Below are 58,269 nucleotides of genomic sequence, written 5' to 3'. Positions count from 1 at the left end.
GGGATCTGGGAAAGAGGGAAGTGGACTGGAGGGTGCCATGCCTCAGACTCCCTTGCTGACACTCCTTTGGCTCAGAGGGAGATCATGAGGATCTGAGTGTTCTCAGTGGCCATCATCTTCCCCTGCCTTTACATGATGGAAAATGACCACCTGACACTCTCTTCTTCAGGCCTGTGCTATGATCATCCTAAACTAGGAGGGATATTACACCATAGAAATCATGCTGTTTGACACCGCTTTAACTGCCATGGCTCCATCCTACAGAATCCTGGGACTTTTATTTTTGTGAGGCACCAGTACTCTTTGGCAGAGGAGGCTAAAGGTCTTGTAAAACTACAAGTCCTAAGATTCCATAGGATAGAGCTACAGCACTTAAAGCGGCGTACACTTGTCCCTCCACATTTGCTGCTTTGGATTTTGCAGATTTGATTATTCATGGATTTTATTAATATGTTATCTCTAGGAATATCTAGGTTTTCCAGCGCAACTCTAAGGTCAATGTTAACCTAAAGTCACACTGAAAGACCTAGAGATTCTTAGACAGAACACTCCACTAGGCCTTTGTAGCTCCTCCGGCACAATTCTATGGTCAATGTCTGGAGGACCTAGAGATTCCTAGAGAGGTGTCCTCTCAGGTAAAAACATAGTGTTTTTGTTATTTGTGGTTTTTCCCACATTCATCGGGGTCCTGTGCCCCTAAACCCAGCGAAAGTGGAGGGACGAGCGTATTATTTCTACAGTACAGATGCACCACTTGCCCACTGTCCTGGATGTGACTACCCAAACTGTCTTCTCAGTTGCATTTCAGTTTAAGTACAGCTGTCAGTCTACAAGAATTTTATACGCCCAAAATTAAACCCAGGTTCTCTTTGGTAACTGTGGGCCGGAACAGACAGGCCAAAATAAAGCTGCTTTGGGTCACTTTGGAGGTAAGCTGTTTAAATGAAACACGCATCTTAAGAGGCAGAAGCTGCACCAATGAGAGAGAGAGAGAGAGAGAGCACAGTCTAGTGGTTTGAATGCTGGACTACAACTCTGGAAACCAGGGTTTAATTCCCAGTTTGACCATGAAACCTACTGCGTGATCTTGGGCAAGAAGTCACACTCTCTCAGCCTCAGGGGAAGGCAATGACAAATCTCTTCTGAACATATCTTGCCAGGAAAACCCCATGGTAGGGTTGCTTTAGGGTTGTTTTAGGGTTGCCATAAGTTGGAAACAACTTGAACGCACACAACAACACGCATCAAGAACAAGCATGAAAAAAAGGTTTGTGTGCATTGAACCATCAGAAAGCAAAGGTGTAACTGTCAAACCCTGTATTGTATTTGAACCCTAGATTCGAACCTTGGTCTCCATGGTCAAACTGCTACACAACCAGGGTGACCAGACATCCTCCTTTTCCAGGACATGTCCTACATTTCAGCCTTCTGTCCAGGAGGAATTTCAAAACGTCCTCCATTTTGAGCATCACTAAGAAGCAGAAATTTATATTTGCATGTTTTTAGCTTTTACTTTGTTATGTCTTACATTTTTCTTGAGTGCCCTACACTTTGCAGTGCCTTGTTCGCCTTTGCATTTATGACACCTGTTCACCCTGAGCGGCCCAACAAACTACAAATCCCAGAATTCTACAGCATGGCGCCACCGCTGTCAAAGTGGTATCAAACCGGATTATTTTTGCAGGGCGGTTGCAGCCTCAATCTAGGATGACTAGAGATACTCCTAACCACGAAGGATAAGCAAAGCACCGCAAAACGGAGGACATTAAAGAAAAATGTAGGCAGCAGCAGAGTGGGAGATCTAGATTCCCCTCCTTCCCCAAGTACGCCTTAAGATGTATTTATTTAGAAGGTGAAGGGGTGGCGGTTTCTTTGTGGGAGCTCCTTCCTAGGCCAAAGGGGGAATCGAGACACCCGGGCTGCCTCTGCACTGCAGAAATAATCCAGTTTGACACCACTTTAACTACCATAGCTCCACGCGATGGAATTACAATTTTAAAGAACATCATTAAAGACCAGTCTCTTCCACTAGGCTTATCCAGACGATTTTTTGGATTGTGATTTAGCTTTAATATGTGTATACCTTCCCCTTTTAAAAAAACTGATGTGTGTCTGTTAATTGTGGTTTGTGGGAAGAAGTTATTGTTATGGTAACTGTGGTAAGAAACAATAACAACAGCAATTCCATAACAATTATTACTATTATTATATACCATAACAACTAATTATTATTATTATTATTATTATTATTATTATTATTACTATATAGTGCCATTGATGTACATGGTGCAGTGTTACATGGTAACTGTGGTAAGAAACAATAACAGCTACTATTATTATTTACAATAGCTATTATTATTATTATTTACAATTATTATTATTATTATTATTTAGTGCCATTGATGTACATGGTGCAATGTTGCATGGTGACTGTGGTAAGAAACACTAATAACTTATTATTATTATTATTATATACAATAACTTATTATTACTATTATTATTATTATTATTATTTAGTGCCATCAATGCCCATGGTGCTTTACGACAGAATAAAACACTTAGAACTTTACCAATAAATACAAAAATACAGTGCTAAAAATGCAACAGTAAAATATAATAGAAAATCTGGGAATTGTAGTTTCTTGTGGCCCCAGAGCTGTTTTTCTGACATAGAGGGCTCACAGAACTACAGTTCCCAGGATTCTCCTAGCACTGAGCCGGGGGGGGGGGCAGTTAAAGCGGTCTCAAACTGGGTTGTTTCTGCAGTGTGGATGCATTGTTTGCATTATGAAAAGGGAGGCGGGGAGGGAGGAGAAGGAGATACAAGGCAGCGCCCCTGTTGCAACTATTCCGTCTACAGGAGACATTTATCAGGGAATAATAATAATAATAATAATAATAATAATAATAATAATAATAAATGATTTATCACTAGGAATCCGGGTGGGTTACAACAGTAAAAATGCATTAAAAATATATTCCCCCAGCAATTGTTAACCCTGGCCTATGTTTGCTCCGAATTGGTGCTTCTGTTTGCCTTTCCACACAACAATCCGATTAATATATGTCTCTCTACACACACACACACACACACACACACACACACACACAGAGGGAGGTTAACAAAGAATGGTGCAAAGTCTAATAAGAACAGCTTTAATAATAATAATAATAATAATAATAATAATAGGATTTATTTATATGCTGCCCAGTCACTGGGAATCCGGGCGGCTTACAACAGAGAGGATAATATAATAGATAATAGTAAATAAAAAATACTTTTGCACCATTCTTTATTAATCAACCTACATGTGTGTGTCTATATATTTATGTATATGTATATATATATGTGTGTGTGTATATATATATAGGCTGTCTATATATTTTTGTGTATTTGTGTGTGTGTGTGTATATATATATATATATACACACGCACACAGCCTATACACACACATATATATATACACATACATATGTGTTTGGATATAGAGATTAGCATGTGTGTGTGTATATATGTGTATGTGTATATATAGCTGTGTATCTGTATATGTGTGCGTATATCTGTGTGTGTGTGTGTGTGTAAAATACTATCGTCATATCATCATCATCATCATCATCTCTTGCTCACTTCTCCCTATGGAAGGGAGACAAAACAAAATGGACGATTAGGCATTAATAGAGAGAAGAGTGACGATGATCACATAACGCGAACGGCGAATAACGACGACGCTGTTACTGCGGCGCGTGAGGGAGGGAGGGAAGGGGCGCATCACGTGACTTTCTTTTCCAACCAAATCATCATCATCATCATAACAATGTGCAATAAAATGGCGGCTCCCTCTCTTGTGTAACGCTCCCGTCTTTTGTGTGTGTGTGAAGTGTTTTATAATCCCCTTCCTTCTCTCTCCTGTGACACACAATGTGCTTATTATTATTATTATTATTAAGGAGGCCTGCTGGAGCTGCGTATGCCCGCTTCCTGCCTCCTTTCAGACGAAGCGCCCTTAAGGCGGGATGGCTCTGGATGGGGAGCGCTTCCAGGCCTGGAAGCAGCACTAGGGCCCCTGTCTCTCTTGGTCCTCCTCCTCCTCCTCCTCAGTCAGGGCTCCATTTGCCAGGCTGCCTTTGAGAGGGAAAGAGAGACAGAGACCTCTGAGGCTGAGGAGGAGCAGCAGGCTGGCCATCCCTACCCCTGGAAGTAGGGTTGCCATAATTCTGGACCTCCAAACTGGGACAAATGTAGGACAAAAGTAGGACAAAATTTTCAAATGGAGGACACATTTTTAAAAAAATGGAGGACACACAAAAAAAACTGATGCTTTTTTTAAAAATGTTAATATAAATGCATGTTTCTTAGGCATGATCAAAATGGAGGACATTTTGGCATTGTTCCTAGACAGATGGCAGAAATGTACTTCCCTTTCTGGCTAACCTCCCCCCCCCCCCCCATTCCAAACAGCATATTTGGGCATTGAAGAGGAGGAAGAGTGGAAAAGGCAGAGGAGGAGGAAGAGGAGAAGAAGAAGAGGAGGAGGAAGAAGGGGAGGAAGAGGAGGAGGAGAAGAAGAGATGGAGAAGAAGAGGAGGAGAAAGAAGATGAAGAGGAGGAAAGAAGGAAGAGGAAGAAGGGGAGGAAGAAGAGGAGGAGGAGGAGAGGAGGAAGACGAAGAGGAGTAAAAAGATGAAGAAGAAGGGGAGGAAGAAAAGGAGGCAGAAGAAGAGGAGGAGGAGAAAGAGGAAAGGCTCTTTCCTCTGCCTGACTGCCTCCGTCACCAACAGAGGAAGCCAGGCAAGGGAATGGGGCCTCGCTGAAGCCAAGCCCCAAACCCCTGCCTGGCTGCCTCCGTCACCGTTTTGCCCCCACCCCCGGGATTTCCCCCCCCCCCCCAGAGACGGAGGCAGCCAGGCAGAGGTTTGGGGCTTGGCTTCAGCCGTCCTCCAAGCCCCAGCCAAGCCTGGAGGACTCCGCGATCGCAGAGGAGCCCCCAGGGCATGGCTAGGGCTTGGCTTCAGCCGTCCTCCAATCCCCAGCCAAGCCTGGAGGACTCCGCGATCGCGGAGGACCCCCCTGGGCATGGCTGGGGCTTGGAAGACAGCTGTCCTCCAAGCCCCAGCCAAGCCTGCAGGACTCGCTGGGGGGGGGAGTCCCGGGGGCGGGGCCAAACCGGGGCGGGACCGTGCGGACCCGCCCCAAATCGGGAAAGTCCCGCCCCCAGGCGGGATATGGGAACCCTACGTGGCGGGACAAGCGTATACAATTTGGCTTCAAGACAGTTCCTTCCTGTCCAATCAGCAGTTGACAACACACTCCAGTCCACCTATCAGAGTCTGCCACCACTCTGTTGCTTTTTATGGTCAGTGCCCACAATGAGTGGTTCAACACTCTCCACACATAACTACTACCACTGTGGCTGCGGCCTAGTCCACTCACGGAAACGTAAATCTATGCTTCTTAGCCATGCTAAAAATGGACAGAAGACTGAAATGTAGAACGTGCCGTGGAGAAGGAAGGCCTCTCTGGTCACCCGGCACTAATAAAAGTACACTCATCCCTCCATATTTGCAGATTTGATTATTAACAGATTTGATTAATATATGTTCTCTCTGGGAATATCTAGGTCCTCCAGTTCAACTGTGGTCAATTTTAACCAACAGTCTCACTGAAGGACCTAGAGCTTCCTAGAGAGAACGCTCCACTAGGCCTTTATAGCTTCCCCAGTGCAGTTCTATGGTCAGTGTCTGTCAGACATTGAACACACAGTTACACCGGAGGACCTAGAGATTCCTAGAGAAGTGTCCTCAGAGAGCTTATGTTATAGACTTAAGAGTGTTAGACTATGACTCTGGAGACCAGGGTTCGAATCCCCACTCAGCCATAGAAACCCACTGGGTGTGTGTATAGTGTGTGTGTATATATATGACTTCTCTCTATATATGTGTGTGTGTGTGTATACACATACACACAGCACTATATATATATATATATATAGAGAGAGAGAGAGAGAGAGCGCTTATGTTATAGACTTAAGAGTGTTGGACTATGACTCAGGAGACCAGGGTTCAAATCCCCGCTCAGCCATAGAAACCCATTGGGTGACCATGGCTGTGGGCAAGAAGTCACACACTCTCAGCCTCAAGGGAAAGCTATGGCAAGCCTCCTCTGAACAAATCTTGCCAAGAAAACTCCATGATGGAATCGACCTTAGTGGGAAACGACTTGAAGGAACACAACAACAAACTAACCTGCCTTGATCCACAGGGAGAGGTGGGATATAAATAATAATAATAATAATAATAATAATAATAATAATAATAATGTGTGTGTGTACACACACACACATATATTGAGTAGTCATCTGTGAATACACACAATGGGTTAGATCTGTGCCTGCACAGTAAAGTTTGAAAACTTCTGGAATCACTAGGCAAAACTTTTTGGCGGTAGTTCCTCTCATTCTATATAAAGCCCCTAGTGTTCCCAATCCCTTCCCACTCTTTGCCCAGCTCCTTTTGTCCACTGCACTAACAGCTCGAAGGAACTTTACTAGTGAATTGCTTCTACTTTTGATTTTGAACTAAACGGCTTGTCTTTGACCATTCTCTTGGAAATTTGCTTGGACACTGTTGACTGATCGACCGATCACAGGACTGTTTCACCATTGTCTCTGTTTTCCAACTTGGATACCTCAACTCTGATTGAAATGGCCTCCTTCAAGAGATGTGGCAAGTGCGGTGGTAAAATCCCCACTACTTTGGACTGCCATGGCTTGTGTATCTTGTGTTTAGGAGAGCCCCATAATGCTAAGACCTGCCCTCTCTGCAAGTCCTTGGCCACCCAAACCCTGAAAAATAGGGATCTGAAGCATAAGATGCCAGCCACAGCTGCTGGCGAAAGTTCAGGAATAAACTCTGCTAGAATAGCCATATCACCCTCCAAATACACAAAATACTTTAAAAATTAAGTTTGCTCTTTGGAAGCAGGCCTTGAGACCAGCTTCTGTCCTTGCCCTTGAGGGCTCTTTGGTGGCTCATCCTTCTACCTCTAAATGGGGGGGGGGGGGGGGAATCTAAGGATAAATCCTTGAAGGATGCCAAGGCTCCCTGGTCTGAAAAGGAACAGAGTGACAACTCCAGAAATACTTCTAAATGGAAGCATTCAGAAGTTACTGGTAAGCAACCAACATATACATATACATATATACACTCATCCCTCCATATTTGCGGTTTTGATATTTGCGGATTTGATTATTCGCGGATTTGATTATTCACAGATTTGATTAATATGTTATATCTAGGAATATCTAGGTCCTCCAGTGCAACTCTGTGGTCAACTTTAACTAAAAGTTGCCCTGAAAGACCTAGAGAGAACACTCCACTAGACATTTGTAGCTCCTCCAGTGCAATTCTATATTCAGTGTCTGTCAGATGTTGACTATAGAGTTTCCCTGGAGGACCTAGACAGAAGTGTCCTCATGAGAGGAACAAACACCTAAAGTCTAAAAGACAGTTGGACAGTTTAATGATTATAGCACAACATGGCTAAAGCAAACTAGGGATAAAGAGGAACAATGGGATTGTGAAGGATTAACCAGAACTGTGGAAACTTGCCAGGAAGGCAGGAAGACAGGAATGAGTCAATAAACTGGTTTTGGGAGATGTTGAAAGTTAACCCAAAAGAAGATGCTGGTTAAGCTATGCTTGCATTTTAAAATGTATAAAAGGTTTGAAGAAAGACAATGGGGGTGACAGTCTTGGAATTGCCATTTAGGCAGCTGTCACCCCGTATGGAGAATAAAGGTGTGCTTATTTTGAGCTACAGTTGGACTCTGGACTTTCTTTGTTGCTGGGTGCTCCAAGGACCCTTCCGGCATAGGTTGGGAGGGCTTGCTACCCTCCCCCTTCACTCACAGGTAAAAACATGGTGTTTTTGTTATTTTCGGTTTTTCCATATTCACGGGGGTCTTGTGCCTCTAACCCCAGCAAATATGGAGGGGCAAGTGTGTGCATGTATATATGTGTGTGTGTGTGTGCGCACACACACACGCACACACAGAGAAAGAACTGAAGTTGGTGGGAGTGGAAGGAAAACTGTGGTTATTGTGTTTATTTTTGTAAACAAACCAGCACATTGTAAATGGCCAACACAGCTATCCCTGCATATTTTATGGTTATTGTAGTGGTTGTGTTTCTTCAAGTCATTTCCTACTTATGGCAACCCCAAGGTGAACTTATTGCAGGTATTTCTTGTCAAGCTTCTTCAGAGGGGGTTTGCCTTCGCCATCCACACAGGCTGAGAGAATGTGACTTGCCCATGTTTACCCAGTGGGTTCCCATGGCTGAGCCAGGATTCAAACCCTGGTCTCCAGAGTCATAGCCCAACACTCAGATCCATGCACTGGCTCTCTCTTTCTCTCTCTCTTTGTATAATACACCGATTTGGACAATATTTGTTGTTGTGGTTGTGTTTCTTCAAGTCATTTCCCACTTACGGCAGACCCAAGGTGAACTTATTACAGGTTTTCCTTGGCAAGATTTGATCAGAGGGAGTTTGCCCTTGCCATCCTGTGAGGCAGAGAGAGTGTGACTTGCCCAAGGTCACCCAGTGCGTTTCCATGGCTGAGCTGGGATTTGGTCCCTGGTCCCCATAGTCCTAGTCCAGCCCTCAACCTTTGTGACTTTCACTTTTGCAGATTTGATTATTCACTGATTTCATTAATATTTTCTCTGTAGGAATATCTAGCTCCTCCATCGCAACTCTATGGTCAACTTTAACGAAATATCACACTGAAGGACCTAGAGCTTCCTAGAGATAACATTCTGCTAGGCATTTGTAGCTCCTCCAGCGCTACTCTATGGTCATTGTCTGGCAGATGTTGACCACAGAGTTGCACTGGTGGACCTAGAGAGGCATTCCCTTGGGTAAAAACATAGTGCTTTTGTTATTTGCAGTTTTTCCACATTCACAGGAGTCCTTCACTCCTAACACCTGCAAATGTGGAGGGACAACTGTATATACTATACCTAATCTTACATAAAAGTCTTCCTTTTGCATAGTTTTTAGTAATAATTTTTTTTGGAGGGGTAAATGTGTGAGCACTTTGTGCTGTTTTTGACTGGCAGCTTCAGGTTTGGTGCATGTTGGCTAAAGCTACAGATACGAAGTCTGTGTGGATATGGTGGGTCCATTGTATTTGCTGTCTGGAGACTGTTTCATCCACTCATCCTGTTTCCCCACATGTTTTTTTTTTCCTTTTCCAGAAGGAACTGACCAGTCAATGGGGCCAAAAAGAGCAAAACTCTCTCTTCCTGGTGAGACAGATGGAGCTGCTGCTGGGATTCCCATCCAGGCTCTCTGCGAGGAAGCTCTTTGTCCCATTTGCCTGGGATATTTCAGGGATCCAGTGATGACAGAATGTGGGCACAATTTCTGTAAATCCTGCCTGGCCCCATGGTGGGAGAAGTCAGACCAAGACGCCTCTTGCCCTCAGTGCAGAGAAAAGATCCAGGAAACAAAAATGAGGCCAAATCGCAAGCTGGCTAGCTTTGTAGAAATAATCAAGAGATTTAGTCTTCCAGAGCCAAAAGAGGATGAAAGAAAGGGGAAAGTCTGTGAGAAACACCAGGAGCCCCTGAAAATGTTTTGTGAGGATGATGAAATCCCTATCTGTGCGGTGTGTGACAGATCCAAGGAGCACCGAAATCATGAAGTTATTCCTCAGGAGGAAGCTTACCAAAAATACAAGGTTATTTTTTATTATTATATCTGTTTCTATCCCTCTATTTTCCCAGAACTGGTAAGAATTAAGTTTGACATTTGATAAGCCTTCACATTTTGAAAAAATCTTTTTTTTTTTTTTTTGGTAGAATATTGAGAAGAAATTATTAGAAGGAAACTGGACTCATGTTTAACTGGTATTTTTATCATGTCAGTAGAAACAATAGGAAGCCTGAAGAGCCTCTGCAATAGGATTGACCAACCAAAGCCAAAGGGTGCTCAACAATGGCTCCTCTTCATCCTGGAGAAGTGACCACTGGGGTCCCACAGTGGTCTATCTTGGGCCCAGTGCTATTCAACATCTTCATCTATGATTTGGATGACAGAATTGGGGGCATACTTATCAAATTTGCAGATGACACCAAATTAGGAGTAGCAGCTAATACCCCAGAGGACAGGATCAAAATTCAAAATAACCTGAATAGACTAGAAAGCTGGGCCAAAACTCACAAAATAAAATTCAACACGGAAAAATGTAAGGTACTGCAGTTAGAACAGAAAAATGAAATGCACAGATATAGGATCTGAAACTATATGTGAAAGGAATCCAGGAGTCCAAGTAGACCACAAGTTGAACATGAGTCAACAGTGTGATGTGGCAGCTAAAAAGGCCAATGCGATTTTAGGCTGCATCAATAGATGTATGGCGTCTGGATCAAAGAAAGTAATAGTGCCCGTCTATTCTGCTTTGGTCAGACCTCACCTGGAATATTGTGTCCAAAAGGACATTGAGAAACTGGAGCCATATGTCCAAAGGAGGGTGACCAAAATGGTGAAGAGTCTGGAAACCTATGAGGAACAACTTAGGGAGCTGGGGTTGTTTAGCCTGGAGAAGGGAAGGTTAAGAGGTGAAATGATAGCTCTGTTTAAATATTTAAAAGGATGTCATGTTGAGGACGGAGCAAGCTTGTTTTCTGCTGCTCCAGAGACTAGGATCCAGAGCAATGGATGCAAGATACAGGAAAAGATATTCCAGCTTAACATTAGGAGGAACTTCCTGATAGTAAGGGCTGTTCAACAGTGGAACACACTTCCTCGGAGAGTGGTGGACTGGATGCGGACAAACAAATTGAAACTTAGTCCAGACAAGATAGAGGTGCTCCTGGTCAGATGGTAGGCAGATCAGGGAACAGGGATCCAGCCTGTGTTAGACTGGGTTACACTCCCCCTGAAGACACAGGTTCACAGTTTGGAAATACCTCTGGAATCAGCTCTGAACCTGGAGGCTCAGGTCTTTGCAGTGACCAGGAGTGCATTTGCACATTCTAAAACTTGTGCAGCAACCACTCCCCTTCTTTGAAATGCTGGATCTGGCCATGGTGGTAAATAATAATAATTAATAATAATAATAATAATAATAATAATATATTTTTCTCCCACCTCTCCCTTCGGATCGAGGCAGGTAACAACAATGATACATAAATAAAAATACAAAAATACATAATAATACATAATTCCCTTATCCCCAATCTTAAAACTAAACTGCATAGATATAGAACAACATCATATAAAAGACAGAAAAATCACTTAAAAATAAACAAAACTAGAGGGAGAAATCTTAAGGCAGGCATTGGGCAATCCATATCAGTGGGACTGGGACAGTCAATCAGGGAAAGCCTGTCAGAAGAGATCCGTCTTGATGACCTTTTACATGCCTTGGTTACATCCTGTTTGGACTACTTTAGCACATTCCACTTGGGGCTGCCTTTGAAGAGTGTTCAGAAACTTCAGCTGGTCCAAAGAGCGGCAGCCAGGCTGTTAATGGGGGCAGGTTATAGATGTTGAAACAGCTCCACTGGCTGCTAATTTGTTTCTTGGCCTAATTCAAAGTGCTGGTCATGACCTATAAAACCGTATATGGCACAGGTTCAAGCTATTTGGCAAACTGTATTTTCCTATATGAGCCGGTCCGGGCTCTGAGATCCTCAGGGGAGGCCCTTCTCTCCATTCCACCACCATCACAAGCACAGTTGGTGGGGGCATGAGAGAGGGAGGATCTTTTCCATGGCTGCCTTCGCAGGGGGACAGACCAGAATGGCCCCCTTCTTGTTGTCCTTCCATTGGCAGGCTAGGACTTTTTTTATTCAGACAGGCTTTTGATACAGAAAACTTTTAAAGAACTTTAAAGTGCATGGTTTGTAAGTGTTTTTATCTTTTTAAACATATTCTATTTTTTGACAATATTAGTTTTAATACTGTAATTGTTTAATTATATTTTAATGGCCACTGTCATGCCTCCAGAGCATCTTTGATGCTCTTGAGACATATATTTAGTTGAGATTATATTAGCTTTTCTATGTATTAGTTTAGAAGGGAAAAGAGAGATCTACAGCTTTAAGAAAGACAAGGATTGTGGGAAATCCCAGGGTCTTATACTGTCTCCCTCTAGCTAGTCTCTGTGTGTAGTAAGTTTTCAGCCAAGTCAGACCTGGAGAGAGTATTTTCCTCTGACAAAAAGATAAGTCCACAAAAGAAGAAAGATAGTCCTCAGAAGAAGAAAGATAGAATCCACCAAGAAGAGAGCAAGGTATTTAGGAAGGACTATTGAGAAAGAAGAAATCAGTTTCATGTTATTTGTGTTTATAACCAGTAAAGCTTTTGAAACTTTAGAAATTTGTGGACAAGTCTTTTGTTCTGGCTGTGATCCCGGGAGCCAGAGGCCTTACTACACCCAAAGTCCATAGCATCGCTCTTGGGACAAAACAGCCACTTTTGTATGTATTTTATTGTACGGTGCTTTTAAACTTGTAAGCTGCTTTGAGCCCCAATATTGAAGGAAAAGCAGGATAATAATAATAATAATAATAATAATAATAATAAACCTTAACTTTCTTTCTCTCTTTAGGATTTGCTCTGTATTCGTTTGGAGGATCTGAAGAAGGAGAGAGATGGCATTTTGGCAAATAAAGCAGCAACAGAAAGAGAAGGCCAAAACCTACTTGTAAGTGTAAATATTGTTGTTGTTGCTGTGATGTCCTGCCAAGACTGATTGAATTTCCCCCTGCATTTTCTTTCACATTGGTTCAGGCCATAGTATGTTTAGTGTAGAAAAGTTCTTTGTATTAGTTGTAGGAGGAGCTGTAGGATTCCCCTGCATTATTTCCAGGTTTGGTTTGCCCTTTCCCAGCATGCTCAGTTGTAGCTGGAAGCTTTTAGTTTGGGAACAGTCTTTGCTGTGAGCAGGCAGAGAGCTGGTCTTTTTGGTGGCAAACAGGCCCAGACAGCCGGAAAGGGCATTTCTTACAAGTTAGCCATTTTAGTTACCAAGTTAGCCATTTTAGTTACAAGTGAATAAAGAATTCAAGAGCTGAAAGACCCTGCACCAGCTCCATTGAGTGAGGAGAGCAAACTAACATCAGACCCAGAAAGATGACATCCGGAAGATTGCTGAAACTGTAAAGTACCTTTTGTTTAGAGCTGGGGAGGAGAAAACTCTTTATTTTGTCTTTTAAATTAAATTTCCCCCCTTTTGAACTTTACATTCAGCTTCAGAGCCTTTTTTGGGTAGAAGAGTTTGATCTCACCAGGGTACCGGCGTTGCACACCCAAACCTGCCACCACCTTTAGTTGGGTGTGTCTTCACAGTTGTTGTTGTTGTTGTTCTGTGCTTTCAAGTCATTTTCAAAGTAAACCAACCCTAAAGGAAACCTATTATGTGACTATTCTTGGCAAGATTTGTTCAGAGGAGGTTTACCATTTCCTTCCCCTAAGACTGAGGAGTTTATCACACTGAGATTTATGCAGCTCAGATCCAGGGTGACTCCTGGTTCAGCTATGCGAATTCACATCGTAACGTGAATGTTTTATCACACCTGGTTGCCCTTCCGTTGTCCTTCCAAATCGAGGGGGAATCGAATCCAAGGCAAGTCACGTGATGCAAAGTGGAGTGAGTGCACATTGTATTACCACACCAGTGCATACCATGCGGATTCATCTTGATTCAAATTGGGACCCTTGCACATGCTCAGTGGGGCTCTGAAGGCATCCTGGACTTTTGCACTTCCGGGGTGAAGAAGGGAGCCTGGTTCCACTTTCATGTGAATGACAGCCTCACGTGAATTACTCCCTTCTATTTTCCCATCCCTGGCAGCCAAATTCAAAGGGGTCCTCCGTGTCAGAGCCCCCATCCATTTCATCCACATCTACATCTATTCTCCTGTCATTCTCCTCATCTATTTTTGCCACATCCACATCTATCTGCCGTGTCAGAGCCCCCATCCATTTATTATTATTATTATTATTATTAAGGAATTTTTGTTATTATTATTATTATTATTAACTGCAAAATAATCAGTGTAGAAGCTGCAGGTTTACTTGGAAGTAAATCCTTTGGATCTGAATGCTAGCCTCACGTGAAAGATTGCTTCATGTTCTATGGGCTTTAGAGCCCGTCTTGGCACCCAAACTAGAACTCTTTCTCTGGGATACGTGCTCCATTTTTTTCCAGTCACACAAGGATCCTTTGTATGGGAGATAGATAGGGTCCCTTGTGGCACCCAAACTAGAGCTCTTTCTCTGGGATATGTAGTCCATTTTTTCCAGTCACACAAGGAGCCTTTCTATGGGAGATAGATAGGGTCCCCTGTCTCAACCAAACTAGCCCTCTTTCTCTGGGATATGTGGTCCATTTTTTCCAGTCACACAAGCAGCCTTCCCCAGGGCATCAGAAACAGCCGCTTTCCCCCTCCTCGCCAGCATATCTCCTGTTTACATTAAAACGTGAATATATTCATTCCTCAGTAGATTTCTGCCCTTTCCCCAGCATTTCCACTGGGGACACTGCATTTCCCCTCGGCAGCAAGGGAAGCTGGGGGGGGGGGGAAGTACCAGAAGTAAATGGGGCAAAATTGCAGCATGGCATCATGCGAAGTGTGGGACCTTGGAGGTTTGGAGGGGTGTACCGGGACGGAAGCAAAGTTGCATTCCACACCAGATCAAATTGGAGTGAAATTGAAGCGAGCTTGAATACGAATTCTGTGAATTCCCTTTTTTTCTGGTTTCACCAAAATGAAGGGTCACTTTGGAATCACTGCGGAAGCACCACGGAAGGAGCACCCATAGATAGGAATCGCGTCTGATAACAGTCATGATACGACGTGAATTTGTATTGTGGTCTCGCACTCATGTCGGATCTGAGCCGCAAAACCCCCCCAAAAATCTCCGTGTGATATACTCCAGAGATAGTGTGACTTGCCCAAGGGAAAGAACAATTATTCAACAAACATGTATCAAATGTAATACAAAATCCAGAAGACTCAAGACCCTTAATACATTCCTGAGGCAAAGAGGCCTATGTGAATTGAAAGAGCATGATCTATCTTTTAAAAGTGTTAATAACAGGTGAGAAGCCTTGTAGGTCTGAATTTTGGTTTTATAGCTGTGAAGATTTACAATTTCCCCCCCCAAAAAAAAAACCATTAGCCTCCTTCTCATTTTGTCCACTCATTGCAGAAACAAACAAGAGCAGGGAAGGAAATGACAGTAGCCCAATTCAGACAATTTCACCAGTTTCTGGAAGACCAGGAATATCACCTTCTGGCTCAGATCAAGGAGGTGGAGGAGGAGATTGCAAGGAAAAGGGAAGGGTACCTGGCCAAACTGTCCAGGGATCTCTCCTGTCTTGAAAGTCTCATTAAGGAGATGGAAGAGAAGTATCAGCAGCCCCCAAGTGAACTCCTGCAGGTAAGCTGAGCAGAAACCCACCTGGCAACCCTCCGAGACAAAACCTCAACTATAAAACGTTTTATTCAGCTATGAAAGGAGTAACGGGGTTCCAGTCTGATGTATTAAAAACCGTCTCTGCATGCAGCTGATCAGGATATAACTCAAATCAATCAATAAATTAACAGGTGCATTCAGTTTTCCTTGTGTAGATACAAACTGCTAAGTATTGTTGATGGAAAGCCCTTCCTATTTTCAAAAATAATTGTTACTGTAATTTTAACATACTAAACAGGAAAAAGCACAAAATAGAATCAGCAATAAAGAACACAAAAGCCAAAATTGTAAAACAGGTAAATAACAAAGAAACACATGTTGGAAACAGAAGAATATGTCATACAGATGAATAAGGTTTTCCTAAAATAAAAACAAAAACAAATAAATAATAAGAAAGTGTAATGAATGTAGAAGGTAAAAAATATTAACAAGTATTTTGTCTGGTCTACCAAATGGATTTCAAACTATTAATTTTAAATTAGGATATTTTATGCTGTATGATTTTAATGTATCCTATCTTTATGTGTTTTAATTGTATTCTTGCAGTGTGTAAATATTATTATTATTATTATTATTATTATCATTATTATTATTATTATTATTATTATTAACCTTTATTTATAAAGTGTTGTAAATTTACACAGCATTGTACATACAATCTTTGTAATTAGACAGTTCCCTGCCCTCAGGCTTACAATCTAAAAGGACACGACACAAAAGGAGAAGGGAGTGTTGGTGGGGAAGGGGATCAGGTCCAGCAGTTCTTCTCTACCTTCGAGGCCTGGACCAAGGGAGATGGGCTGGAGGGAGGGCTTGGCTTCTTAATGGATAAATAACTGTATGTGTTCTACTCTGTGTTGTACCCCGCTTTGGGGAGAAGTGGATAAGAAACAACAACAACATTAACATTTTTAAAGATGTTTTGGGAACAGCAGTTGTACATGATTAATTTACAATCTCATGAAGCATGGTTTCTCTCATGGACCTTTTCAGGACTGGATGTCACTAACAGCATATCTATTTCAAGCTAGGGATGGAAATCATAGGGCCTTCTAGGTATTGTTGAACTGTTAAGTCAGCAGATACTAGAGTCTCTTATCACATCACCACACAGAACCCCAGACCCTTCCTTCTTAAGGTGTTGGCTTGGACTTCCAGCTTCTCTCTCAAGACTCTCTGCTAAATCTCCCTCTTTTCTTAACTCACTCTTTTTGTGTTTTTTCTCTCAGAGTTCTTGCCACTCCCATATACTTCCACTGTGATAGGTTGGAAGTTACATCTGCCCACCCCTGGTATAATTCAGGAAGTGAGGAGGCTGCTGGGGGATTGCCAAAAGACCACGTTTGGCCCTCTCCTTTACTGCGGTGCAGTCTGCATCTTCATGAGGAGACCGGCACCACTGCAGCAAAGTCAGGAGGGGTCAGATCGGCTCTTCTTACCCTGCAGCAGGAGGAGGGCCCAACCGGGTGTCACCACAGTAGTTCTGCCTAGCTCCAAGAATACCGCTCTATCAACATGCCCCTTGGCTTCATTCTCTTGCAAGAGCCCAAGCTTCAAGCAGTGGCTTTCCTGCACCTGGTGTCACCCAGTGCAGGGGAGGATTGGGCTTTAGAGGTGTGGCTTCCAGATTGGCACATGCTCCATCCCCCCATGCCACCCCTTTCCTATTCCTGATGAAGAAAAGGTTGAGACAGCATGCAGGGGAAAGCGCACGGGAACAATGTGCAGGGGCGTTGATTGTGTGGTGACGGTGCACAGGGACAGGGAGTACATGGGGATGGCATGCAAAGGAGCACATGACAACTTTGTGCCAGGATGGGGAGCACACGATGATGGCGCATAGAGGGAAGGGCCCAATTGGATGTTTCCCCTCTTCTGGGATATCCCACAGTGTGGGCCACACTGGCATACACTCCTAGTGATGCCACTGGATACAAGCAGAGGTTTGCTTAATTCTCTCTGCAGGATGCTCCATCTATTCTCAGTCCTTTAGTGGGCTTGTGTAGTTCTGCAGAAGTGCCACCAGGTGAATCCCATAAAGTGATGTGTGTGACAGAACTCTTTTTCTTGTCTTTCTTTCTTCTAGGATCTGAGCATAATTTTGGACACGTAAGTAGACCCACTGAACCTCCATAATGCTGTGGAGGTCTCAAAAAAGAAAATCTTCCGGTGCTCTGTAGTATACTTAATACAACAATTAAAAAAAAATTAGCTGTAGCACAGTACAACATTCCATGCTAATAAGGCCATCAGTTAAATTCTGAATATCTTTAATAGCTGACTTGTTAATAGCTGCTTTCTTTTCTGTCCATTTCTCAGAAAACTACAACACACATGAACTCATCTGAAATAATGTAAAATCCTGTCACTCGTGCTATTTGTTATTTTTAATAATAGCATATTCTATTATATTTGCAATTAATTATATTTGCAATTCAGATAATATTTTAATAAAAAACAATCACATCTCAAAGGATAGAGCCCATTTTCGGTAGAAATGCAGTATTGCATTGTGTTGCCTTTTGTGTTGTGAAAACACATCCATCCTATGTTCTGCTTTAATGTATACCCATTAAATCTCTGAGAAAGAAAAAGAGACTCAGTAAGTCACCTCAGCTGGGAATGTGGAAAATAAGAACAGATCTTTTTTAGCATAAATCTCAGCAGACAACAAGCTTAGCTTGGGAAATTCGAGTGATTTGAACTAAGACCAAGCAAAAGTTATAGAAAAGCCAGTAACTGCATTTAGTGCAACCTGTACCTTTGTTGTCATCTATGCTGGCCAACTCCATGCCATCCGTTGGGACACACTTTGGATACTCATGAGGGAGCAGGAGTTGCTGGTGTGCCATGTTCCTGATATAGGTTATTTCAGACTTCTTCAGGAAGAAATTTTTAGAAGAAATATTAGGAAAGTAGAGGAGCCCTGGTGGCGCAGTGCTTAAATGCCGGTCCTGTAGCCACAATGTTGTGTGTTCGATCCCAGACGGCTCTAGGTTGGCTCAGCCTTCCATCCTAATAAGTACTCAGCTTGTTGAGGGCAATTGGCTATTGCATTGTAAACTGCTTAGAGAATGCTTAGTTCACTATGAAGCGTGTGCTAGGAGGAATGTTCCAATCCTCTTCTTTTTCCCCACACGTCTTTGGTAACATCTGTGATTAGAGTGATGCCATTGCAGTCAAAGAATTTGTGATCAAGAGACAAAGGGCAGACAAGGCATTTGTCTGCATTGAATGGGCCATAACCGGTGAGACTGACTGATAAAGCTGTGGGCTTCTTGTTTTGGCTTTCCAGTTACTTCTTGGTTATTAGCAGCTATAAGAAGGCTTGAATTTCATTTATGGGAGAAAGGGGGGATAGAAATTAAACAATAGAAAGGAAAAAAATCTCCTCCTTTAGAGCAACTCCTTCTGCCTTCAGGTTGTCCTCTCCCTTTACTTTGTTGTATTTGGAAATTCTGGACTTGACTGGACAGCTGATGGGCTTTGTTTTTCTTCACCAAAGCAAAGCAAAGGAGACTTTTGAGGATCCAGGACCTTTCCCTCCAGAGCTGAGGTTTAAGATTTGGGACTTGACTGATATTAACCCCTTACTGGATGGCATCATGAAACAATTCAAAGGTAATCGAAATGTCTGCACATATTTGTGTTAATCATTATATTAGTCATCTGCAAAGAGAACATAACAGGCTTGATGACAGAGATTGCCATTTCTTAAATCTTGTGTTATTGCCAGTAGAACTTATGTGATCAGTTCATATACTATCTGGGATATAATGGGAAAGCAACTGTAGATTGCTCTACTCCTGAACCATATTATGCACAGAGCATCGAAAAAACGTTTTTTAAAAATGTAACCTCCCAAACCAACATGGGCACTTTTCTCCATATGTTGTCCATGGCTCAGGTCCATTTGAGTTCCTGTAGCCATCCTAAACAATAAGCTACCTCAACCCTCAAAGTAACTATAGAGATAAATTTCCATTATCTAGGTTGCAGGATTACATTTTCCTAACTGGAAATAAGTTGCACTCAAAACATTTGTGATTATGTATGGAGTAAATATGCATGGAAAAGTGTTGCTATTTACAAACAGCTTACAGTTGCAAGAGGTATTTCCTTGCTGCCAGATCTCCTTCAATTTATATTTAGTCCTTTTCTTGAAATAAGGAAACAATAGTTGGAATGGTATGAATGGATGTTTTGTTAATCAGAACTGTACATTTGGCCATGTGGTCCTGAGTTTTTCTCTGTCTCCTTTTTTTATCCAGATGCATTGCTGTATGGATTTCAGATGCACAAAGGTAAATTTCTTGGTAGAGGATCAAATTCATAGCAAGGGCAGAGACAGCTTACCAGTCGGGCTAGTTACACTTCCTTAGATCTGTAGACTTTGGAAACAGTGGTAGTTTAAATTATTAGTAGTGGAAAGGCAATAAAACTACACCAGTGCATGGGATTTTCCTACATGCAATGAGCACACATAAATGAGGAGTCGCAGTGAGCTCACACATTCGAATGTCATATACCTGTAACTTTTGATTAGGAATGTAAATGTGACTATGCATACCAAGGGATCCATACAAGTGGAGATCCACTTCATATTGGAGGAGGATGTCACCTGGATTTCAGTCTATCATACTATTTCCAATAACATTTATTTATTCAAATATTTGCATCCAACCTTATATCTAGAGGTTGGCAGAATGAAATCAATTTTAAAAACAATTTTAAGAATTCAATGTAAACAAAGTAAAGCCAAAAAAAAAAAAAAAAAATGGGGGGGGGGGGAGTCTACAAATTAAGAGACCAGAACCAAGCTATGATCACTGGGCACAAAACACATGTGAACTGCCAGGTTTTAAATGTTCACTGAAATGAGGCCTGACAGCCCAACAGAGGCTTTTGGGAAGTCCACAAACAGGGCCTGAAGGCACAGGTCCTCCACAGTTGCTTCTCCTCAGCATTTTGGAGTCAGAGGGAAGCTGATTCCATTTTTTTACCCTCCCCAATCCAATTCTATCCCCAGTGATGAACGTTGTCAACTTGATGTCAATATTTTGAATAAAAAGATTGCAAACCATTTAAAAAAAAATAGAAACTAACAATTTTGAAAAATACACAAAGAAAGTCATTGGGTCTCCACCAAAATTGATCTTCATCCCAAAAATCCAGCATATAAACACAGGGCCAATACATACTGCAGAAATAATTCAGTTTGAGACTGCTTTAACTGCCCTGGCTCAGTGCTAGGGAATCCTGGGAACTGTAGTTTAAATTGTGGCACCAGAGCTCTCTGTCAGAGAAGGCTAAATGTCTCACAAAACTACAGTTCCCAGACCTCCCTAGCATTTGTTAGGAAGGATCGAATTAGGGCAATTTTTAATTAGCTCAAATTTAGCCGAGAGGTGGCCCTAACAATACCACGTGCCGGCATCGTGTTCCAAAGTGTATACCAGAGGTCGTCAGTACACCCCAAAAAAAAGAGACTCTGATACCAATTAGGTACAATTAAACTAGTAACATTTATTACAGCACAAGGAAAACCACACAGCAAAAGGGGAACACACACACACACACACACACATCCAATGCTATAGCAGGGGAGGGGTGAGTTCAGGGAGATAGGTTTGAGAAAGAGAGGCACCGCTAGGGAATACTAACTTAGACGTCTTCTCCAGGAAGTCCGATGCAGCTTAGATGGACAGTGATTCACGGCCGCGGAAGCGAAGGGAAGAGGGCCGCGGGAGCTTGGAGCAAGGTTACAACTGGTATAGACCAATTTGCAGCCTGGTGACAGTGTGATCTCACCTTTAGCTTAAAGTTTAGCACAGCTCAAAGCTCTACTCCGAAAGCTCAGAGAGGGTCTGAAAACCCAGGATTAATATAGGAGGAAATGTATCCCGAGGCTATGAGGCTTGCTAGATAAAGGCGTTGCTTGCCTGGGCTTTGTTAAGCCGAGAGCAAGCAATGTGTTGCACAATACATTAGGTCCAAACACAATTCGTTAAGCTGAGTTGTTAAGCTGACCACTGGCTCATTAAGCGAGAAGCCAGGTCTATTGTCTTTCTTGGGCAAGCAGAGGCGAATCTGGTTTGGCGACTCCCAAACTTCCTGTGGAAGATTTGAATTCCATCTCTCTCTAGGGCTCTGCCTGGGTCAGGTGAGCTGCCTACGTGGTCTCTCCGCTTTTAGATTAATGGCAGATCCTCCATGGGGTAAGTCAGGGGTCATAGCACAGACCGCATGGAGCCAAAATTTTATATAAAACCAAACTTGGTAACACATTGACCCAGGGCAGTTAAAGTGGTCTCAAACTGGATTATTACTGCAGTGTGGTTTGGCCAACAATATACACCAAATATTTCTATATTAGACAATATAATTTGCAATTCAATAAGGCATGTTTGGTAAAATACTTTATTATTACATGAATGAAGAACCATTTTCCATTTATAAAACATACAGTGGGCCCTTGGTATACGTGGGGGATCCGTTCTGGACACCCCCCCCCACGTATACCAAAATCCGTGTATGCTCAAATCCCATTTGTCCCAATGGCGGCACGCCTCCTCTTAAAAAAAAAGGCACGGAGGCGGCGAAGAGGAGGCGCGGAGGGCAGCAGCGCCAGAGGCCTTCAAGGCCTCCGGCACTGGCACCCGGCCTCCTCGCCGCCGCTGCCGCCGTGGAAGGGGCGGGTGTCGGTGCTGGGGCCCTCTTGGCCTCCAGCACTGGTATCTGGCCCTTCCGCGGCGGCAGAGGCATGGAGGAGGCCGGATGCCGGCACTAGAGGCCTTGAAAGCCTCCGGCGCGGTGGCTCTGCCTCCTCACCGCCACCGCGTTAAAGGCCCGGTGGCGGTGCTGTTGGGGGCCAAGAGGCCTCCAGCACCCCCATCGTGCCTTTTCACTGCAGCAGCGAGGAAGCCAAGACTTGGCCTCCGCCGCCGCTGCTGCCACCCCGGCTTGCCCGGCGGCGGCAGAGGCCAAGCAGGCACGCCGAGACTTTAAAGGTAAGTAAGGGGAAGAAAAGGGAGGGAGGCGGGGAGGGAAGGGAGGAGGCAAGCGAGGGAGGGGAGGGAGAAGGAAGTTGTCCCCAATGGCGGTGTGCGTGCACGCCCACCGCCATTGGGGACAATTTCCTGATTTGCCATCCGCAGATGCTCAAATCCACGGATGGCAAATCCGTGTATAAGAAGGGCCGACTGTACTTTCTAACTTTTTTTGAGAAAAGGAAAGAGTAAAAAAAGAAAAATGAAAACAAATAAAAATAAAACCAAGTAACCTCCTATCCCTCAGTATCAGATGCTTTCCAATCCTTAAAGCATCTCTCAAATGTATTTCTGAATGTCTACTACAGTGGGCCCTTGGTATCTGCTGGGATTTGGTTCCAGGACTACCCATGGATAGGAAAATCCATAGATGCTCGAGTCTCATTAGATGTAGTGAGGTAATAAAATGCTGTCCCTTATAAATAATAGCAAAATCAAGGTTTGTTTTTGGAATTTATATATATATTAACAATATTTTCAAGCCATGGATGCTTGAATTCGTGGATAAAGAATCCATGGATATAGAGGGGCGACTGTACCTATATACCTTCTTAGAGTTAATTGCTTCCTCTACATGTTTTGCTTATTTTACATAATCTTCAGGCCTTACGTGAATATAGATTTATTATAAATGTAATTTTAAAAGTTACTTCCCATTTTGGATTTTTCTAAAATAAACATTCCAGCATGAAGCACATTCTTTCCAGCCTTCTAAGATTGCAAAAAAAAAAAAAAAATTGTCGGCGAAAGAGATGTCGCGGGGAACCATAGTGCGTGCATGTCCATTGATCTGGGCGGGGGATTCCTGTGGTGTGCTTAGATTTAGCACAGTAATTATTCAGCCAGGCGAATAATGCAGCTCCTTACCTTTTCCCTTCACCCCAACAGTAATGGTAACTCTGGATCCAGACACAGCTCATCCCAAACTCAGACTGTCTGAGCATCATAAAAGTGTAACATGGAGTGAGAAAGGTCAAGGAGTCCCTGCCAAAACGAAGAGATTCAACACAAATCCTTTTGTGCTGGGAAAGGAACAGTTCACCACTGGGAGACATTTCTGGGAAGTCCGTGTGGGAAACGAAGACCAGTGGATCGTTGGGGTCGCCAGGAAGTCTGTGAAGAGAAATGGTGACATTATCTATGGGACTGAGGAAGGGATCTGGGCTGTAGGGAAATGGAAAGGTCAGTACAGGGCGGTCAACCATCCTCATTACTTGCCTGTGTCTCCAAATGGGAAGCTCGAGAAGATTCGAGTTTCTCTGAACTGTGCTGGTGGGCGAGTGGCCTTTTTTGATGCCAGTACAGGAGACCATCTTTACACATTCTCTGGAGCCTCATTCTCAGGAGACACTCTCTTGCCCTTCTTTCAAGTGTATGGCCAAGGCTATATCTGAGTTTCTCCTTAGGGCTGCTCAGCCAGCTGACCCTCAAAGGCTTTCCTCCCCAGATCAGGGTGACTGAATCAATGATCTGTTGGTCAAGAGCCCTTTTCCAACTTCTACCAGAAAGTGTTTTGGTTCCACTCCCTAAAATTCTCCTCCACCCATTCAGAGGATAAGTTCTGATTTTCTCCCCCTCTTCTCAAGATTTCTCTCGGGAAGTTTGTTCTTAGAGGATTAAACAGGCAGTGTGCCAAGAAGTCTGCGAGATTATAAAGTTACGTACAGGCTTTATGTTTAGTAAGGAATAGAATTTCATGGAGGAAGCCAGAAATGTTTTGTTGTTTCGTTATAGTTTGAAATCCTAACTATCGTTGATTTCACAAATGTGCCAAGTATATTCTCCAAAAAGTCACAGGTTCAATCAGTGAAGTCAATTTTCTGGAGAGGTTCGAACGAGAAAATGTTCTGGAAATGTTTCCCTCGCTTTTTAATATCGATAAAATGTTACATTCAAACACATTCAAAGCTTTATGAGGAAATTCTTTTGTTGAAATATCTGTAATATTATTAAAACAGATGTTATATTCTTTTTATTCTCTGCTGGAAATTATTCAGTTGGGTAGTTTTCAGTTACAAACTTGATATATCTCATTGTACTGCATTAAAATGAAGCTACAAATCCTTTATTGGACAAAAACAGATTATATCTGAAAGAACACTATTTTTAGGAGACACAGCTAAAGTGAGCTGCACCTGGATCATCCTATTTACACCTGAGCTTTATTTTTTTATTACATTTTATGTATAGAGTGCCATATATTTGTACGGCGCTGTACAATATTAGTAGCTAAAATACAGATAAAAGCATGCCTATGGCATACAGTCAAAAAAGTAGAAGAAAGTTAACAAAATATTAATATCATTAACATCTAAGATAAAACAAAATCATAAAAGAACACCAGTTCAATTTTGTTTAACACCTATCACAGGATTTTCTTGACAATATTTGCTGAGAGGAGAGTTGGGCTGTGTGGCTTTGAAAATACTGTAGTTGTTCCTTTTCAAGGTGTCTATGGCCCCACACAGACAGCCCAAAATAAAGCTGCTTTGGGTCACTTTGGAGGCATCCTGTTTAAGAGTCTGTAAGCCATATCAAAGACACGCTCCAGTCCAGACCGTGGGTTTGGCTCAGCTTCCAGACTCTTAAGACGCATGCATAACTTAAACAGCATACTTCCAAAGTGACCCAAAACAACTTTATTTTGGGCTGTCTGTATGGGGCCTTTGTATACCATTCATCTTGCTTTAGATGTCCTTAGGAGATGGAGGTTGGTCACATTCAGGGTGATCAGATCTCAGCGGCAAAGGAGGTCAAGGCCCTGTGAAATGTAGGAGACACAAGAAAAATTGAAGGTATTACTCAAGAAAAGGTAAAACACTAATATAAATGTACATTCATGCTCCTTGGTCATGCTCAAAATAGATATGTTTAAATTTATGTTGAAATTGAGGACATGTCCTAGAAAAGGAGATCATCTGGACATCCAGGTCACATTTGCCTGATTGGATCTACTACCCTTTTGATGGCGTTGTGTGCCTTCAGGGAGTTTCCTACTTATGGTGACTCCAAGGTGAACCTATCACAGGGTTTGCTTGGCAAGATTTGTTCAGAGGGGGTTTGCATAGCGTTCCTGTGGGGCTGGGAGAGTGTCACTTTCCCAATGCCACCCCATGGGTTTCCATGGTTGGGCAGGAGGCTCACACCCAGAATCATAGCCCAATGCTCAAACCACAACACCACACTAGCTCAATATATATATTATATCTTCTTTGTGGTCTCTGCGAATCTCACAAACGGGTTATTCTGTGCAGTAAGCTTCAGAACCTTAGAGCGACTAGAGGCATTTTGGCGGTAGCCCTGTCCACTCTCCAACTGCTTTATTGGCTGGTTTCCCACCTAAACCCTCAGTTCCTTTTATCCGCCGCAGCAGCATCTAGCAACTCTTCAGAGATTCATTTTCCTGTCAGAATTTAAAATTCTTTTTGACAGGACCAATCTGCGTTTTGGTAGAAATTTTTAAACATCATTGTTCGTATTAAAATGCCTCTCTGGCACGTTTGGTAAACTCCCTTTGTACTCCTGAGGAGAAGCTTTTAAAATGGTGCTTGCCTCTTTGAGAGAAGGTTTAAAATGGCCACTAGTCTTCCTTCCTCACTTGGCTAGAGCTGCTCTTTTTGCTGAGCAAAACCTGTTTTATGGCCGCTTGCCTTACTTTCGTGCCTGGCTAAGAATAAATGTACTTTTCTGAAGTTATGATGGACTGCTCCAATCCTCACCGGTCCCTGACTCTCTGGGATCAAATGGATTGGTTGGCAGCCGAGCTTCACTTGTCATCAGTCCCTGACCCTCCAGAATCGAACCGTTTGGCTGGCGACCTGACTTTGATCATCATCGGTCCCTGACTCTCAGAATACATACCGATTAGATGTCAGTCCAACTTTGATCCTCATTGGTCACTGACTCTCAGGTGTCAAACCAATTGGATGACAGCCTGACTCTGATCCATCTCTGTCCCTGACTCTCTGGGGTCAAACCATTTGGATGGCTGCCCGACTTCAATCTTCAGTGGTTCCTGACTCTCCGGGGTCAAACTCATTCGATGGCTGCCCGACTTCTATCTTCAGGCTCCAGGTACGGTTGCCTATTGGATGTCAGCCCAACTTCGATCCTTGTCAGTCACTGACTCTCCAGGGTCAAACCGATTGGATGACAGCCTGACTTCAATCTTCAGCGGTCTCTGACCGCTTGCAACCTGACTCGACCCTCATCATTCCCTGACTCTCCGGTGTCATACCGATTGGATGGCAGCCCAACTTCAATCCTTGTTGGTCACTGACTCTCTGGGGTCATACCGATTTGATGGCTGCCTGACTTCGATCTTCATCGGTCTCAGGCTCTCTGAGGTCAGACCGATTGGTTGGCAGCCCAATGTCGATCCTCAATGGTCCCTGACTCTCCGGAGTCATACTGACTGGATGGCTGCTCAACTTTATTGGTCCTTGACATTCCAGAGTCATACCAATTGGCACGCAGCCCGACTTTGACCTTTGTTAGTCCTTGACTCCCTGGGGTCAGACCAATTGTCTTGCAGCCCTTCGTCGATTCTCATCGGTCCCTGACTCTCCAGAATCATACCAATTGGATGACAGCCTGACATCGATCCCCGTTGGTTCCTGACTCTCCGGAGTCATACCAATTGGCTTCTGGCCTGACTTCAATCCTCGTCAGTGCCGTCCGACGTTACTCTTCGGGGTCACACCGATTGGCTCACAGCCACACTTTGATCCTCCTTGATGTTCAAGGGTTGAACCAAGTGGCTCACAGCTTACCTCTGCTCTTGTCATTCCCTGACTCTCTGGGGTCAAACCTATTGCTTTACATCCCTGCTTCGATGTTTGTCGGCCTCTGACTCCCTGGGGTGTTCCAGATTGGCCCATAGGCAGTCCTACATGGCACCTTCCCCAAGTATCGGGTGGTAGCAAAGTTGCCATCATGGTATGGCTGCATTCCGTCTTGACACTCCTTTGTGAGAACAAATATTATGGGCCCAGCATCGGCACCGTTTTAAGCTGCGCAATAGGATTCGAATGCAGCTGGCCTTTTGGTTTCTGAGGGCCGTTATTGGTACCACCACACATTCCTCGACACCACCTGGTTGATTTCATGGCCATGACTAATTGTTCTTAAGAGCCAATGTGGCTGATGCTGGTTCAGGTTCGAGGCCATAGTTGCTCTCTCTGTACCAAAGTCAGCTACCAGCGTGCGCTCTGTTGGTTTGGAGCCATGATTTTCCCCATTAGCTATTGGAGTGCACCACTGGCTCATGCCTCCCTGATTCAGGAACATAGTGTTTTCTCGGTACCGAGGGCCACTACCTGCGAGCACTCTGCCTAATCAGGGGCCATACTTGTCCCTCTAAATCCATTACCAGTGATTACTTGTTTGCTTCCGAGACATGATCACTTTGTAATACGCTCACTCTGATTTGAGGCTATGGTTATTATCTCTATGCCAAAGACTACTTTTGTGCGCTTCTTGACCACCTCTCTTTTCATTCGAAACTGAGGTGTATTTCAGGTTACTCTCTCAGTATCGAGGGATGCCATTGTCATTGGACAGCCATATGGTGTTCATATTCCTTCTATACCGAGACCCGACATCACTGCTATCCCTATATAGCTGATTCGGGAGACATGGTGCTCCCTCCATATTGGAGGAAGATGTCACCATTCACATGTTACAATTTTATGAGGACATCTCTCCTCTCAGGCTGCATAATATGATGTACAGATACCCTTGACAGTTTAAATTGTCATTATTCACTCGGTACAAGCGTGATTGTGATCGTCTTGTTGCCCCCATGGTGAACTTTGGTACCATCGCTCAGGGACCATCATTTCCAGGAAAAAGGTTTTGCCACTTCCTGGTATGAGTGTCAGTTAAGGCAGTTGGTGCCTTTTTACCAAGGACCACTATATATGGTGGACAATGCATGTCTGTTTCCCACATGGCCCTTTCAAAGGGCCCCTGTTGATGCCACTTTCTTCCCTGGAACAGGTTGCAAACAACTGCTTCAATTCCTTTCCATTTTCTGCTCTGGGCAGGAATGCCCTCGGGCCATCCCTCCGTTTTGAGCCTTCATTTAACGATCTGTCCACCCCTGTAGATACTTGGAGATCTCGGGATGGGCATACCTGTCCCATCTTTCCAGGCCGGCTGATGTCATAATATCCTGCCTCTCCTTCAGTCCTGGGCTGCTGCATTGGCGTCCATGAAACTGAGGGTTTAGGCGGGAAACCGGCCAATAAGACAGTTGGAGAGTGGCCGGGGCTACCGACAAAATGCCTCTAGTATCTCCAAGAAGGTTCCGAAGCCTACTGCGCAGGCACAGAATAACCCATTTGTGTGAATTCGCAGATGACCACTGGAAGAAATACCATTACAGGTATGCCCATCCTGAGATCTCCAAGTATCCACAGGGCAATTTGTCCTTATAGAACTGTTTTTAGCTTTTATTTCATGGAATCATAGAGTTAGAAGAGATCCCAAGGGTCATCCAGTCAAACCCCATTCTGCCTTGCAGGAATTCACAATCAAAGAATCCCTGACAGATGGCTATCCAGCCTCTGCTTAAAGACCTCGAAAGGAAGAGACTACACCACTCTCCAAGGAAGTATGTTCCACTGTCAAACAGCTCTTACTGTCAGGAAGTTCCTCCTAATGTTAAGGTGGAATTTCTTTTCCTGTAACTTGCATCCATTGCTCCGGGTCCTATTCTCTGGAGCAGCAGAAAACAAGCTTGCTCCATCCTCAATGTGACACCCTCTCAAATACTTAAACAGGGCTATCATATCACCTCTTAACCATCTCATCTCTAGGCTAAGCATACCCAGCTCCCTATGTCTCTCCGCATAAGGCATGGTTTCCAGATACTTAACCATTTTGGTGTCCCTCCTCTGGACATGCTCCAGCTTCATCCGTTTTGAACTGTAGTGCCCAGAACTGGGCACAGGATTATTCCAAATGAGGCCTGACCAAAGCAGAATAGAGTGGCACTATTACTTCCTTTCATCTAGACACTATACTTCTATTAATGCAACCTAGAATTGTATTTGCCTTTTCAGCTGCCACATCTCACTGTCGAATTGTGTTCAGCTTGTGGTCCACTAAGACTCTTAGACTCCTTTCTGAGGAGAGAAGAAGCTTTGTAATGGCCTACATATTATGAGGCCACAGGCTTTCATGGCCAGCATCCATAGTTTTTTTTTTAGGGTTTTTCAGGCTATGTAGCCATGTTCTAGAAGAGTTTATTCCTGACGTTTTGCCAGCATGAAGATGCCAGCCACAAATGCTGACCAAATGTCAGGAATAAACTCTTCTAGAGTAGCTCCAATAAAAACCCACAAACTATGGCCTACATTTTTCTTTAATGCCCTACATTTTGTGGTGCTTTGTCCTGCTTTGTGGTTATTACATCTGATCAGCCTGTATATAGCAGTCTGCTTGTGAGAATGTTCATAGGAATAAAAATGTTTGTGCATGTGCAGATGAGGTGAAGAGTTCGGTTTTTAATGATAAAAGACCCCAGTCCAGAAAAGTTCATGCTCCCAGCTTCTTTCTCTCAGCTATTCTCAAAGGTGTTGCATGATCTCTTTTCATAGTCTGCATTTTACCAAATAACAGGGCTACTATGCCTTTGAATTTTACTTCCAGGATAAAAAGGCTAAGAAAGGGAATGTGGCCTAGTGATCTGAGTGCTGGATGGTGACTCTGGAGGCCAGGATTCGATTCCACACGCAGCTATGTACAGGGTGACCAGATGCCCCAATTGCAAAGGAGGAGAAGGCACAACAAAATGTAGGCCATTCAACAAAAATGGAAGACATTGCCCTCTCCCCCCCCCACAAAAAAAAGCAGCTAAGGAGTCACGATAGATCAACTCTAGTCTACTTAGGGGACTACAAGACGTTGGTTAGATGGAGGGTCTTAAGGTCAACCAAGACATATATCCATCAATTTACATTTCAGGGGTGGGGTTAGATGTCTTCAACGGAGCAGCAATTCAAGTTGTGCGGGGCAATGGAAGATATGGCGTTAGCAGGGCAAAAGGTCGTTACAGAAGAAGATGTGATAGATGTCTGATATCTTTTCTCCCTTCCATTCGCCCTGCTACCCCAAAAGATCTGAAGAGCATACCTAACCATCTGCCAAACCTTTCTCTGCTCTTATGTAATGCCAGGTCAGTGAAGAATAAGTCCCGTATCATCTATGACAGGGGTAGGCAACCTTTTTGAGCCGGGTGCCGGGTTGGTGTCCCCCAGACAACCGGGGGGGGGGGGGGGGCAAAAAATAAATAATTAAATAATTGAATAATATAGGACAACATTTTCAAATGTAGTTCACATTTTTTAAAAATGGAGGACATGCGGAAAAAAATGATGATTTTTAAAAAATGTTAATATAAATGCATGTTTCTTAGGCGTGATCAAAATGGAGGACATTTGGGCATTATTCCTAGACAGATGGCAGAAATGGACTTCCCTTTCTGGCCAACCCCCCCCCCTCCCCCCATTCCAAACAGCACATTTGGGCATTGAACATGGCTTTACTTAAGATGGCCTCTTGCATATTTCAGAGGCTTATTGCATAACCAAACTCTTTGGGTTTCACACTGAACATGGGTTCACATGGCTATGCATATTGAACATGTCAAGGTGGTTTCACAGTTCTTGCACCAAGTGTACTTCTCAGAAGTGTGTACTTGGTCAAGGGACTGTGGTTTTTCTTTACTGCGCATGAGTTTGTAAAAATCACAGCAATTTACATTGGCCTTGTCTCAGAGGCTTTCTGATATCAATATCACCATTAAAGAACCAAAAACACACAGAAAAAGCACTTTGGAAAGTCACACTCTCTTGGCTTCAGAAACAGTGCGTGCATGCCTCTCAAGCTGACTCATATCATCATCATCATCATCACACTATCACCGTCAAAATAAGGGAGACTTGTTAGCATTAAAAGCACCCAAAACACACTTTGGAAGGTGACACTCTCTCGGCTTAAGAAACAGTGCCTGCATGCCTCTCAAGCTGACTCATATCATCATCATCATCATCATCTTCATCATCATCACACTATCACTGTCAAAACAAGGGAGACTTGTTAGCATTAAAAGCACCCAAAATAAAAATTTAAAAAACTTTGAGGCCTCTGGCCACTCACCACCTCTTCCTTCCCCCTCTTCCTCCTCCTCCTTCTGCTCCCCCTCCTCCTCCTCTTCCTTCTGCTCCCCCCTCCTCCTCTTCCTCCTCCTCTTTCTGCTCCCCCTCCTCTTCCTCCTCTTCTTTCTTCTCCTCCTCCCCCTCCTCCTCTTCCTCCTCCCCCCTCCTCCATGCACTGTGCAGCCTGGGGGCGGGGCGGAGGAGGCAGAGGAGAAGGAGGTGGGCAGCACTGGGAGGCAGGGAGGGTGGTGCGGGCCCACGCGGGGAGGCAGGGAGGGCAGTGCGGGCCCGCGCAGGGAGGTGAGAAGGGTGGCACGGGGCTTCCCCCTTTGCCTCCTCTGCCCCAGGCCGCGCGGCCCTCCTCTTCCTCCTCCGAGCGGTGGAGGAGGAGGAGGGCAGCACGGTTCCGCGGCCCAGGTGGAGGAAGAGGAGGAGGAGGAGGAGAAGGCGGTGGTGGCAGGACCGGGCTGGGGCCGGTCCTGCCGCCTCCGCGGGCCACATCCGGCCTGCGGGCCAGGGGTTGCCGACCCCTGATCTATGACTTACTGATAGATCACAACACTGACCTGGCATGTATCTGACCTAGTTAGAAGCAGATAGCTCTGTAACCTGGGCTCAGGCCCTTCCGGTTGGGTACTCCGGAATGAGCAGATAAGGGGTAGCGGGCAGCGGGGAGGTGTAGCCATAATCCATAAAAACAATCTCACTTTAACCAGGATACCTATCCGTGCATTGAACCACATCAAGTGCATTTACCTTAGCTTAAAGACTAGGGAGAGTTTGGGGATTCTGTTGGTCTACTGTCCACCCCGTAGCTTAACAGACTTCCTAGCCGAGCTGACACAACTAGTCTCAGAGCTGGTGTTGGAATCGCCTAGGCTGTTAGTCCTGGGCAAGCTCAACATCCCCCTCAAGGCTGATTCGACTAATCTTACTGGTGCGGCTTGGGAGTTCATGCGTTTCATGACAAACATGGGCCTCTCCCAGATAGTCTCTGAGCCCATGCATTGCTCAGGTCATACTCTTGATGTGGTCTTCTGCACAGAACAGGCATATCCGTGGACAGAAATAACCAGTATCTCCGCATTATCATGGATGGATCATTTCCTGGTTAAGGTTGGACTGAAAGCTACTATTCCTCCCTCTGGGGGTGGAGTACCAATTGGAATGGTCCGTCCTTGAATGGTTCCAAGAAGCCCTAGGGGGTTCTATGGTTGGCAGTGCTGGCAACTCTGTTGAAGTTCTAGTTAATTTGTGGAATAACAACATCACCAGAGCTATAGACATGATCGCTCCCAAGCGTCCTTTCCAACCCGCTAAAAACTGTAACCCTTGGTACACTGAAGATCTTAAATGAAGGAGTTGGACAATGACTAGAGAAGTGTTGGATGAAATCTCATATCTGATAAGACACTTCATTGGACTTTTCTTAGGTCCTATCAAGTGGCGATAGATGCAGCCAAGAAATCTTTCTACTCTGCATCTGTTACATCTGAAATCTCGTCCAGCTGAGCTATTCAGGATGGTAAGGAGTTTAACACAACTGTCTGCCACCCAGAACCCTCTATTAGATTCAGCCATAGCTTGCTGTGACACTTTTAATGATTATTTCACAGATAAATGTCTCGGATAAGACCTGATTTGGATGCCAACTTTAAATCAGAAGCAATGAGAGAGGCATCCATCATCTCCGCCATTACTGTTAGACTGGATCAATTTGAGTTGGTAAGTACTGAGGACGTGGACAAGCTCCTTAGTAGTCTGGGGGGGGGAACGACTTGCCCTCTTGACCCTTGCCCATCCTGGCTGGCTGTCCAGGGGAGTGATACAGTCAAGCTGATGCTGAAAAATATAATCAATGCATCCTTCAGGAGGGTACCCTGCCTTCTTATCTTAAGGAGGCAGTGGTCAGACCACTCTTTAAAAAGCCCTCCTTGGATCCCCTGGATAGAAATAACTATAGGCCAGTCTCGTTGCTGCCATTCTTGATCAAGGTGATCGAGCGGGCGGTCACCAATCAACTAAAGGCAGTCTTGGATGAAGCCGATTATCTGGACCCATTTCAAACTGGATTCAGGGTGGGATACGGAGTTGAGACGGCCATGGTCGCCTTAGTTGATGATCTCCGTCTGGGCATCGACAAGGGAAGTTTGACCCTGCTGGTGCTCTTGGACCTCTCAGTGGCCTTCATTACCATAGACTATAGTATCCTTCTGGAACGCCTGAGAGAGTTAGGTATCGGAGGCACTGTTCTACAGTGGTTCCAGTCCTACCCCTCAGGCAGATTCCAGATGGTGGCTCTGGGAGACAGTTGCTCTTCTGTAATGCGCTCTACATGGGGCTACCCTTGTGCCAAGTTCAGAAACTTCAACTTGTACAAAATATGGCAGCCAGGTTAATTACAGGTTCTTGTCATAATGATCACATAACACCGGTTTTGAAATCCCTTCACTGGCTGCCAATTAGTTTCCGAGCAAAGTACAAGATGTTGGTGATTATCTTTAAAGCCCTACATGGCTTGGGTCCAGAATACTTAAGGAAAAGCCTTCTTCCATATTGTCTGTCCCGCACTCTCAGGTCCTCAGGGAAGAATCTACTTCAGCCAATAAAATCTAGGCTAACCTCATTTACCCAGAGTGCCTTTTCCATCGCAGCTCTGAAGCTATGGAATGACCTGCGGAAGGAGATCCACAACATTTCTACTCTTACAGCCGTTAAGAAGGCTCTTAAGACGGATCTCTTCCGGAAGGCCTTCCCTACCTAGTTCCTCTCCCTGTTGACTGTGACTTATGTCACTCTGTCCACCAATTCTTCTCTTAAATTAATTAGAAGCATTAAATTAAAATTAATAAAAATTATATTCTTGCCTCAAGAAGAAGAGCCCTCCCTCCGTCCCAACTGTTATCATCAGACCTGGGAGGGAGTGAAAAAAGACAGGCCCAATTCCATCAGGCCTAACTGTGATTTTCTGTAACTCACGTTGCTCTCTTTTATTGTATTGTATTGTATTTATTTTTTGTATTTTATTTTATTGTATTCTCTATATTTTTATTGTTGTAACCTGCCGGGATTCCTTGTGATTAGGCGGGCTATAAATAAATTATTATTGTTGTTGTTGTTGTTAATCTATGCTTCTTAGCCATGCTGAAAATGGAAGACATTTAGGAATTCCTCTTGGACAGATGACTGAAATGTAGGGCATGTCATGGAAAAGGAGGACCTCTGGTCACCTTCTATTAATATAAATATAAATGCATGCTTTTTAGCTGTGTTCAAAATGAAGGAGATTTTGGAATTCCTCCTGGACAGAAGGCTGAAAGGGGGACAGGCCCTGGAAAAGGAGGCCCTCTGGCCACCTTGAGCTAAAAATACTAAAAGTGTAAATTCATGCTTCTTAGTCATGCTCCAAATGGAGGGCATTTTGAAATTCCTCCTGGACAGAAGCTTGAAATGTAGGGCATGCCCTGGAAAAGGAGGATGGCTGATCACCCTGGGCAGGACGAAGGGCTTCCTTGGAAGATCTCTAGACATGGGATTGCTCCTAGATAGGCTATGAGCTAAACAGGGCTTTGTAAGTGCTTACCAGCATTGCGTAGTGGATTGAGCATTGGAGACCAGGGTTTGATTCTGAGCTCAGATGTGGAAACCCATTGGGTGACCGTGGGCAAGAAGTCACGCTCTCTCAGCCTCAGGGGAAGGCAATGGCAAATCTCTGAGTAAATCTTTCCAAGAAAACCCCATGATAGAGTTGCCCTAAGTGGGAAACGACTTGAAGGAACACAGCAACAACAAATATAGTAGATATAGGTGTATACACACACACACACACACACATGCATACTATATATACATATACACACACACATATATACAGACAGAGAGCATGGTATAGACTTAAAGAGTGTTGAACTGTGACTCTGGAGACCAGGGTTCAATTCTGAGCTCAGATGTGGAAACCCACTGGGTGACTGTGGGCAAGAAGTCACACTCTCTCAGCCTCAGGGGAAGGCTATGGGAAACCTCTTTAGAACAAATCCTGCCAAGAAAACCCCATGTTAGGGTCACTTTAAGTGGGAAGCGACTTGAGGACACACAGCGACAACAAACAAACAAACAAACACACACACACACACACATATACAGTGTGTGTGTGTGTGTATATATATATATATAGATATATACACACACACTTCTCTATATATACGTATACTATATATATATATATATATAGTATATATATAAACATACACACACCTCTCTCTATCTATATATATATATATATATACACACACACATATATACTATATAGATAGATACACACACACACACACACACATATATATATATAGACAGAGAGAGAGAGAGAGAGAGAGAGAGAGCATGGTATAGACTTAAGAGTGTTAGACTGTGACTCTGGAGACCAGGGTTCAAATCCTGGCTCAGCCATGGAAACCCACTGGGTGACCTTGGGCAAGAAGTCACACTCTCTCAGCCTCAGGGGAAGGCTATGGGAAACCCCCTCTGGTGGTCAAATCCTGCCCTTGATAGGTTCATTTCAGGGCCGCCCTCATAAGTCAGAAATGCATTGAAGGCACATAATAATAACAACAACAACAACAACCACGAGGCTCAGCAGCTGTGACTCTCCCCAGTCAATAATAACCAATGAGAAGCGGAGGATCCAAAAGCCGGTGGAACGCAGGGGAAGGACAAGCCAATCGGAAGCGTGGACTGAACAGCCAATGGGAGGCAGGCAGGAGGGGGAAAGGAGCCAATGGGAAGCAGCAGCAACAGCAGCAACCACCAAAGAACCACCGCGTGCTGGAAACAGAGAGCTTGGCTCATCAATCAAGATTCAAAGTGGTTCACTGTTCTGTTAGGAATCCAGTGGGTTCGTTGCTAGGTTTCACTCTCTCTCCCTCTCCCTCTTTGCTGTCACATCAAGGTAAGGAAGGACCAGAGTTCTCCTCTGAGGCTGAGAGAGTGTGACCTCTTGCCCAAGGTCACCCAGTGGATTCAGACCCTGGCCTCCAGAGTCAAGGTCCAACGCTCAAACCACTGTACACTCCTCCCTCCACGTTTGCGGCTTTTGACTTCTGCGGCTTTGGTTATTCACGGATTTTATGGATATGTTCTCTCTAGGAATATCCAGGTCCTCCAGCGCAACTCTATGGTTGACTTTAACCAAAAGTCGCACCAAAAGACCTGGAGATTCCTAGAGAGAGCGCTCCGCTAGGCATTTGTAGCTCCTCCGGCACAACTCTGTGGTCAATGGTTTTTTATGGGGTTTTTGGGCTGTGTGGCTATGTCAGAGAAGAAGATGCCAGCCACAGCTGCTGGTGAAACGTCAGGAATAAACTCTTCTAGAACATGGCCACATACCCCGAAAAACTATGGATGCCACCCATGAAAGCCTTCAACTTTCTATGGTCAGTGTCTGGCAGATGATGGCCACAGAGTTGCACTGGAGGACCTAGGGATTCCTAGAGAGGTGTTCCCTCAGGTAAAAATGCACTTGTCCCTCCATGTTCACTAGGGTTAGGGGCACAAGACCTCCATGAATATGGAACAAATAGCAAAATCGCCCGAGAGGACACCTCTTTAGGAATCTCTAGGTCCTCCGGTGCAACTCTGTGTTCAACGTCCGACAGACACTGACCATAGAACTGCGCTGGAGGAGCTACAAAGGCCTAGTATAATATTCTCTAGGAATCTCTAGGTCTTTCAGTGCATCTTTTAGTTAAATTTGACCATAAGAGTTGCACTGGAGGACTTAGATATTCCTAGAGAGAACATATTAATCAAATCAGTGAATAATAAAATCTGCAAATATCAAAGCCACAAATATGGAGGGATGAGTGTATAGCGTTTTTGTTATTTGTAGTTTTCCCACATTCACAAGGGTCCTGTGCCTCTAACACCAGAGAATGAGGAGGGTGGACTCTGTATATACAGTGTGTGCGTGTGTGTGTATATATATATATATGTATGTATATACACACATACATACACACACACACATGCACACACACTGTATATACTCATGTATAATTCTAGAAATGTTAGATTAAAAGTTGACCCCAAAAACCTTGGTCGACTTCTCTACAGTCCAGTCTAATAACAGTGGGCCCTTGGTATCTCCTGGGGTTTGGTTCCAGGATCTCCCGTGGATACCAAAATCCATGGGTGCTCAAGTCCCATTAAATATAATGGCACAGTAAAATGGTGTCATTTATATAAAAGGGCAAAATGAAAGTTTATCTATGGGAATTTGTATATTTATAAAATATTTTCAAACTGTGGTTAAAAAATCCATGGATATGGAGGGTTGGCTTTACTGTAGTTTAACTCATATTTTAAAAAGGAACCATTCCTTGGTGAAAGACAAGAGTGTAATCTGTCATGGAAGCACTGACCCCCATCTAGTCTCTCATCCATCCATCCTTTAGTATGAGAACAAACAGTTATGCCTGCTGGAATTTTGCAAGCACTTTGGCATTGTTTCCCTTTGCTTCATCCTTTAGATCAGCAGTTTTCAACCTGTGAGTCATGACCCCTTTGGGGGTCAAACGACCCTTTCACAGGGGTCGCCTAAGACCATCAGAAAACACATATTTCCAATGGTCTTAGGAACTGAGGCACTAGTTTTATGGTTGGGGGTCACCACAACATGAGGAACTGTATTAAAGGGTCGTGGCATTAGGAAGGTTGAGAACCACTGCTTTAGATCCTTTGTTACATTCCCCTAAGTTTTACCCTTGACTTATCCATGGGTCATGTCAAAATCCATAATTTTGGCCCCCCAACCTGCCCTCGACTTATACATGAGGTTGATTTATAGTTGAGTATATGCATACTACTACACCTAACCTTACATAAATGTCTTCCTTTTGCGTAATTTTTATTAATAATTATGAGGGTGTAAATGTTTAGCACCTTGTGCTGTTTTTGACTGGAGGCCTGAAATTTGGCATATGAGGTGCTTGGATACGAGGGACTTCCTTTGAACCAGATGTTTTGAATCTTTCATTTGACTTGAAACGATCCTGGAAAGGTGTTGATGAAAGCATACTTCAATAGAACAGATGCTCTAAATAGCTAAAACATATTTTAAAAATACAGCAGTCTCTTGTTATCTGAAGGGGATTGGTTCTAGGACCCCCAGCAGATACCAAAAACCCCAAATGCTCAAATCTCTATTTAATGGAGGGCAACAGTGGAGGCAATGCACTTTTTGGGTTTCCAAGGAGCCCGCTAGTCACCCAGTTCCACCTTTGAGTAACGTCTGCAAGGACATGGGTCCAAAACACACTGCATAAATAATCCAGTTTGAGACTGCTTTAATTGCCCTGGCTCAATGCTAGGGAATCCTGGGAACGCTAACTTTGTGAGACATTTAGCATTGTCAGACAGCTCTGGTGTCACAAACTATAATTCACAGGATTCCCTAGCACTGAGCCAGGGCAGTTAAAGAGGTCTCAAACTGGATTATTTATGCAATGTGTTTTGGACGATGGTGGTTGGCATCTCCAGATCCATTGATTTAGCTAATCGCAGATTCAAACTAAACACATGGTGATTGGCAACGCTGGCACTCTTGCACATTCATTTGTGAACAATCGAGTGGGAGCGCCACTGCCATTCACCATGTCCCTGTATTTTTTCTAAGCTTTATTTTGAATGTGTGGTTGGCTAAATCTATGGATACGAAGCCCATATGGATATGGTGGGTCCACTTTATTCTTTATCTAGAGACTCTTCCATCAGCTCATCCTATTTTCCCACATGTTTGTTTTTCCCCAGAAGAAACTGACAAGTCAATGGAGCACAAAAGAGCAAAACTCTCTCTTCCTGGCGAGACAGATGGGGCTGACGCTCGGACTCCCATCCAGGCTCTCTGCGAGGAAGCTCTTTGTCCCATCTGCCTGGGATATTTCAGGGATCCAGTGATGACAGAATGTGGGCACAATTTCTGTAAATCCTGCCTGGCCCCATGGTGGGAGAAGTCAGACCAAGACGCCTCTTGCCCTCAGTGCAGAGAAAAGATCCAGGAAACAAAAATGAGGCCAAATCGCAAGCTGGCTAGCTTTGTAGAAATAATCAAGAGATTTAGTCTTCCAGGGCCAAAAGAGGAAGAAAGAAAGAGGAAAGTCTGTGAGAAACACCAGGAGCCCCTGAAAATGTTTTGTGAGGATGATGAAATCCCTATCTGTGTGGTGTGTGACAGATCCAAGGAGCACCGAGATCATGAAGTGATTCCTCAGGAGGAAGCTTACCAAAAGTACATGGTAAGAAATAATTTTGAATCTTAATAGGCCAAGGGAGCACCTTCATATTCTTCAAAAAAAAATTGTAGAAAGTTGATAAGAAATTATTAGAAGGAAACTGGACTCAAGTTTAACTGGTATTTTTTGTTATGTAAATAGAAACAGTGGGAAGCCTGAAGAGCCTTCTGAAATAGAGGTGAGGTGGGGATGGGGAGGAAAGTTCACCCTCACACTTGGACCTTTTCTTAAAATACAAAGAGCAGATTCTCTGGAAACCATGGTGGCAACAAGTTCCCACATTCTTTTAGCTCAAATGAAGACCTTCAATACCATGTCTGGAAAAATGTTTTGTCTCCTCCAACGTGAAAGAATTTTATGAAATCAGTTGAATCTGATAAGCAATGGTGTGGAACCCCTGCTATCCAATCCCAATGCATATTAAAAAGTCATACAGCAAGCAACTGTAACATTTTAATTTTAATTTTAAACCAGTGTAAGAACCAGAATGGCCCTGCTGAGCAGGGAACAAGGATATTGCTCACCTTCAGCATTCCTTTTCTAAACTTGTCCTCATCCTAAACCAGGATCTGTTATCAGTAATGGACTGGATGCGGGCAAACATGTTGAAACTTAGGGGCTGTACAAACAGCCCATTCAGGGCAGCTGTGTGCTCTGCCTGGAAGCGCTGGGTTGGAGATGCAGCAGCCGCACACCACACACGCAACCCAGTCCAAAGTGAAGCCGCGAAACACAGCTCCTATTTGCGCCCTAAGTGCGGCCTTAGGACACCCCTTTTGCGCAGTACCATTTGGATGCTGCACATGACAGACGTCATCATGGTGTGCGCCATCTGAATGGGTGCGTCCCAAGATGGCACACGAGTGGTGGACTAGGGTTTCTGAGCATGTAAATGCTCAGCCCTTATCTAGCCCTAGTCTGTGTACAGGCCAGCATAAAGTGCTGGCCTGTATTAGCCCTTAGTCCAGACAAGACAGAGGTCCTCCTGGTCAGTTGGAAGGCAGATCAGGGAATAGGGATCCAGCCTGTGTTAGATTGGGTTATACTCCCCCTGAAGACCCAGGTTCGCAGTTTGAGAATACCCCTAGAATTAGCTCTGAACCTGGAGGCTCAGGTCTTTGCAGTGACCCGGAGTGTATTTGCATATCTAAAATCTTTGTGCCAACTGCTCCCATTCCTTGAAACGCTGGACCTGGCCATGGTGGTACATCCCCTTTGAATTACTGCAACACATTCTACTTGGGGCTGCCATTGAACAGTGTTCGGAAACTTCAGCTGGTCTAAAGAGTGGCAGCCAGGCTGTTAACAGAGGGCAGGTTATAGAGATCACACAATGCCCCTGTTGAAACCGCTCTACTGGCTGCCAATTTGTTTCTTGGCACAATTCAAAGTGCTGGTCATGACCTATTAAGCGTCATGTGGCTCAGGTTCAGACTGTTTGGCAGACCATAATAATAATAAACCAAACCTGAACTTTCTTTCTCTCTTTAGGATTTGCTTTGTATTCACTTGGAGGATCTGAAGAAGGAGATAAATGACATTTGGGCAAATAAAGAAGCAACAGAAAGAGAGAGCCAAGATTTACTTGTAAGTGTAAATATTATTATTGTTGTTGTTGTGTGCTTTCAAGTCATTTTCAACTTACACCAACCCAAAGGCAAACCTATTATGTGAGTATTCTTGGCACGATTTGTTCAGAGGAGGTTTACCATTTCCTTCCCCCAAGATTGAGATAGTGTGACTTGCCCAAGGGAAAGAACAATTATTCAACAAACATGTATCAAATGTAATACAAAATCCAGAAGACTCAAGACCCTCAATACATTCCTGAGGCAAAGAGGCCTATGTGAATTGAAAGAGCATGATCTATCTTTTAAAAGTGTTAATAACAGGTGAGAAGCCTTGTAGGTCTGAATTTTGGTTTTATAGCTGTGAAGATTTACAAATGTTTTTCAAAAAAAACCATTAGCCTCCTTCTCATTTTGTCCACTCATTGCAGAAACAAACAAGAGCAGGGAAGGAAATGACAGTAACCCAATTCAGACAATTTCACCAGTTTCTGGAAGACCAGGAATATCACCTTCTGGCTCAGATCAAGGAGGTGGAGGAGGAGATTGCAAGGAAAAGGGAAGGGTACCTGGCCAAACTGTCCAGGGATCTCTCCTGTCTTGAAAGTCTCATTAAGGAGATGGAAGAGAAGTATCAGCAGCCCCCAAGTGAACTCCTGCAGGTAAGATGAGCAGAAACCCACCTGGCAACCCTCCGAGACAAAACCTCAGCTATAAAACGTTTTATTCAGCTATGAAAGGAGTAACGGGGTTCCAGTCTGATGTATTAAATATTAGTTCTGTTACATGCAGCTGAGCAGGATATAATTCAAATCAATCAATAAATGAACAGGTGCATTCATTTACGTAATGTAAATACAAACTGTAAGTATTGTTGATGGAAAGCCCTTCGCATTTTTAAAAATTGTTGTTGCTGCAATTATAAACATACTAGACAGGAAAAAGTACAAAATAGAATCAGCAATAAAGAACACAAAAGCAAAAAATTGTAAAACAGGTAAATAACAAAGAAACACATGTTGGGATCAGAAGAATATGTCGTACAGATGAATAAGGTTTTCCTAAAATAAAAACAAAAACAAATAAATAATAAGAAAGTGTAACAAATGTAAAAAGTAAAAGATATTAAAAGGTATTTCTTTTGGCAGGCCTACCAAATGGATTTCAAACTATGAATTTTAAATTAGGATATTTTATGTTGGATGATTTTAATGTATCCTATCTTTATGGGTTTTAATGGTGTTTTTACAGTGTGTAAATAACTGTATGTGTTCTACTCTGTGTAGCAGTACCCTCCTTTTGGGGTGAAGTGGATAAGAAGCAAAAATAATAATAATAATAATAATAATAATAATAATAATAATTATTATTATTATTATTATTATTATTATAGTATTAACGTTTTAAAAAGTTTTTTTGGAGCATATAGATGGCCATTTTTGGGAACCGCAGTTATACATGATGAATTTGTAATCTAATCAAGCATGGTTTCTCTCTTGTACCTCTTCAGGATTGGATGTCACTAACAGCATAGCTCTTATTTCATAGCAGGGATGGAAATCATAGGGCCTTCTAGGTATTGTTGAACTGTAAGGCCAGCAGATACTAGAGTCTCTTATCACATCACCACACAGAACCCCAGACCTTTCCTTCTTAAGTTGCTGGCTTGGACCTCAATTCAGCTTCTCTCTGTCAAGACTCTCTGCTAACTCTCCCTCTTTTCTTAACTCACTCTTGTTGTTGTGTTTTTTCTCTCAGAGTTCTTGCCACTTCCATATACTTCCACTGTGATGAGTTGGAAGTTACATCTGCCCAACCCTGGCATAATCCAGGAAGTGAGCAGGCAGCTGGAGGATTGCCAAAAGGCCACTGTAAGGCCAGCAGCCCTAGCCTTCACAGGTGATTGTGAAGCAAACTGGCAGTTGTATTCCACAACAACTGGAGGGGCCATATGATCCCTTCCCCTTTTAAGCAAATATGCGCTTTCCTGGAGATTTTTCAGGCTAATGTGCATAAAACCAGGTTAATGTAGACACAGGGATCACTAGTTGTGACAGGCAGGGACAGATCCCTTTTCCTTCTTAGATGGGCTCTCATTCTCACTTTGAATAAAGGTCTAGCTCTTTTCCTTTCCTTAGCACTTTCTCTTAGTTCACCTCATCAGACACCCCCTTCTGTGGCAGAGGTCTAGGAACCTCAGAGCTTACACCAGGGTCCAAAGAGGTTGGTGTAGCTGGTCTTGTGCTTCTGACTTATATACTACACAGACCGGCTTAGTGCTTATATGAAAACAAATTATACCTGTTATTGATGTAACAAGTATAAGATTTCTTCATTTATTTCCAACTCAATAACCTTTTAATTATACCAAGTGTCACCTTACAAACCAATTATATAAGAAATAGTTGTCCCTCAGATACTACTTAGAATCTCTTATCACATCACACAGAACCCCAGACCCTTCCTTCTTAAGTTACTGGTTTGGACCTCAATTCAGCTTCTCTCTAAGAGGGTTCTCCGCTGACTCTCCCTCTTTTCTGAACTCACTCTTGTTATTGTTGTGTTTTTTCTCACAGAGCTCTTGCCCCTTCCATACACTTCCACTGGGATAGGTTGAAAGTTACATCTGCCCAGTGGTGTTCCAACTCCTGGTATAATGTGGGGAATGAGGGGGCTGCTGGGGGATTGCCAAAAGGCCACGCTTGGCACTCTCCTTTACTGCGGTACAGTCTGCATCCTCATGAGGAGACTTGCACACTGCAGCAAAGTCAAGAGGGGGTCAGATCGGCTCTTCTCACTCCGCAGCAGGAGGAGGGCCCAACCGGGTGTCACCTTTCTTCTGAGGTGTCTCTTGGTGCGGGTCTCATCCCACATACAACCATGGTTACTCCACCCCAACTGCCAATCACTCACGTCAAGGTTGGTTGTAGATTGCTAGGTAGATGTTCCAAAGAGGTCTCCACCACAGTAGTACTGCCTAGCTCCAGGAATCCCACTCCATCAGCATGCCCCTTGGCTTCATTCTCTTGCGAGAGCCCAAGCTACAAGCAGGTGGAGGGAGAGATGGGGCTTTTGGGAGTGGGGCTTCCAGGTTGGCACATGCTACTTCCTCCCATGCCACCCCTTGCCTTTTTCTGATGAAGAAAAGGATGGGACAGCAATGTGCAAGGGGGGGGGCGTTGATGGTGTGGTGACCGTGAGTGTGTGGGGATGGTGTGCAGGGACAGGGAGCATATGGGGAGGGCATTCGAGGGAGCACATGGGATGGTGCATAGGGGGAAGGACCCGTCCGGGTGTCTCTACTCTTCTGGGGTGTCACCTGGTGCAGGGATGCTACTGCTTGTAGCTTGGGCTGTCCACACTGGCACACACCCCTAGTGATGCCATTGGATACAAGCAGAGGTTTCCTTAATTTTCCCTGCTGGATGCTCTATTTATTCCCAATCCTTGAGAGGGCTTGTCTAGTTCTGCAGAAGTGCCACCAACTGAACTCCATAAAGTGATGTGTGTGACAGAACTCTCTTTTTCTTCTCTTTGTTTCTTTAGGATGTGAGCATAATTTTGAATACGTAAGTAGACCCACTGAACCTCCATAAAGGTGTGGAAAGGGCCTGTATATGGCATGGGATGAGAACAGGATTCTCTCCTGAGAAGAGAATATAGGTCTGCAAGCATTCCACAGATAAGATTAAATCCATGCTGTAACATTTGAAGCACTTACATTCACCTACCAGAATCTCTGCTGGAACATGGCCATCTTTTCTCCATCACACGAGAGTGAAAGTTTTTATCTGTCCTTTCTCGGATGTAATTCTTTACTCTGTATTTATTATAAAACAACAAAAGTGTATGTTACAAAGTTACTTGTAAATATTATTAAACATCTCATAAAATAAAATCTTCAGGTGCTTTGTAGTACAGTTAATACAACAGTGTAACAAAAATATTAACAATTTGCTGTAGCACAGAGAAAAGATGGCCATGTTCCAGTAGAGATTCTGGTAGGTGAATGTAAGTGCTTCAAATGTTACATTCCATGCTAACATTTAAAACAGAATAAGACTATCAGTTAAATTCTGAATACCTTTAATAGCTGACTTGTTTTCTGTCCATTTCTCAGAAAACTACAATACAAATGAATTCATCTGAAATCAAATTAAAATCTAGTCACTCGTGCTATTCATTATTTTGAATATTAGCATATTCTATCTATGCTATACAAAAATTATATTTGCAGTTCTGATAATATTTTAACAAACAACAATCACATCTCAAAAGATAGAGCCCGTTTTCAGTAAAAATGTAGTATTGCGTTATATTGTGAAAACCCATCCATCCTATGTTCTGCTTTAATGTATATCCATTAAATCTCTGAGAAAAAAGAAGAGACCCAGTAAGTCACCTCAATTGGGTATGTGGAAAATAAGATCAGATCTCTTTTAGCATAAACCTCAGCAGACAACAAATGTTCTTAGTTTGGGAAATTCGAATGATTTGAACTAAGACCAAGCAAAAGTTATAGAAAAGCCAGTAACTGCATTTAGTGCAACCTGTACCTTGGTTGTCATCTATGCTGGCCAACTGCATGCCATCCGTTGGGACACACTTTGGATACTCATGAGGGAGCAGGAGTTGCTGGTGTGCCATGTTCCTGATATAGGTTATTTCAGACTTCTTCAAGAAGAAATTTTTAGAAGAAATATTAGGAAAGTAGAGGAGCCCTGGTGGCGCAGTGCTTAAATGCCGGTCCTGCAGCCACAATGTTGTGTGTTGGATCCCAGATGACCCCAGATTGGCTCAGCCTTCCATCCTAATAAATACTGTACTAAGCTTGTTGAGGGCAATTGGTTAATGCATTATAAACTGCTTAGAGAATGCTTAGTTCACTATGAAGCGGTATAGAAATGTAAAGTGCTATTGTTAAGTGCTAGGAGGAATGTTCTAGTTTTGCCAACAGCAATCCTCCTCCTTTTCCCCACACGTCTTTGGTAACATCTATGACTAGAGTGATCCATTGCAGTCAAAGAATCTGTTATCAAGAGACAGAGGGCAGACAAGGCATTTGTCTACATCGAATGGGCCATAACCGGTGAGACTGACTGATAAAGCTGTGGGCTTCTTGTTTTGGCTTTCCAGTTACTTCTTGGTTATTAGCAGCTGTAAGAAGGCTTGAATCTCACTTATGGGAGAAAGGGGGGATAGAAATTAAACAATAGAAAGGAAAAAATCTCCTTTAGAGCAACTCCTTCTGCCTTCAGGTTGTCCTCTCCCTTTACTTTGTTCTATTTGGAAATTCTGGACTTGACTGGACAACTGATGGGCTAACTTTGTTTTTCTTCACCAAAGCAAAGCGAAGGAGACTTTTGAGGACCCAGGAGCTTTCCCTTCACAGCTGAGGTTTAAAATCTGGGACTTGACTGATATTAACTCCTTACTGGATGGCATCATGAAGCAATTCAAAGGTAATCGAAATGTCTGCAAATATTTGTGTTAATCATTATATTAGTCATCTGCAAAGAGAACATAACAGGCTTGATGACAGAGATTGCCATTTCTTAAATCTTGTGTTATTGCCAGTAGAACTTATGTGATCAGTTCATATACTATCTGGGATATAATGGGAAAGCAACTGTAGATTGCTCTACTCCTGAACCATATTATGCACAGAGCATCGAAAAAACGTTTTTTAAAAATGTAACCTCCCAAACCGCCATGGGCACTTTTCTGCATATGTTGTCCATCCCTCAGGTCCATTTCAGTTCCTGTAGAAGCTACCTCAACCCTCAAAGTAACTATAGAGATAAATTTCCATTATTTAGGTTGCAGGCTTACATATACCTAACTGGAAATAAGTTGCACTGAAAACAATTGTGATTATGTATGGAGTACTATATTTTCTGGCGTATAAGACTACTTTTTAACCCAGGAAAACCTTCCCAAAAGTCGTGGGTGGTCTTATATGCCGGGTGTCATCTTATAGGGCAGGTGCTGAAACTTCCGAGTCGGACTGGAGAATCTGCAGTCGCCGCATATGTAACTGAAGGGCAGAGCAAGCTGCAGGTGTCCGGGACGCCTGGGGTATGGAAAAAAGAGCCGTGTTTGCAATACCGCTCTGATAGTCTTGGAGACAGGGAGGGCTGGGCAGGCAGGGAGAGCTGACCAATCCAAGCAGGCTTTGTATACAACAAGTTTTCCTGCTAAGTACCTGCATGCCATAAGCATTTGAATTAAAAATACCATATTGAAATCAAATCTTATGTTTTTAAATTTTTATTTGATTTGCTTTGGAAGAGGGGTAGTCTTATACGGTGAGTATATCCCAAACTCTGTATTTTAACTGGAAAAGTTGGGGGTCGTCTTATACGCCCAGTCGTCTTATACGCCGGAAAATACGGTATATATGCATGGAAAAGTGTTGCTATTTACAAACAGCTTACAGTTGCAAGAGGTATTTCCTTGCTGCCAGATCTCCTTCAATTTATATTTAGTCCTTTTCTTGAAACAAGGAAACAATAGTTGGAATAGTATGAATGGATGTTTTGTTAATCAGAACTGTATACATTTAGCCATGTGGTCCTGAGTTTCTCTCTGTCTCCTTTTTTTATTCAGATGCATTGCTGTATGGATTTCAGATGCACAAAGGTAAATTTCTTGATAGAGGACCAAAATCATTGCAAGGGCAGAGACAGCTTACCAGTTGGGCTAGTTACACTTCCTTAGATCTGTAGACTTTGGAAACAGTGATAGTATTAAATTTGAGTAGTGGAAAGGCAATAAAACTACACCAGTGCATGGGATTTTCCTACATACAATGAGCACACATATATGAGGAGCCATAGTGAGCTCACACGTTTGAATGTAATATATCTGTATCTTTCTATTAGGAATGTAAATATTTCTATGCATACTAAGGGATCCATACAAGTGGAGACCCTGAAGAAGCATAGTTCACAGCTGCATGGCTTCCCATGCAGGTTTACCTATACAGAAGCATGTTGCAGGTGTCAATTTGGATTAGTATGAAGAGGAAGGGAGAGAAGACAGATTGCCCAGCCTGTGCATATGTTGTATGTGATGAGCCTAAGCCCAAATTCAAAGCAAGGCAAGAATTTAGATTTCTTTCAATATCACTTCAGATGTCTCCTGCCTGAACTTCAGTCTATCCCACCATTTCCAATAACATTTATTTATTCAAATATTTGCATCCTACCGGATATTGAGGTTCACAAAATAAAAGCAGTTTAAAGAATTCGGTGTAAACTGAGTAAGGCAAAAAAAGGGGGAAGGGGTCCATAAACTAAGAGACCAGAACCAAGCTATGATCACTGGGCACTAAACACATGTGAACTGCCAAGTTTTAAATGTTCACTGAAATGAGACCTGGCAGCCCAGCAGAGGCATTTTTATACACATACTGCAGAAATTATTAAGTTTGAGACTGTTTTAACTGTCCTCTCTCAGTGCTAGGAAATTCTGGGAACTGTAGTTTATTGTGACACCAGAGCTCTCTGTCAGAGAAGCGTATATGTCTCACAAAACTAAAATTCCCAGAACTCCCTAGCATTGACCCAGGGCAGTTAAAGCAATGTCAAACTGGATTATTACTGCAGTGTGTTTTGAGCCTTGCCCCACAATATACACTAAATATTTCTGTATTAAACAACATAATTTGCAATTGAGTAAAGCATGTAATTTTAAAAGATACTTCCCATTTTTTATTTTTCTTAATAAAAAACTTGTTTATTATCATATTAATATGAAGGGAGTGAGAGTTTTTAATAAAAACACCAGATTAGAAACTTTCCCATTTATCTTTCCAGACTGGAACACATTCTTTCCAGCCTTCTAAGATTGCAAACAATTTTTTTATCAGAGAATCAAGGAGAAAGAGATGTCGCAGGGAACCATAGTGCGTGCATGTCCATTGATCTGGGCGGGGGATTCTTGTGGTGTGCTTAGATTTAGCACAGTAATTATTCAGCCAGGCGAATAATGCAGCTCCTTACCTTTTCCCTTCACCCCAACAGTAATGGTAACTCTGGATCCAGACACAGCTCATCCCAAACTCAGACTGTCTGAGCATCATAAAAGTGTAACATGGAGTGAGAAAAGTAAAATAGTCCCTGCCAATACGAAGAGATTCACCACAAATCCTTTTGTGCTGGGAAAGGAACAATTCACCACTGGGAGACATTTCTGGGAAGTCCTTGTGGGAAACGAAGACCAGTGGATCGTTGGGGTCGCCAGGAAGTCTGTGAAGAGAAATGGTGACATTGTCTATGGGCCTGAGGGAGAGATCTGGGCTGTAGGGAAGTGGAAAGGTCAGTACAGGGTGGTCAATCATCCTCATTACTTGCCTGTGTCTCCAAATGGGAAGCTCGAGAAGATTCGAGTTTCTCTGAACTGTGCTGGTGGGCGAGTGGCCTTTTATGATGCCAGTACAGGAGACCATCTTTACACATTCTCTGGAGCCTCATTCTCAGGAGACACTCTCTTGCCCTTCTTTCAAGTGTATGGCCAAGGCTATATCAGAGTTTCTCCTTAGGGCTGCTCAGCCAGCTGACCCTCAAAGGCTTTCCTCCCCAGATCAGGGTGACTGAATCAAAGATCTGTTGGTCAATAGCCCTTTTCCAACTTCTACCAGAAAGTGTTTTGGTTCCAATCCCTAAAATTCTCCTCCACCCATTCAGAGGATAAATTCTGATTTTCTCCCCCTCTTCTCAAGATTTCTCTCGGGAAGTTTGTTCTTAGAGGATTAAACAGGCAGTGTGCCAAGAAGTCTGCAAGATTATAAAGTTACGTACAGGCTTTATGTTTAGTAAGGAATAGAATTTCATGGAGGAAGCCAGAAATGTTTTGTTGTTTCGTTATAGTTTGAAATCCTAACTATCGTTAATTTCACAAATGTGCCAAGTATATTCTCCAAAAAGTCACAGGTTCAATCAGTGAAGTCAATTTTCTGGAGAGGTTCGAACGAGAAAATATTCTGGAAATGTTTCCCTCGCTTTTTAATATCGATAAAATGTTACAACACATTCAAAGCTTTATGAGGAAATTCTTTTGTTGAAATATCTGTAATATTATTAAAACAGATGTTATATCCTGTTTATTCTCTGCTGGAAATTATTCAGTTGGGTAGTTTTCAGTTACAAACTTGATATATCTCATTGTACTGCATTAAAATGAAGCTACAAATCCTTTATTGGACAAAAACAGATTATATCTGAAAGAACACTATTTTTAGGAGACACAGCTAAAGTGAGCTGCACCTGGATCATCCTTCTATTTACACCTTAACATTTATTTATTTATTTATTTATTTATTTATTTAGTGTCATAGATTTGCATGGTGCTCTACAATATTAGTAGCCGAAATACGACTGCAGAGTACAATTGAAAAATAGAAGAAGAAAGTTAATAACATATTAACATCATTAACATCTAAGCTAATAACAAAATAATAAAACAATAATATAATGAAAGAGTAAGCATCAATTCAGTTTGGTTTAACACCGTCCTGTTGTTAAAGGAAGTCTTCTCCTGACCTTAAAGTGGCCCTGGGGATCTAAAAACAGGGTACCCTGCTTTATTCCTAGAATGGGCTACTATATATGATAGCCAATGTCTGTGATGTTATATTTCTTTCACTATTGGTTTTTCATTTTTTTAAAGGAGTGTCAAGTCATTTCCAACTTGAGGTGGCCCAAAGGCGAATCTATCACAGGGTTTTCTTGACAATATTTGTTGAGAGGAGAGTTTGGCTGTGTGGCTTTGAAAATACTGTAGTTGTTCTTTTTCAAGGTGCTTTTGTATATCATCATCTTGCTTTAGATGTCCTTAGGAGTTGGGAGTTGGTCACATTCAGGGTGACCAGATCTCTACTGCAAAGGAGGGCAAGGCACTGTAGGAGACTCAAGAAAAATGGAGGGCAGCTAAAAACACTAATACAAATGTACGTTCATGCTTCTTGATCATGCTCAAAATAGGGGATGTTTTCAAATTCATCCCGGACAGACGATTGAAATTGAGGGCATGTTCTAGAAAAGGAATACAACTGGTCACCCAGGTCACATTTGCCTGATTGGATCTACTACCTTTTGATGAGGTTATTGTTGTGTGCCTACTTATGGTGACCCCAAGGTGAACCTATCACAGGGTTTTCTTGGCAAGATTTGTTCAGAGGGGGTTTACCTTAGCGTTCCTGTGAGGCTAAGAGAGTGTGACTTTCCTAACGCCACCCCATGGGTTTCCATGGCTGAGCAGGAGGCTCACACCCAGGTCTCCAGAATCATAGTCCAATGCACAAACCATTATACCTCACTGGATCAATATATATACAGTGGGCTCTTGGTGTCCGCTGGGATTTGGTTCCAGGAACCCCCGTGGATAACAAAATCCATGGATGCTCGTGTCCCACTAAATACAATGGCATAGTAAAATAGTGTCCCTTATATAAAATGGCAAAATCAAGGTTTGCTTTTTGGAATTTTATATTTTTTGGAATATTTTCAAGCACACACACACACACATTTTAATATGCAGTATATATCTCCTTGCATACCTTTTTAGCATTACTGGCTTTCTTGCTCTTCTGTTGCCATTTAGTCCACAAAACTAGGGGAAAAGCTTGACAGTCTTTAAACAGAAACTCAGACTGCAAATCTGATTTCACTGATCTTCTTACTCCTTTCATGGCCAGACAGGGGTTTAAACTTGATCTCTAGACTCATAGTCCAGCACTCAAACCACTACACCATGGTGGTTTCAAGTTCAAGAGGGCTGTCAAGATGGGTTTGGCTTTTCCTCTGCTGCCTTCTGAGGCTGAGAGTGTGTGACCTGGCCAAGATAACCCAGAGGGTTTGTTTACATGGCTGAGCAGATCCTGCCACTTTTTCAGCTGTTTTTCAGATGTCCCAGTTTCTTTCTCCTCCTTCCACTTTGTTCTCAGTTTGCTTCAAATCCTGCAAACTGAGTTCAAAGTGAAAGAATAGTTTGCACACAACTAACTCAGCAGGGGTGAGAAGAGGCTCAGGCAAAAGCAAACTGCTGTAGACACCCTTAGCTTTCAATGGCTCCATTCTACAGAGCTTCATCCTGCAAACAACGTAGTCCAACTCCCAGAATTCTATAGCCTTTAGCCAGGTCAGTTAAAGCGGTGCCAAACCGGGTTATTTCTCCAGTGTGGATGCAGCCAGAGTCTTCTGATTTCTTGACTGCAGTGTCAGTTCTGATCAACGTTTGATCCAAGGTATGGGAAATCTGCCCATTTCGATTTCCACATTGTCTACTGTGGATAATAAAATCCATGGATGCTCAAGTCCCATTATATTAATCAGAACTCTCCATGCCACATCAGGCCAGGTGGAAGGTATAGTATGTGGAAGGCAAAAGCAGGATTTAGAATAATAGAATCATAGAATTTTCTTTTCTCCTTTGTCTAAATAACTTCCCTGCCCTTGGGGACTGAACGCCTTGATTTGGATGGAGCTGGGGATAGGGCTGGGGTGCCATTTGCTGCCTTGCTTCCAGCAGCAAAATGTCTAGGGTCAGCCCTCTTCTAAATATGTGCCCATTCTCTTGCAAATGAATTTCTGTGGCTGCAAATAATGCAGTTTGACACCACGTTAAGTGTCATGGCTCCATGCCATAGGAATCCTGGAATTTGTAGTTTGTTGTGGCATCAGAGCTCTTTGACAGAGAAGACTAAGGGGTCATTCAGATGTCGTTTTTAAGCACAACTGTGTAAATAATCTCATTCCAGTTTTGTTGTTTGTGCTATTTTAAAAACTAGAACTGCATCTATGCGCATCTCTGAGTTCACACATGTCTGCACTGCAAACAGAGATGGTGTTGATGATGCAGATATATTTAAAACACATTGAAGGCATGCAGAGTTTTATCCCGGGGCTATTCGCATCGGTTATTCACACAGCTGACAATGCAAATCTTTTATGAAAACCTGGGGAAACCTCCTTCCACAAAATGGAGATTTGGAATTCTGGCTGGAGAAAAGGTTGAAAAGGAGGACTTGTCCTGGAAAAGGAGGGCGTTTGGTCACCCTGGGATAACCCCTTGAAGTCTCACAAAACTACAAATCCCAGAATTCCATAGCATGGGACGAGGGCAGTTAAACCAGTGTCAAACTGCATTCATTCCACAATGCAGATGCAGCCTGTGTCAAAAGTCTGCTCCATGGATCTATCTCATCTTTTTCACATGTTGTTTATTCCCAAGGCAAAATGCCCAGCCTCTGAAAGCAAGAGAAATTAAACTAAAGTTGGGAGACTGCAGACATGGCAGAAAGTAGGAATATCATCCAAGATCTTTCTGAGGAAGCCACTTGTCCCATCTGCCTGGAGTGTTTCAGGGACCCTTCCAGAGTGTGGGCACAGTTTCTGCAGAGGCTGCCTGAGCCAATGTTGGGGAGACCCAGAGAAAGAGGCCTCCTGCCCACAGTGTAGACAAGAGTTTCCAGCAAGGGAGCCTCTTACCAAATCGGCAACAGTGGCCAACTTTGTAGAAATTGCTAAGAAACTGAGCAATGAGGGGGTCAAAAGTGAGGATTGGAAGGGCAACATCTGTGAGAAGCACTAGGAGCCCCTGAAGCTCTTCTGTAAGGCTGATGAACCCCCCATCTCTATGGTGTGCAACAAGTCCAAGTAACACAAAAATCATGTGGTGGCTCCTGTGGAGGAGGCTGCTGCTCACAGAGTTGGAAGAGACCCCAAGGGCCATCCAGTACAACCGCTTCTGCCATGCAGCAACTCCCAATCAAAGTATACCTGACAGATGGCCATCCAGCCTCTGCTTAAAGATCTCCAAAGAAGGAGACTCCACCACTCTCTGAGGAAGAAGTGTGTTCCACTACTGTCAGGAAGTTCCTCCTAATGTTGAGCTGGAACCTCTTTTCCTGTAGCTTGCATCCATTGCTCTGGGTCCTGTTCTTTGGAACAGCAGCAAAAAAGCTTGCTCCATCCTCAAAATGGCACCCCTTCGGATTCTTAAAGAGGGCTATCATATCACCTCTTAACCTTCTCTTCTCCAGGATAAACATACTCTTTCCACATAGGGTATGGTTTCCAGTCTTCCAGATCCTTCACCATTTTGGCGGCCCTCCTCTGGACACACTCCAGCTTCTCAATATCCTTTTTGAATTGTGGTGCATCTTTTATTCTGAAAACACTAGGCATTTATAAACCTTTTCAGCTTAATCAAGCCATTGTAAAACAAACGTCGGACTTGATGAACCCAACACTCTTCCCTACTGCTATGTTACCCCTCTGAGAACAGGGTCTGCTTAATGGTTGCAGCATGTATTTCTAGCTTTATTTGTTCTAACCTCAGGGCCAGGAACACTATCACCACTCTTTTTTTTAGCTGAGCCTGAGTACAGACTTACAGCAGAATTTGAAAAACCAGCAGTGACTAATAAGTGTAAGAGCAAACAGTTCTATCCCCACCCCCACCCCCAGAAACTATCCAAAACACACTGCAGAAATAATCCAGTTTGAGGCTGGTTTAACTGTCCTGGCTCAGTGCTACGGGGTCTTGGCTATTGTAGTTTATTGTGGCACCACAGCTCTCTGACACAGAAGGCTCAGTGTCTCACAAAAGTAGTTCCCAGAATTCGCTAGCATTCGAAAGTAGTCTCAAACTGGATAATTTCCAGTGATAAGACTTACTCGAGGGTTGCCTTAAGGTGGAAACAACCAGAAGGCACACACTCATATCTATATATGGATGTGTCTTCCAATATTTCTTGGGATTTGCCTCAATATAAAAAGCTCACTAGCTACAGAGGCCCTGACTTCCCAGACAATGCAATAAATCTGTAAAATTTGATTTTTGGAGGGGGGGGGGGGATAGAATTGTTCACAGGCCAAATTGTGTTGTCTTTTGCATAGCAATAATTGTCCGCATTAAGGCAATACTCTGAGCTAAAACATTACTTTGTTCATCTTTCCAGCAAAGATACTTGTATTATTCAGTAAGGTAGTCAGGACCATCTCAAGCAATTAGATAATCTCATTTTAGGCCTAGAGGCCTCGTGTAACTTGTTAGCCAAATCTGCTGGCAATTTATTTTTTAACACCTTTGTATGTTCAAAGACATAGCCGTGTTAGTCTGTGGAGTTAGTATGTAGAGAGATCTTGTAGCACCTTTGAGACTACAGTAACTGAAAGAAGTTGGTAGCATGAGCTTTCCTATGGTAACAAAGCAACTTAAAACACTGGTCCCTCCACATTTGCTGAGGTAAGAAATGACAGACCCCCTTGAATGTGAAAAAAAATAAAATAAAAAGCCCACTATACTTATAACCTAAGAGAATACCTCTCTAGGTCTTCCAGCGCAATTCCCCAGGGTGCCATATTGTCTCCCATGCTGTTTAACATTTACATGAAGCCGCTAGGCGAAATCATCCGGAGACATGAGGCAGGGTGCTACCAGTACGCTGATGACACCCAAATATATTTCTCTATATCTCAGACTGATGACTAAGGATGGCATCTCTCCTCTGAATGCCTGTCTTGGGGCAGTAATGGACTGGGTGAGGGGAAATTGACTCAAGCTGAATCCAGGTAAGACGGAGGTACTTGCTATAGGAAACCCAAGCCCAGGTATGGAATTAGGTCAGCCCGTTCTGGATGGGGTCACACTTCCCCTGAAAGACTGTGTCCGCAGCTTGGGGGTGCTCCTCGACTCGTCGCTTCACCTGACAGCTCAGGTGGATGTGACAGTCAGGAGCACTTGTTATCGGCTTCAGCTGATACACCAGCTGTGCCCCTTCCTGGAACCAGGAGACCTTGAAACAGTAGTACATGCGCTGGTCACCTCTCGATTGGACTTCTGTAATGCGCTCTACATGGGGCTACCCTTGTGCCAAGTTCAGAAACTTCAACTTGTACAAAATATGGCAGCTAGGTTAATTACAGATTCTCATCGTAATGATCACCTAACACCGGTTTTGAAATCCCTTCACTGGCTGCCAATTAGTTTCCAGGCAAGGTACAAGGTGTTGGTGATTACCTGTAAAGCCCTACATGGCTTGGGTCCAGAATACTTAAGGGAACGCCTTCTTCCATATTGTCTGTCCTGCACTCTCAGGTCCTCAGGGAAGAATCTACTTCATCCAAAAAAATCTAGACCAGGGGTAGGCAACCTGCGGCCCGGATGCGGCCCGGCAAGGCCTTGGGACCGGCCCCAGCCTGGTCCTGCCGCCAATTGCCACCGGGGCCTTTGGGGGGCAATTGTCTATAGAAGCCTCAGAAACATGCATTTATATTAACATTTTTTTAAAAATCAGCAAATTTTTTCGCGTGTCCTCCATTTTTTTTTTAAAGTGTCTTCCATTTGAAAATTTTGTCCTACATTTGTCCTGGTTTATTTATATATTTAATTTTTTAAAAAATTATTTAATTATTTATTTTTTGGCTTCGGCCCCCCAGTTGTCTGAGGGACAGCAACCCGGCCCCCGGCTCAAAAAGGTTGCCTACCCCTGATCTAGACTAACCTCATTTACCCAGAGGGCCTTTTCCATCGCAGCTCTGAAGCTATGGAATGACCTGCGGAAGGAGATCCACATTTCTACTCTTACAGCCTCTTTAAGAAGGCTCTTAAGATGGATCTCTTCTGGCAGGCCTTCCCAACCTAGCTCCTCTGTCCACCAATTCTTTTAAATTTAATAAGAATTAAATTAAAATTAATATAAATTATATTCTTGCCTCAAGAAGAAGAGCCCTCCCTCTGTCCCAACTGTTATCATCAGACCTGGGAGGGAGTGAAAAAAGACAGGCCCAATTCCATCAGGCCTAACTGTGATTTTCTGTAACTCACGTTGCTCTCTTTTATTGTATTGTATTGTATTGATTTGTATTTTATTTTATTGTATTCTCTATATTTTTATTGCTGTAACCTGCACAGATTCCTTGAGATTGGGTGGGCTATAAATAAATTATTATATTATTATAATTATTAATTCTGCCAGATGTTGATCATAGAATCATGCTTGAGGACCTACAAATGACTAGAGAATTGTTTTCTGAAGGATCTTCTATGTTCTCCAGCACAACTCTATGGTCAACCTCTGGCAGAATTGTGCCGGAGGACCAGAGATTCCTAGAGAGATAATCATTAATGAAAACCGCAAATAATAAAATCTGCAAAAGTCAAAGCCGCAAATGTGGAGAGCCAACTGTACAAAGAAACAAAGGGAGAATGAGGGTAAGGTTTTAGGTAGATGTATGTGACCAGTATATGTCATTTAAACAGAAAACAAACAAGCAACATCAGGAAAAAAACAACTTTATTGGATACATCAAAAGACATAGGAAAAACTATACCCATACACATGGGGAGAAAGAAAGAGTGTGAACTGAGGTGTTATTTAAAAATGAACATTCAAATCTACTTGGGACTACATATCACATTAAAAGGAGTCACATAAATTGTGGCATCTACAGGACACAACCTGTCATTCCATGTCACACTGCAGAGCAGGATCTACTTATCTGACTGGAAATCTTACACACTGGTATCTCATTTAGCAATGGACGCCACGTCGCCATTCTTATTTTCTAAGAATCCAGCCTATGATGGTACCCAAGCCTCACTGGATAAACAAAACTACCTAGTGGGATTAAAAAGAAGAGATGGAGCTCGGGAAAAAAATTATGTTTTTGGAGCACAACTTCCCAAATCTCCATCCAGTAA

At 43.2% G+C, this 58,269-nt stretch overlaps 1 protein-coding gene across 1 annotated transcript; it reads left to right on the top strand.

Annotated features, from left to right (window-relative positions):
• The first annotated feature begins 5,446 nt into the window (after positions 1 to 5,446).
• Positions 5,447 to 50,104, top strand: LOC149320959 (uncharacterized). Its single transcript, XM_089537531.1, has 17 exons — positions 5,447 to 5,540; positions 9,259 to 9,743; positions 12,621 to 12,716; positions 15,227 to 15,457; positions 17,580 to 17,602; positions 18,999 to 19,114; positions 19,765 to 19,828; positions 22,407 to 22,503; positions 23,574 to 23,841; positions 36,409 to 36,651; positions 39,510 to 39,994; positions 41,483 to 41,578; positions 41,991 to 42,221; positions 45,106 to 45,128; positions 46,906 to 47,021; positions 48,169 to 48,201; positions 49,587 to 50,104. The coding sequence occupies exons 1-17, from the start codon at positions 5,459 to 5,461 to the stop codon at positions 50,102 to 50,104; spliced, it is 3,207 nt and encodes a 1,068-aa protein (XP_089393657.1). The 5' UTR covers positions 5,447 to 5,458.
• The last annotated feature ends 8,165 nt before the right edge of the window (positions 50,105 to 58,269 follow it).

The sequence above is a fragment of the Sceloporus occidentalis genome, unplaced genomic scaffold (assembly GCF_023333645.1).
Source record: "Sceloporus occidentalis isolate IW3139 unplaced genomic scaffold, rSceOcc1.0.p SCAF_1, whole genome shotgun sequence".
Classification (NCBI taxonomy): domain Eukaryota; kingdom Metazoa; phylum Chordata; class Lepidosauria; order Squamata; family Phrynosomatidae; genus Sceloporus; species Sceloporus occidentalis.
The sequence above is the reverse complement of the archived record's forward strand: the minus strand, read 5'-3'. Positions and strand labels throughout refer to the sequence as shown.

What these genes read in the sequence shown, in the direction of transcription:
- LOC149320959 (XM_089537531.1), top strand. Translation starts at nt 5,459, where the DNA reads ATGCTAAAAATGGACAGAAGACTGAAATGTAGAACGTGCCGTGGAGAA. An exon ending in GGCACGCCGAGACTTTAAAG is followed by an intron (nt 22,504 to 23,573) that starts GTAAGTAAGGGG and finishes GTGCTGGGAAAG; the next exon opens with GAACAGTTCACCACTGGGAG. An exon ending in CATCATGAAGCAATTCAAAG is followed by an intron (nt 47,022 to 48,168) that starts GTAATCGAAATG and finishes TTTTTTATTCAG; the next exon opens with ATGCATTGCTGTATGGATTT.